This window comes from Nicotiana sylvestris, chromosome 1, assembly GCF_000393655.2.
Source record: "Nicotiana sylvestris chromosome 1, ASM39365v2, whole genome shotgun sequence".
NCBI classification, from domain to species: Eukaryota; Viridiplantae; Streptophyta; class Magnoliopsida; order Solanales; family Solanaceae; genus Nicotiana; species Nicotiana sylvestris.
Genome location: NC_091057.1, coordinates 67,886,952 through 67,959,040, shown reverse-complemented (window position 1 = coordinate 67,959,040; position 72,089 = coordinate 67,886,952). Strand labels below are relative to the sequence as shown.

Here is a 72,089-nt window from a genome sequence, read left to right as displayed (position 1 = left end):
GAATTCTGTTAATCCGGAAGAAGGTGTTAGGCATTTCCGAATTCCGTGGTTCTAGCACGGTCGCTTAACTGTTTTTATTCTTGGCTTATCTCGATTTTACATTTTTATTGCAGGATTTTGTTACCGCTTCTGTTTATTGTTTACAATTATATAAACGAATTACGCGTACGTATATTCGTATTATATACCTTTTATAATTACAGAGAATCGTGCCATGCATACGTGTACACAAAAGGTTGATAATATTTTTTTTTTATATTTTTATTATATAAAAAAATCATACGTTCGAAGTTAGAAATAAAATTAAGAACACTGTCGCCCTTGTATGATTAAACAGTGAACTGCACATCTCGGGTTATATGAAATTATTTTAACATCCTTGGAGAAATCCCTTTTATTAAATATTCGCTCGAAGTTGCGCGAACGCATAATCCGAATTTGCTTTTAAAAATATAATCAGGTTACGCGAACGCATCCCTAATCGCGCAAATATTTGTAATGGTATTATGGATTTTCCACAAATTGTTTATTATATTCATACATTTTTATGTGAAAATCATGAGAAATTCCCATTTTTGAGATGCCCTTAAATTCTTTGAAAAGAATTCACAATTTATTAAATGTTGATCGCTGATTATATTTTCGCGTATTAATTACATTCCTCCAAGCTATTCAAATTTAAAAATAAGAATAAACATATGATTAACACTATTTTTTAGTAAATACAACATATGTATACTAAAAATGTGAATAGCGTATGAAACTAAAAAAAATCAATTCTTGAAAGGAAATGATATTTTCGAAGAATTCTCATTATTCTTTTTGCAACGAAAGCTATTTTTGCACTCTTAAAATTGTTACACGTTATAACTCTAATCTACTTCTATATCGCTTGTTCTTAATCCGATATGCATGATTATTTTATTTAATTCTGCTTATGATTGAGTTTGGGATATACATAATCGAAACGATTTCTATTCTCAACCTATGCGAACTATTGGAAAACGCTAACTTTCGCATTGTAAAATTCCTAGGCCCTTTGTTATTAAGAAAGAGAACAAATCTACCTGTTGACTTAATAAAATGATATTGCATACAACATTATTCGCCATATTTTGACCTTGTGAACATAGCGGATTTTACTAATGCAACTTTCAACTATTGATTGTAAACATAACCATTGTTATGCCATAATATAACAAAATGCAACCAACATCACCTAGATTTAAACAACAACTAACTAACTAACAAAATAAACCAATAATGTATTTTTTCCTTGATATTTCCATATTATGTTGTACCTAACTAATAATACCATAAAGTTTAAATAATGGCCATCTTTCTGCCATGTTCCCTATTTTGACAATTCAACTACACTAATGAGATTTCAAAATGGATAACACTTATTACAAAACTTTTATACGAATTTCAAAATAAGACAATTAACTTATAGTCATCGTGTCGAACTCACTACTAGTTAATCAATATGAAACAAAGCTGAAATTTAAACTAACAAACTTAAATGAATAGAAAACAGAATTACAATTCGAGCTTCATTTATTTGTCACGTTGAAGCTTTTCATGACAGGAGTTTACAGATATGTACCTGGAAACGAGGGAAGAAGAAGTGAATTTCAGCAGTAATGGCAGCAACAAAATAGGCAGAAAATGCCAAATAACGCAGCTGATTTTGAGCACAATCAACGAGTCCCGTGAAACCAGACCAATAGTAACAGAGATTTGAGAAAAAATTTCAGATTTAAACCACACAGTATCAATAAACAAACACGGACAGATTCCAGGAAAAATATGTTTCGGGTTTTTCTTTCCTTTTTCTATATCTGTTTCAGATTGTGTGTGTGTGTGTGTTCTCATTCTTCTGTTTCTTTTTGTTTTCTTCTTTCTTTTCAGATTGTTGTTTCTGATTAGTATGTGTTTCTTTTCTTAATTTCTATCTTTTCCCTCTGTGTATCTCTCTGTGTATATGTATCTCTGTGTGTATTCCCTAATGCCTTAAAATTCAGATCCCTTCTTCTAATGTCTATCCCTGTATTTATACAGGTCTGCCCCCCTCTCTTAAGTGCTGCCTGGACCCCCCTTTTGTTATCTAAGGCAGATTTTCCCTTAAAATCTGCCACTGAACTGCTTTTTCTTATTCAAACAGCACTAAGGATACCTTTACTTTATTTTCAGCCCCTCCACTTCCTTTGGTTTCCTATCATCCTATTAGATTAACAGTCACTAACATTCCACTTCCAGCACACTAGCACTAACACTGTTTTTTACTGTTTCATTCCCAGAAATGCCCTAAAATCCTACTATTATTACTGCCCATTAATACAAAATCAGAATCTATTACAAAACAGATTTTAAAATCTGTCCAGGCTTAATTATCCTTCTGATTTAAACAGCTAGAACCAATCCTAATCAACTTCCTAACACATTTGTATCTACCCAACCCCTGTAAACTTGAATTCAAACCCAACATCACAACAACATTATACTGAATTCAACATAACAAGTTAAACTGAACTTCAACATTGAACTAAGATCAAACAAACATAGGAGCATTGTCAATATACTGACAATGCCCTGAAACTTAATGTTCAGGAAACAACATATACACAACATTTATTTTGACAGACTTATTGATTTACAAACGAGTATTAATCAACTGACTATCAAATACGAAACAACTGATTACAACAAAATAATCCATCCAAAACAGGTTGTTTCAATCAACATTTTCAGAAACAGGATTTATAACACAACTAATCGACGAACTTAATCGAGTCGATTACACACATTGTAAATAATCATAACCAACAGAAACAATTGTATAATTCTGATCAAATAGACGGGTATGAGACAGAATTATGGAATCAACTAAACAAATATGCAAAATTACACAGGTTATTAAAACAAACAACTATACATACGTAGGAAACAAAAGAAATAGGAGAATACCTCTGAATCTTCAATTTCATACGGACTCAAACTCAACTTGGATTCGGACTTTTGAAATCAAACAGACCTTAGTCGAAGTATTTTCAACTGAAAATACTTCGACTAAGGTCGATTAAACCTCAATCCCTCGCTTGAATTGAAAGAATTCCAAGATTGGAAATTTTTTAGGGTTTCAGATTCGAGGATCTTAAATTAGAACACTTCTGGGCAGATTCGAAGGGAACCAAAGATGACACAAGGGTGAGGGAAGCCTAGGGGTCATTTGGTGTTAATTTGGAAGGAATCTGAGTGAGTTCATATTTGATTCGAACCTTCAAAAGAAGATTCGAAGAGTTCTGAGGGGATTCGAACCAAACCAACACTAGATCCATAGCTAGGGTAGTTAGGGGAAGCTACGGTGTGAATTTGGAGACCATCGGAGAGGGTTGAGTTTTCAGACCAACCTTCGATTTAAGATTCGAAGAGTTGGGGTCTGATTTGAAGGAAACGAAGGCCAGATCCGTGAAGAGGAGGTTGTGAGGAGTCTGGGGTGTTAAGGTGGTGACCGGCGGCGTTGTTTCCGCCGGGTTTCAGGCGGTGGGGAATGAGGGCGGCTAGGGTTAGGGGTATGTTTTTGGAGACGATGATGAATAGTAGAGAGGGGGGGTGTTTAGTTAGGGGGCCGGGGTATGGGTTTAGGATTTATATAGGGAAGGGGTGGATGGATATTGACCGTTAGATCAAGCAGAATGGATGGCTAGGATCTATTCACTTAACCAAACGATGTCGTTTGGTTTAGGTTGGGGAAACGGGTTGAACCGGGTACTGGATCGGGTAAGGATCAAGGATTAGGTTTGTAAGATCTCAGTCGTTGGATGAATTTAATCCAACGGCCCTTGATGAAGGACGACCAAACGTTGTCGTTTTGGTTCGTTTGAATTGGACCGGATATGGGAGTGTTGGGATTGGGCTGTGGAGTTTATTTTGTTTGGGCCTGGATTTAGGTCCAGGTCCGATTTTTACTTTTACAATTTATTTTTATTTTTTTTTATTTTCTAATTTTATTCTTAATTATTAAAATCTTAATTAAAATTATAAAAACAAAATTACCCTTACAAAGATATTAATTATCTTTTTAACAACTATTAACACATAGACAAAACATTAATCACACAGTGGAACATTTAAAAATAGAACAAATGCATATCTTTGTGATTTTATTTAAATTAACTTAATTATTAAATGCATACTTAAATCCTAGATATGCATGAAACATGTATTTTAATTTTAATTTTGTTTAATTATAACAAAGCAAACATTTACGGACAAAACACAAACAATTAATAAACGCAACACAAATTCTAAAATTGCACACTAAAAGAAATTAATTTTATTTTTGATTTATTTGGGAGTAGTTTTCGTGAGGCAAAAATCACGTGCTCACACCTACGTTGATGGGGTTAGTACGCATAAAAAGAAAGTGCCCTTCAAAAAAGGAGCAAATCACATAGCACGTACCATCTTGTTTGTCCTCCCATCTGCCCTTATACAATGCTCGCCACTTAAGCTCATTATAAGTCGACCGAGTCTCCAGCTTCCGAGCCCAGCCCATCAAGTCGGGGACCTCGCACGACGTCCATGAAATTATTGTAAAAAGAGAAGGGAAGGCACATTTACAGAACCTGCCTATGCCGTAAGCAAAACTACAAAGGCACAAGTATATTACTTACGCATAAAATTCCATTCCTCGGGAAATGGCTGAAACTCCACAGGGATAACATCGACAGTTCGTACTCAGACGAATTGACTCAGCCATCCCCGATCCCCATCTTCTTCATCATCAATAACGAAAGCTGTGATGGATTAACATCGTAGGGTCAGCAGACCCTGATGGTGAAAAGGCCAATACAGCCTGATGAGATGACTAAGAGTGAATTCAAGCCATGCTTCTTCCGCAAATAACCTAAGCATTAACACTATCCTCCAAAATGACGGGTGAACCTGCGCCAAGGTAACCTGGTACTTTCGACAAAAGTCAAGCAAAACCCTATCAGGGGGGCCCAACATAAAGGGGTACGTGCACATGTTCAAAAACCCCTCGGTATGATCCATGATGCTCTCTTCCGGGGAAGGTTCCCGCAACACTACCTTTTCTCCCCATCCGAAGTCTTTCCTCACTAACTCAAGGTGCCCCTCTCCTACTAAAGAAATAAATTTTGAGGCATACTCCTAGTGATCCCGAGCATTTTGGTTCAAAAGGCCTTCAAGGGCTAAACTCCCCTCTCCCTGCCGAGTAGATCCTGGTATAGCAACCATAACTGTGAGAAAACCTGGGAATTGGAGTGGTAATTCGAGCAAGGGCTCCAAATTTGAAATGCTGAAAGGCCTAACACAGGAAAGAAAAACTATATAGAGGAGGATGACTGCTCGGAGTAGCGAAATCCTCAAAATAAGAAATACAGCCCTATATGTGGAGAAAGCGGCGACTATCCACCTGCCCCATAAGCCAATTAAAAATGCTAACTAAGCTATTTTTCGCTTTGGGAAGATGTATCAACGGAATTGCCTTGGTCACTTCATAACTGTGTCATGCAATTAACACTGCCATACAATATTTTAGGGATCAAGAACCCCCATATCATTACAAGCCTCTTGATAGTACTTGATCTCGAGGACTTCCGTTAAAAAGAAGATAAGCTCCAAGAAGCCATTGACATCATTACAAGCCTCAAGATAGTACCCAATCTCGAGGACTTCTATCAAAAAGAAGATAGGTTCCAAGAAGCCATTAACATCATTACAAGCCTCGAGATGGTACCTGATCTCGAGGACTTCTATCAAAAAGAAGATAGGCTCCAGAAAGCCATTTATATCATTATAAGCCTCGAGATGATACCCGATCTCGAGGACCTCTGTCAAAAAGAAGATAAGATCTAAAAACCTACTTATATGGATTTGACCTCGAGGCGGTACCCTACCTCGAGAATTTCTGTTATTGCAAGTGCGGATCGTCTACTCGATTTTCTGGACCTCGAGCTACCTAAGCTCGAGCCAACTCCTGCTAAAAAACTACCAATAAAGCCTTAGGGCTATATTTTGCCTTCGGATCAAGTTAAGAATTTTCTCGGTTACTTTAACCTGGGGGCTATTCAAGTTCAGGTGTACCCTCATCCGGGGTCTATCTACGATGCCTTGATGCTATATTCTCTCTAAGTTCAAAACAAATCTCCAGGTCGCCCGAGTTTGAGCAAACTTTCACTGGGGAACTATTTTTGAAAGCCTACAAGCTATCTTTACTCTTAGACATCCGGCCAAATCCCCCCTCGAGGACTGTCACAAGGTCTGAAAAGCTAAGTTTTGTTCTGAAAGTTTGAGGCATTACTCTCATTCAACTAGAAGTCGAGGGTCCCGACGACCTGAGTTTATCAATCCAACCCGGGCTCGGTTCCAAGGAATGGTAAAAGGTTCTACAGGGAATCAGTTTAATCAGTCAAGAGCCAGATAAATACTTACACCCGGGCTAAGTATTCGTACCGATCGGTAGAATCATGCATTCAGATTCTTCACAAATGCAAATAAAGGGAAATATAGCACAAATCAGAGACAAATTGAAGAAACATCTTTTTCATTAATAAATGATGATTACAAAAGCTCACGAAGGGTCTTTACACATGATTACAAAAGCCCACGAAGGGTCCTTACACAGAAACAGGGAAGCCAAAGAAAAAGGAGAAAATATATATAACAACTACGAGCCTAATCCATTCTCGGGGGTGCATCCTCGGCGGCAGTGTCTTCGAGCACCATCTCCTCGGGGTCCTCATCCCTATCTTCCAAAACGGCATATTCAAGGGAGAAGATGAATAAGAGGAAAATGATGCAGAAGAAGCAGAAAAAGATTAAGAAAAAGTCGTAGCCCGCCAAAGAGCAAAAGCTTTTACCAGGCCAAGAAAATCACGGCCCGATAGAAGACTCGGCGAGCGCCGGCCTTACCTGCACGACTACTTTGAGTCCACTTCTTGGAACATTGTTCCATGCAAATTAGTGGCCGGTAGTGCCACCTCACCCAATGGAAATAAAAAGGGATGAACTGCCACACCAGGCCTGAGTAGGGAGGTGAGCAGCGGTGTAAGGTCCGAACATCCTCCTGAGCAGCGGTGTAGAGTCCAAATATCTTCCTGAGTTGGAACAAATCGACACCCCTATCTCGTCGCCTCGAGCCAATGACAACAACAGTCGCAACAACAACAACAATAACAAAAAATTAGTGTAATCCCACTCGGAGGAAGACAGCTTTGAGAAAGGACCGTTGCATATCTGATAAAAACATTACCACATGACCCTACGGCCACGGGCGTTAAACATGAGAAATAAAATTGGATAGGGGCGATGAGAAGAAAGGAGTTGAAAAATGGTGAAGAATGACTGAGTGAAGTTTTGATTCAAGAAAGCTTCCATTTATAGAGAAAGGGTAGCGGAACCGACATGCACAATCAATACTCTTTGGAAAACGTATCGATAGGCGCAATCAATATTTTTGAAATATGGATCGGCGGTAGCATTATTACTTTGAAAAAATGAACTGATAGAGTAATGAGTGTTCCTAGGAAAAATGCATCGATGGGACATCTCAGTTATCACGAAGGTTGCTGTCATATGCATGACATCATCACGAGAAGTTTGAGGGGATAGATATCAAAGTTGTTTCTTATCATTTCACTCTAAGAAATGCGGGGACTATCTGTATACGGTAAAATCGAAGGGTCCAATTTTCGATCAGTACGATGCCTCATAAACACGTCTCCAAAGGCTCGAGGCTTTGGTTGAGATTCACACCCGAGGGGCCATTGACGTCCGACTTCGGGGTGGCACAAATTGATGGTTATGGTGGAAAAGTGGGAAGTTCCCAAGGCGTATAGCTAGAGTTGTCAAAGTTTAGTGGGCTAGTTCAGACCCGAATTAAAGCATTAAATGGTTGTACCAACCCCATATCTTTGTAATAAATGCACTTGTATCATACTAGGATTCCTCTCTTATATAAAGAGGATCCTTGCCATTTTGTAGACATATGTTGCTCAATATTAAATACTCAAGAACATTTTCTCTGCTCTCTAACCTATTCTCCTGATCTCATTACTTGCATTTACTGCTTATATTCATTGTGTTCATTTATTGTTCATCATTTATTTCTTATTATTAGCCATAAAGAGCCGCCATTGATTCCATCCTAACTGTTAATCTGCCCTCTATAGCTCCCAGCCGAGCATCAGACTCGACCCCGAGGCCTCGAATAAGCAAGCTTGAGGCCCCAAATAATCAAGCTCGAGGCCTCGATTATTAACCATTCGGTTTGATTATCACTTTTATCTCAATCTCTTATCTTGTTTCTAAGTCTTTCACATAGCATCAATTTCCTAACAACTAGCATAAAAATAGATCACGTATTTTTAGAACCACAAATCAAATTTAATTATAATTACCATTTTCAAGGTACACAAATTCGAGATCGTTTCTTATCATTTTACTTTAAGAAATGTGGGGACTATCTCTACACGGATAAAATCGGAGAGCTCGATTTTACGATAATTACGTCTCTCAGTAGCTTCAGCTTGAAGGCTGGGGGCCACAGTTCGAGGTTTCGACCTCGACAGTTCTTTATGCCCAACCTCGGAGTAGCTTAAATAGATGGTCATCATGGATAAACGGGGAGTTCCCTAGGGACGTGGTCAAAACTGACAACACCTACAAGAATAGTACCCGTGTGTGCCAGACTGCTAGGTAGCTATACCAGCTATATTTCTTTGTAATAAATGCGCATATACTATGTTGGGATTTTCCCTTCTATATAAAGGGGACCCTTGTTATTTTTTGCACGGACATACACAACACCACATACAACATTCAATACAAATACAAGAACATCCTCTGCTCTCTAACTTAAACACATTCTCCCTCTATTCTATTGCTTACGTTTATTGTATTTAATTAATTGTTCTTCATTTATTGCTCATTATTGATCATAAAGAGCCTTCATCAAAGCTCTCAAAACTGTTAGCCCTTCATCGGTTGTCTACAGCTTGGTACCTAGCTCGACCTCGAGGCCCCGTATAGTCTGGCTTGAGACCCCGATTCTCGACCACTCTGTTTGCTTAAACATACTGCTTTCAAGTTCTTATCTCATTTTCTAGTCTCACACTTAGCATCTACTACCTAGAATAAAAATAAATCACGTATTTTTAGAACCACAAAATCAAATTTAATTGTAATTACCATTTTCAAGGTGAACAATCGACTTGTAAAATCTCTCTATGGTCTGAAACAAGCAAGCAGACAATGAAACCTAAAGCTGACAGAGGCCTTATTGCAGGCTGAGTTCAAACAAAGAAACCTAGATCATTCGTTGTTCATCAAGAGGAATGGAGCAGATATAGTGGTAATACTGATATATGTGGATGACATGTTGGTTACAGGAAACAACCTGCAGTTGATTGAAACCACCAAAGTCTTCTTATAGTAGGCCTTCAAGATTATAGACTTAGGTGAATTGAAGTTTTTTCTTGGCATGGAGTTCAGCAGATCCAACCAGGGTATTTTGATCAACCAAAAAAATATGCACTAGAAATAATATCAGATTTGGGATTAGGTGGAGCAAAACAAGCCTGGACTCCATTAGAGGCAAATATCAAGCTGACAGTTCTAGAACTGGACCAGTTGGTAGGCACAATGGGAGATCAAACGTTGGAAGATGCAGGTCAATATCAGAAGCTGATTGAAAGCTATTATATCTGACTATGTCCAGAATCAGACATTGCATTCTTAGTACAAACTCTTAGCCAATTCATGCAACAGCCAAAGAAGTCTCATTGGGATGCAGTTATATGAGTGGTAAAGTACATCAAAAGGGAACCAGGACTAAGGATCTTATTGAACAGTTAAAGTTTAAATGAGATCAATATTTTTTGTGATGCTGATTGGGCCTCATGTCCTAACACTAGTAAGTCAGTGTCAGGATATCTAATTAAGTATGGAGAATCTCCAGTTTCATGGAAATCCAAGAAACAAAACACAGTCTGTAAAAGCTCGTTGAAGCTGAGTATAAAAGCATGGCAAGTGCAGCCTTAGAAGTTGTTTGCTAACAACATTGCTAAAGGAGTTAGGAACAGAAGTGAAACTACCAGTACATGTGCATAGTGATAGTAGGGCTGCTGTGCAAATAGCAGCAAATCCAGTATTTCACGAAAGAACAAAACACATAGAGATCGACTATCATTTTATTAGAAAGAAGATACAGGAAGGGCTGGTGAAAACTCAGTATATTCCCTCAAAGGAGCAGCTAGCAGATGTTCTAACTAAAGGATTAGGAAGACCACAACATGAGTATCTAGTCGGCAAGCTGGGAGTGCTCAATGTCTTTGCACCCACCAGCTTGAGGGGGAGTGTTGAATTAGGAATTACATGAAGTATTAGTGTACAACAGTAGGAGATTATTATTTCAGCTTATTAGTAGTATGTATGTGTACACGTGGGAGTTAGTTAGTAAATTAGTGGAAATGAGTTGTCTATGTATAGGTGGTTAGCTCAATGTAACAGTTTAGTTTTCATTTTTTCATTTCAATACAACACTCTGCTTCTTCTCTTCTCTCTCAACTCTGTTATGGTATTATCAGATTAGGTATTCCATTATTGACTCACTCGAACTTCTTCAGAAACGGCGTCGCGGAATCCCTATGTAGTACTATAGTATGAGCTTTGCCATCAAATTTGGTGGTATGGTTTTGGTTAAGGATACAACTAACCAGAGGCGAACCCAGGATTCGAGCATGACGGGGGCACCACTGTATATGCTAATCGCCAGCGATAAAATTCGGCCTGCAACTCTTTGAAACTTAATGATTATGATGACTTATCATCCAAGTATTAACAAAAAGAAGTTCTAAAGAGAAAAAAAAAGCATTAAACGGGAAGGGAGAGAATTCTTCGCAATAGGGCGTTCAAACGTAAAATTATAAAAGACTTACTAAAGAAATTAAGATTAAGAGTATGTTATTACTAAAAGAATTGAAGAAGAGTCTCAAACTCTTAGTTTCCATTGCCAATTCAAAGTGATTGTTAAAGAAGATTGTGGGAGAAGATTTGTATTTTTCTATTTGTGGAGCAATAAGTTGCAATTTGAGACTTTCAATTCTAAGGAAGGAATTTACAAAAAAGAATAAAATTAATTAAGTTGACTATATTTTGTATTAGTACTAAACTATAATTGAATATTAAGAAAAGAAGAAGATTAAAGTAAAAATAAAGTAATTTGCTATTAAATAAAAATTACATTGTATTCAAAGAACTAAAATAAAAAAAAGAGACAAACTAAGGAAACCTTTGGGTAGTTTCGAACCCATGTCACCATAGCATAGGAGAGAATTTAAGTGCCCAAAGCAACCACTTCTTCCATCCATCACTTTGTGTTTGGGGATACCATTAAAATATTTAAGGGGTCCCGTATATGAGTATACACATATATAATATGTATATACAGAATTCTTGCCGAGGCTAACGGGTCACGTGACCCCTCAACTACCAACCTAGGTCCGCCCCTGCAACTAACACATGCACGTTACATAAGGAGTGACATCAATGCCTATAAAGTTCAACTGAAAGAGTGAAACCATTTTCATACTATCCTGTCACCTATCAATACGAATTTAACTTATAAACTTTAACTGTGTAAAAAAATTTAAACTGTAATTTGACCTGTTTATACTACAAGAAATGTGTCTTTTTGTGGCGACTTTGTTTATTGTTACAAATGGTATATTTATAGTGGCGATCTAAAGAAGTTGCTACAAAATATAAAGTTTTATAGCGGCGACTTTCGCTGATCATAAGTAAGATTAGTAATCTGAAAAAAAAAAGAGAAATAACATGGTGAGATATACTGATTATATAAAAAAAAGAGCTCATGAAATTTATGTGGGAAAACTACACTTCTAATTTGGTTCTTTTAACTTTTGGCCAATTGCTATTTTGTACTCACTGAATCCAACTAATTAAACGCATTCAATATCAACTAATTATAGTAATTCGTTTAACCATGTAATCATCGTGGTTACTATAATACTTCCAATATTCTGTATAATTAGCTTTATGATTTGTCTCAACTATTCATTGAAGATGAATATTGTTGAGGGGACAATATAAATGACTAAATGAGAGGCCAAAAGTGTAGTTTTCTTAAACGTACAACGTAATCATACCTGCACCTTCTATCCACATTTTTTCTTCATTGCAATTAGCATATAACTGAATTTACTTAATACGAGTCATAATTTATTTGTTGTCCACAAAGTATGTATAAGGCCGTAAGTATGAAGCATAATTGAAGTTACCACTTGTGGATAGTAGTGATATTTTCTTGTTAGAAAAAGATGATATTATATGATCATCACAATAAAGCAAAACAGATTTTTATCTGCTATGATCAATATTTCATCTGAAAATGGAAAAGTAGGTAAGGTACTTTAGTTGCTTTGGCATGAAATCCAAATAAAGTGAAGTAATAGTAAAAAATAATATAATCACACGTACAAGTGTTTACGTTGCGTCTACTAACAGATTTAATGATGTTTGGTTTGCTGAAAGCTACGGCAATTTGGTTGAAATATAAATGTCAAGAGACGTAACGTAGTGATTTACGTACCCAAAAGCTTCTATACATTGAATCTAGGGATTTTTACAGGACCACATGTGGGATTAAAAAATAATTACCTGCATGTACCCAATTACAGACATCGACCAATAAAAAGCTACACAGCATGTTACCAAAATTTTTGCCAAGGAAAATCAAAATATAAAAAAGTAAACTCATGAAAGAAGTCAAAAAGTGTCATTTTAATATATATATATATATATATATATATATAAAGCACGAAGACACTTAGCGAAATGTCGTTCACCTTTTATACCATTTAAAATATCAGTTCTACATTGGATAAAATTATAATTTAAAATGCTTTCCTAATATTTAGGACCTTAAAATCAAGCCAATTTTTGTTACTAAATCAAAACTTATTTGAATTAGGTAAGAAGTCCTTGACATTTTCTAAATTTTATGGTCTTTTCAATTAATAAAAGAATAATGGCATTATATCAATTTATGGTAAACTTCTCCGTATGCATAAAGTACACGTTAGGTTTGTCTACTCTTTCTTTTTTGCTTAAATACAATTAATTATTTAAATTATATTAGAATACATTTATTAGTGGTAAATATTTATACAATTATGAGAAGTAAATATATCAGCAGAAATATACATTCAGTGTTAGATATAATGATAACTTCTATTAATATTTTATATGTTGGATATTTCAATTGATTTTATAAATTGTCAAAGAATTAATATCTTAATAGTGTGTAATTTTAGTATCTTAATAAAATAAAAATAGAGAAATTTTTCTTAGGCAAAATGACACTTATAGCCGCTCTCAAAATAATCGAATGTAAATAGTTTCTGGCATGAGCTAAAAGTGATGATACCTCTTTTCCTTACGCTCAATTATATAAATATTATATTTATCTCGATGTTAATTATTATTATTACACGTAATTCATTCTTATTCTAAATTTTATATATTTTTATTAAAAGATGTAAAAACACGTGCAACGCACGTACACTAAAGCTAGTATGTATGTATGTGTGTGTGTATATATATATATATATATATATACACACACACACACTTATTAGAAGAGGGAACACATGCACCTCTCCGTCAACATGCCTGCCTGGCAAAAGGGTATTTTGAAATTACAACTTTTTTCAGATTGAAGAAACTGGACCAACGGTGCCGAAAGATAGAAAGAGTAAAGTGATGTTGACAGAAAAGGGTTTTAGACCCGCTCCGCCTCGCATAGCCTTAAACCCGCCCCGCCCCGCACCCGCTCCGCCCCATTTGCCATCCCTATGTGTATTTATGACACCCTAACTAGAACATATAATTTTTCAACAAAAGGATGTAGTTGATAACACCTTTTGAGTACATGTCGCTCCACCGCTGATCTTCGAGTTTACAACAGTTAAATCATATTATTGTATGCAATTAAACATTACAATATGTAAATTGAGAGTGGTTGTTATTGGTCGTAAAGCTCTATTGAAAGTGCTAACAGCCATTCCCTTTTACTGAGAAGTCCCAAAAGGCTGATCAGATTTTGCCTTGTCACTTGTTAGGTAGCTGTTAGTTTTGAGAGAGGAGAATAACTCTATGCTTTTTGGAGAGAATTAAATGCCAGGGGAATCCCGAACCACCTAAGACCTAGGTCCAATTAAATGCTCTCTTTCCTTTCTGAAGTACAGCTGCCCATAGAAAGGAGGGTCCACCGATTACATAGTCCCACACCGAACATTCAGTTGTTAGCTTTCTCTTTTAAATGGCACTCGGACAGGCAACGAGTCAACTCGGGGGTGTGGGGTTGAGATTGCACATAAATATTGTTAAACCCTAAACCACTTCTGTAACCAGAAGGTTTGTGATAGGGGTGGTTTGTCCGGTGTTTCCCCCTTTAAATAAAGAAACACCGATGCCTGTTGTGTGTATCTCAAAGTTGATTATATATCCCCTGGCAAGTTTGTAGGTAGTGCCATTGGCGTGAAAAATGTCTTGTGGTCACTTCATTCCTCGCTTGCCAAGCACCTCCAATTTTTGTTTTTTCAGTTACAAATTCTGTTTCCATACGAGTTATTTTTTTTGCAAAATATTTTTTGGTTAGTGAATAAAAAATTATTTAATCTCTCGTGTGTAGATGTAGTCCATTTCTAGCACTTAGAAAGCATTGCTATCATCTATGGATAAAAGAAAAGGGAAAATAATGGGAAACGAATTGCCTTTGGAGGGGCAGACTCATAATAAGAATTACATTAAGAGATGGCACAGTTACATAAATGATTAGGGTCAAATTATACAAATAACAGAATGATGCCACGAACCCAAAATGTGAACAACAATTCCATGAAATTACTAATACAGCTCTCATTTCTTCTTTTTCCTTTCCAAAAGCCGATCAGAAAGAACTTCAATTTGTCATTAAGTTCATTATCAACAGACTAGTCCCCGATGACATTTGGGAGAATGGATAGCAAGATGACTCAAAAATATCTTCAGTTTAATTTGACGCTGCCCCTCCCTCTTAAACCTCTGCAAAAACAATAAGAAATATATTCTATTTCTGCTTTATTGATGGATGCATTAACCAGAAGTCTAGGCCTGAATACTATCTCTAATCTTTTCAGTGATTAGCATAGAGTTTCCTACCAGACAACGTATGCAAATAAATTTTCAATCAAATCTGAAGCACTTTAATAACGCCTGTGTTTGGGCTTTTGGAAAACTTGAAAAAATTGCACGTTCTGGAAAAGATTTCCACCAAACTAACATGGAAACCTTTAAAAAAAAAGGTTTTTCAAAAACTCAAGCAAATGCACTTAGAAGCAATATTTAAAAGCTTGGTGTTTTCCCTCAAATTCGAATAACAATTAAACTTGTATTGTGGTTTTAAGAATATGTGATTTCGTCTAATACCAATCGATAAGCAAGAAAATAAATGAATAAATTAGAGAATAAAATAAATCAAATAAGTATGCTAGCCAAGTCTCGACCTCAACTTGGGGTAGTCTCGAGGTGGGATAGTAAGAATAGTAAATAATAAAGCAGCTCTGATGAACAATAAGTGAAATAGCAGGAAAGTAACGAGTGTATATATTCTTGTTAATGAACACTAATGATCCTTACAAATGAATGAGATCCCTCTTTATATAATAAGGGAGTCCTGCATAAGGTATACTTCTAATTATAGTAGGAAACCATATTAACATATGATTAACCGTCGTAGATTGATCCCTTCCGAGATTCACGCCACGATCCTCGACCAATCGCGGATATCTCGCCTTTTCCGTTATCAAGCTATATCGATGTCACTCGAAGTCTGTATCTTTCTAGTCGCAACTGATGTCAACCTCAGTCCGAACTCGACGTCCTAGCTCTTTGACGTGACATTTCTACCTCGACCAAAGAATGAAATCGGGTAGCCCCAATTTCTACTGTATTCAGATAGTCCCCTCGTTTCTTAGAGTAAAACGATAAGAAACGTCTTGAGCCTCGATTTTCTGGAGACCCTGATAATGATGTCATCCCCGTGATGTAAGAGATTGAGGTGATCGAAGCATCTCGTCGATACAGTTCCCCAAACCATTAATGCTTGCCAATGGACGGTCGCCACTAGCACCACTGAACCATCGCCGTAAATCTATAAATACAGGCTCTTTGGTTGAATCAAATTTTTACTTTCACCTCCACCAAGTTTTTTAAGCCTCTCACTCTCTCCATCTCTTCTCTTTTACCATTTGTTGAGTCAAACTTTGTTAGTACCAAAATTATCAAATTTCACCTCTTTCCGCTTCCTTTTACCTGAATTAATGGCGAAAACCTCCAAGATCGCTCCACAAAAGGAGAAAGCTTCTTCCTCTTCTTTCCGGCCGGCCGGTGACAAAACACTGGTGGAACCGCTCCCTCACGAGTATGTGTCCCTTGTGTCTTAAAATCCGACTTCAAAGTCGAGAACCCTTCATTGGTCCCTGGCCGATGCGAAGACGTTTCGAGATACATCTGCTCGACAGGCCTTCTCGAGGTTGTGAAAAGAGACTGTAACTGGGGGGCCGAGGTCGTGGTACAAATCCCCGCTCCCGAAAAGAGTATTACCACTCATGTGGATGGGTTTCTAAGTGTCTACACTTACCCCTTCACATTGGATCCTCTTGACCTAGATGTTTTCGACTTTTGCAAGAGGTACCAGGTCACCCTCGACCAGGTTCATCCCTCTTTTAGGTGTATAGTGATCATGCTCCGCTTCTTTTCTAGCACGGCCGAAGGGTTTGAGTTCACTCTCAGCTACCTCATGCGGTTATATTGACCTTGACTTTTTCGAGGGTTGATCAAGCTCCAACACTGGGCAACGAAGGCCTTGTTCGCGAGCGTTGATGAGGACAAGGACCAGGATTGGATGAGCCAGTTCATGCGGGTAAGGACCTTCGACCTCATCCCAAAGGAAAAAATGCCATTCCCCGAGAAGTGGAACCCCAATCGTAAGTAATATATTACCCATTAGTCTTCGTACTCTGTTTTTTCTTTATGTAATGCTTTCATCTGTTATACAGCGGTTGCCTGGATGACTCACGCGGTCCCCTACCTTGAAGACTGGGTTTGAAAGTTGGCCTCGACTTCCTCCCATGTCGAGCGCTGCTGGCGTAACTTGGCAAGGGGCAGATTGGAGGCAAAGAATCATGGTAAGCTTATCTTGTATGCTTTCGATGCCTTTTTCTGAAACGTTTCCTTTTATTTATACTTGAATCCTTTTTATGCAGGCCTCAGGAATGTTGCTGAAATGAGGTCGGCCCTGCCTGGGGAAGAGGTAGCTCCCAAACCGACTAAGGACAAGAACTGGAGAAGGGCCTCGCCTTCTGATAGTCCGAAGCCTAAGAAGAGTAAGCTCACAAGTTGAAGGATGACTCCACTGCTCTGTTTGTTGTCGTAGCTCAAAAACTACGAGATGAAGAAGAGTAGGGGGAAGATGTTGGTTATGAGTTGGTGGCTCAAAAGAGGGAAAGCGTAGAAGCTTCGAAAGAAGCTGAGCCGATGATGGTTGAGAAAGCTCATCCTCGAACCGAGGAGATCTCGAAAGGTGGTCAGAGAAAAGTCCCGAGTCATCGGGGGCTGAAGATATCTCTTGTCATGACGAACAACCGGCGAGTGTGCCCGATGAGTTCGGTCTCGAGGCCCTTCAAAAGGGAGAGAGTGCCCCAAGTGACTTTCTTGGGGCAATCAATATTGATGATTCGCCGCCCGAACCCACATTTTGTGAAGGGAAATTTTGGGAGGCTCAGTCTATGGAGACCCCGGATGTGGGAACGACCCACGATGGGGAAGACATATTCTGTGGCTGCCTTGCGGGGGTCAATGATGTTTCTGACCTAGATGCAATGATTATTTTTGACGAGGCTCAGTGACTCTTGAACCAGGTAAAGTTCATCCTCAAGTATTACGTTTGCTTTTATTTCCTTCCATTTGATTTCTTTCCTTTCTCCATAGGCTGTGACACTTCATCGGGAAGCATTCACCAAATCCCAAGCCGAGTTGAACCGGTGTGAGGCCGATCTTATAAGGTTTTTGGAGGAGAGAGACGCCCTCAAACGCCTCTATGTGGAGAAAGAATAGGAGATAGGGACCTCCAAGACGAATTGGCAACAACCCATAAGAGGCAGAACGACCTCATCAAGCAAGTAATGTAAATTTTCAAGAGCTTTACATATCAATTTGATATTGGTGACTATCACCTAGATCCTATAGGTTCAGCATAAGGCTGAGAAAATCAAGCAACTTTGCGAGGAGGCAGAGACTTTAAGTTGGAAGCAGAACATGGACCGTCTTGCCTTAGAAAAAGATACCGCTCGGGCCCAACTATCTTTGGTTGAGCGTTACCTCCAAAGCATAGGGGAAGAGAGCTTGGATCAAGCCAAGAAAATTGAAGATCTCGAGACTCAGCTGGCTGCTGAGCTTGAAAAGGCCGCATCTGTAGCGGAAAAAGCAAAGGCCGACACGAAAGCAATTGTGGCTGTCTACCGAGCCGACACTAGAGCTACAAACGCTCGAGCGAAGGAAATTTCTGATGCCGCTCAGGTTCGCTTAGAGCATGCCAAATGTCAGTCTCGGAGGGAGACTCTCGAGGAGTTTCATGCTCGTAGCTTTGACCTCACGACCGTTATTGAGGATGCAAATGGGTTGGAAGCCAAGGCCGAAGCTTTGCTCTCTGATGATGATGACTCCGGGAGTATGAGCGGATCTGAGAGCGAAGAAGATGTAGATGAAGCTCCCAGGGAAGAGTAGGCAATTAGGATTTTTTCCTTCTTTTTTGTAAAAATTTTGTGTAAGGCTCTTGTCGGTCTCTTGTACATATTTTTTCCATATATATAAGGAAATTTCTCTTTTGAATGCCTTCTCAAATTTTGTCTTCGATCATGTTTCGTGCCTAGTAAAATTTTAGCATATTTTTATGCTTTAAATAATATGTTCGAGACTTTGGTTTATATGACTTGATCGAAACCATAGTAATACTGCTTTTATACTCGGGTTTGAGTGAAAACCTGAATTTGGAATAAAAGTACCCTTAGGTTTATTTTGAATGATAATGGATCTCGATCTGTAGTCGAGTAGGTTCTTATTCAAATTTAAGAGAGTGGGACCCTTAGGTTTGAATTGAGTGAGAATGTGTTCTCGAACTCAAAGTGTGTTGGCCCTTAGGCTCTTTGAATTGGGCTGATATGGCCTCTAAAGGATGGCTATTTTTTCCCTCTTTTGGTTCAAAGACTTAGTAAAATTTTCTTATGACTTAGCATGTATTTTTTGTACCCATTGGGGTTTTTTTGAGGGTTTAGTGTTGATCGAAACCCCTTTGTTTTTTTTTGTGCCTTAGCACAAGTTTGTATTTGGATAATTCGATACATCTTAAGGTTTTTCAAGGGCTGAATTTATCGAAGCCCTTTGATTATTTTGCCGAGGGTAGCCTTTTTTAACCATTTTTAGAGAATTCGAAGGGCTATTTTTATTGCGGGGTTCAGACGTCTCCGAGCCGTGTTAGTTTGGCCGTAGCCTTTGGGTATGACTCTTGGACTTACTTTCCAATTATACTTTGAATTTGTTTGAAGTGTTAGTCCCGAGAATGATAGCCATGGCCTATAAATTGAGGGGTGCCTCTTTGAGGTCTTTAGGTAATTCGTACATGTTGATTTTAGACGGTAGTCCCCGAATATGGGGGTCGACGTTCGAGATGTATTTATACTTGGCCCTTGAGCCATTTACCATTTGAGGTATAGTTGTACTTTGCCCTTGAGCCATTTTTCACAAAAATCATAAGCATGGAGCTTGTATAGTAGAAATTTTTCTTTGAGGCACAAGATATTTGATAAGGAAAAATGCTTTTTTGAATAATTTATGCATGCATACATGTTTTGCCATTGGGGCTCAATTAATCTACATGGACAGGGTTCATTCAACCATTTGGCCTATTACAAAGTTTCCCTATCGAGGTCTTTTTGAGACGAAGTATTTTCCCTTTAAAATAACTCATCCGAGGGTGATACCCCCTAGTATTCGAGGTTGAATGTAAAGAAGCTTCGGATACTGTTGAATTGTTCCCAGGTAGCAGATATAATTGTTTACTCGTTAATAACCTAACTGGAAAAACCCATTTGTGATAAAAACCGATCTAAGGGAAAAAAAGTGCAACACGTGCTTTAAAACCTAAGGTCCTCGTGTTGAAGAGTTTCTCAATGTCTTCGATCGAACACCTACAATAAGTTAGCACCAGATACAAATGAAAAAGGGAGAAAGTCATACCTTAGTAATAATATCATTTGAGGAGTGATATGTTCCAATTGTTTGGCAATTGTTCGCCCCCCATTGTGCCAAGTTTGTAGGATCCCTTTCCGATGATATCAAGGACCTGGTATGGTCCTTCCCAATTTGGGATGAGCTTCCTTTCGTTCGGGTCTCGAGTATTGGCGGTGACTTTCCTCGGGACTAATTCCCCTATTTTGAGGTATCGAAGATCAGCCCTTCGATTATAATACCTCTCGATTCGTTGTTTTTGCGTAGCCATCCGAACGAGTGCGGCTTCTCATTTCTCATCCAATAGTTTGAGGTTAGTATTCATAGCTTTGTGATTTGATTCTTCCGTTGTATGTCAAAATCTGGTGCTAGGTTCCCCAACTTCGATCGGAATCAAGGCTTCGAAGTCATATACTAAGGAGAACGGGGTTTCCCCCGTACTGGATTTCGATGTTGTCCGATATGCCCAAAGGACCTCGGGTAGAATTTCTATCCATTTCCCCTTGGCGTCGTTCAATTTTTTCTTTAGATTCTGAATGATAGTTTTGTTCGTTGACTCGGCCTGTCCGTTTCCACTTAGGTGATATGGTGTCGATAAGATCTTTTTTATTTTATGGTCTTCGAGAAACTTCGCTACCTTGCGTGAACTACTTTCCGTTGTCGCATATGATTTCGGTAGGTATCCCAAATCGGCATATGATGTGATCCTAGGTGAAGTGTATAACTTCTTTTCTCTGACTTTCTCGAAGGCATGTGCTTCCACCCATTTAGAGAAGTAGTCAGTCATAAACAAAATGAATTTAGCTTTACCTGGAGTCGATGACAGAGGGCCGACGATATCCATCCCCTATTTCATGAATGGCTATAGGGATAGGACCGAATAAATTTTTTCTTTGGGTTGATGGATCATTGGTGCATACCTTTGGAATTTATCACACTTTCGAACAAACTCCTTAGCGTCTTTTCCCATACTATCCTAATAGTATCATGCTCTGATGACTTTGTGAACTAGTGATTCAGCATCGAAGTTGTTCCCACAAGTACCTTCAAGGACTTCTAGTAGAACATAATCGGTGTCCCCTCGTCCTAAACATACTACTAATGGTCCGTCAAACGTCCTCCTATACAATGTTTCATCTTCAGCTAATGTGAATTGAGCAGCTTCTATTCTTAGGGCCCTCGATTCTTTACGGTCCGATGGGAGCTTTCCGTTTTTCAAGTACTCGATATATTTATTTCTCCAATCCCAAGTTAAATTTGTGGAGTTTATCTCAGTGTGACCTTCTTCGGTCATTGATCTCGAGAGTTGAACGACAGTCCTCGAGCTGATTTCGTCCTCCTCGATCGATGACCCAAAATTTGCAAGAGCATCGGTTTCACTGTTCTGCTCGCGAGGTATGTGCTTCAAGGTCCATTCTCTAAAACGTTGCAAAGTCACTTATAACTTGTCCAAATACCTTTGCATTTTGTCCTCTTGATCCTCATACCTTTGCAAGAGCATCAGATCCCCTGTTTTTGCATCAATTTGTTCACAAGTTTCCTTGACCTTCTGCGTTTGATACCCTGTTACTATACATACATCTACTATCATCTTCCCCTTTTTGGCATCATTAAAAATACACAATCAGGAAAACAACATAAAGAAGTCTAACACAACCAACTCATGCTACATATGTGCACACAACATGATAGAAAAGAGAAGCCAAAGGAAAACAACAGTGTATAGTAAAAAGGAGTTGTTTCATTTATATTAACAATGGACTGAGCAAAACAGGAGCAGTAATGTGAAGTCCAGCATGCCATTAGCAAAAAAATGAAGGCAAACAAAAGTAGAAACATCAGCCACAGAACATCATAACAGAAGACACTGGTCATTAGTGGGAATCTAAGAGACGCTAGAAGAGGAGGACTAGGAAAGAGAAGTAGCAAGGGTTTTGAGAACCAGGTCTAGTCGGGCATTCGCAAACAGCTGTTCTTCAAGCAGTTTTGTGCGAAGCTTATCATTTTCCTTTGTCAGGCGGGCAACTTCTTCATTAACAGAACCGTGTCCTTTAACCGCTTGACTGAGATGAGTTTCTAGTATGGCATTCTGAGTCCTCAACCTTCTGATCTCTTTAGTAGCTGCATATTGAGCATTGATCAACTGATAAATGGTCGAGATTCTTCCACCAACCCTTTCTACACACTCACATTCTTCCAGAGTGGTTTTAGAGAAGGTTTGCTTGTGTGTGCCCACTCTGGGATTACCCAAAGGGACCTTGTAAAATTTAAACACTTGAGTGAGGAGAAAGCCATATGATAGCCCATGATTTCCACCTTTAACGTTTGCCACCTTTTGCATATGATATATCATGATTGCTAGTAGATTGATTGGGACAAACTCATCAAGAGCCTCCATTAAGACCAGATCAGATTTTGTAGCAATAGACCACCTCTCAGAACGAGGTAAGAGCACCTTATTGATCAGTTCAAAGAGAATCTGATACTCAGGAAGTATTACCTTCTTATGCACTTGTTCCCCCTACTGAATAGCTTGCTCTTTCATGATAGCTCTCCTAAAGTTGACACCACAGACACATTTGACTGAGGACATTCCTTCACATGGAATTTGGAGAACCTTCCCCAATGCTGAAGCGCCAAGTACAATGTCTACTCCATTTACTAGCACACAGATGTGATCCCCCTCAACAGTGAAAAGAGATACGTAGAAATTTTTTACTGCATCTTCGTACACCAAAGGCATACTCCCCTTAAACAAGTGCTCTCATTGCTGAAATTCCACTTTTTCCAGAATTTGCCTCATACCAGCCATCTCTGAAATTGCTGGATCAAACGTACGACCCCACAAAACTTTATGAGTTCTTAATCTCTCCTGCCAAAGACCACTGTCACTGGGCATGGTGTTCAGAAAACTAGGTTGCCCTACAGTTTCCTGTTTTTGTTTTCTAGATCCTTCAACAGACTTTCCTTTCCAACTTATTGGCCCCACAGTATCATCTTCATACATAGCTTACTCAACTAGACTCTTCTTAGACCTACTGCTGCCCTTCACAGATGCTCCACTTTGTTTCTCAATATCTTCATCGGAAGCTTCATCCACAGACTTCTGGGCTTTTATAGATTGTTTTACTAAGGAACCGGGTTCCTTTAGAGCATCTTTTTCAACCGTACCTACTGGAATGCTCTTGTCAGTAACAACTTTACCTTGATTCATCAACCTCTTTTTCCTTGTCTTGACACTCCTCCTCCTACTTTTATGTGATGTAGACTCGAACCCCTCTTTCTGCTTCAACCTGATAGACGATGACTTGGGAGAGGATTCTAAGGATTTAAGATAATCAAGAGGTTCAGGAGTGGATTTATCCGGAAGAGAATCAGTTCCTCCAACAGGTTTTTTTGGGACATTTTCATGGATTAGAGACTCGAAGAGTACCATGGTTCTTTCATCGCCTAGGAATAGAGTTTCTTCCCCCTAATACTCAGACAAGAGATAGGTTCTTTCATCCAACAGGCTTTTAGTAGCGATAACCATGATATTGTGCGCTGCTTCCTTTTTGGTGACTTTGTGGGAGCCACTGAGTCCAAAGGGGAGGAGTTCAGATACTGATCAGGATCATCCTCAGAGACCTCTAACACCTGAGAGGTGACCCTTTTTGAGTGTTTTTTGGTGGGATTAGAGGAATAAGGAGACATGTGTTATCAAAACATGGAAAGGAGACAGTGTTTGACAGAAAAGGAGAAACAATAGGAAATGAGGAGGAAACAAGTGTGGGTGCAGTAGTATTGGAAAGAGTGGAAGAGTGAATTTCTGGAAATGACTTTAAGGATGATACGGAAGTGGGAGTGGTGTTGATGGGGGAAGAAGGAAGCGATCGTTCGATTGCCATTATAGGAGGATTGATAGGGAAGTTATGTGAAAAGGAGATGGGGAAAGGATCACAAAGATACAAAGGAGATGAAGGTTAATGACTTGCTGTGAGAGTAAAAGAAAAGTTTTATGGGAAGAAGGGATATTGATGAGAAGAGAGAGAAATAGGTTCTGAACAGTCCTGAAAATGGCGTTAGATTTGTGGGAAAACGTTATCGTGCAGAGGAGATGAAGAGATTTGAAAGACAAGACATGACATGCAGATTTTGAAAAGTTGGATGATTTGGCAGTTGAATTAATTTTGTTAACCCTTTTTAAGAAAGCATGCAAAACAACACATTACTACTAACCCGTGGTACAAGAACCTGATGCCCGACCAATTTTTTGAAAAAATAGTTAGTAGCTCTTATTTCGCAATTCATAATTGCACCTTTAGATTCTATGATCATCATGTGTGTTTACCTACAGCAATATCGATGTGAGTTAGGCTTGGCTAGAAAACACTTTAGCTTATTTTACCTGAGGGTGATTTTTATAGCCAACTGATGGAGAATCAGGTTCTCAACTTGCCTTCAATACCCCCAGCTTCACCTTGTTTCTTTCAGAGAGTTCCCTATGCAAGGCTTTGGTGAAGATATCTAGAATTTGGTCTTCTGTGCTGCAAAACTTCATACAGATCAACTTTTTCTCCGCATTGTCCTTCAGAAAATGATGCCTCACATCAATGTGTTTGATCCTTTTGTGTTGAACTGGATTCTTGGCCAAGTTGAGTGTACCGGTGTTTTCATATAGAAGAGGCACCCAATCAGTGAATACTCCAAAATTCTCTAGTTGTTGCTTAATCCGTAAGAATTGAGCACAATAGGATACTGCAGCTACATATTCTGCTTCAGCCGTTTTAGGGACCACTGAGTTTGCTGCCTTGTGCACCAAATGATGAGACATGATCATAGAAAGTGGCCATTCCAGAATTGTTTTTCCCATCCACAAGATAACCTGCATAGGTAGCATCAGCATACCTAATGGGATTTAAAGTTGTCACCTGAGGGGTAATACAAGACCAGGTCCTGTGTTTCCTTAAGGTATTTCAAAACTCTTTTGTAAGCCTTCAAGTAAGATCCCTTGGGATTTGATTTTGGGTTCTGTCTGGAATAGAAGTACAAAAGGGTCTATGGGATTTTTTTAGATTTTGATTCTTGTCTAGATCCAGAATGAAGGGGAGTGATTGTGTTATCAAGTAGATAGGAGCTTTTGTGTTTCCAAGTGGGGACTGAAGTTTGATTAGTGGAGAATCTGGTAAATTAAGTATATTTCCATATACTCCTTGTTCTACTACTTGTAAAATACCTTGCACTAGATCTCCAACAGTTTCTTCAGCTTCAATGGTGGTAAATGAAGTACCAGGTTCCTCATGCAAAGTTGAAGAGGATGTTATATTGTTTTCACCTGCCTCCTTCATCTAACTCATCATATCAACCTTCCCAATTGAAACAACAGACATTTCTCAAGGACCAAAAGTAGTTCATCATCTTGATCATCACCGTTCCTTCCTTTGTTTGATGAGGGTGTCTCGTTGAGTATCACATGAACACTTTCTTCCACACAGTGTGCCCTTTTGTTATAGACTTTGTGGGCTTTGCTTTGAGGGAAGTATCTTAGAAGGGTTGCTTCTTACATAAAACTTCCATTGAGCAACTTACGAAGGTTTTGTTTGAGGAGGGACCTAATTATACACTTGTTCACCAAGTAACAAGCCTCGTTTATTGCTTCTACCCAGAAACTTTTGGTGATTCCCTTTTCAATAAGCATTATCCATTCCATGTCTTCCAGAGTTTTGATCTTCCTTTTAACAACACTATTTAGTTGTGGAGTCCTTGGTGCTGAAAAGTTGTGAGTGATCCCATCTCCATTACAAGACTCATCAAATCTTGGCATTGACATATTCTATCCATTGGTCAGATCTGATTTGTGCTTCCTTCAGTTTCGTCTCCACTTGGATCTTTCTTGACAAGTGTTGCAAATACTTCAAAAGTCTCTCCCTTTTCTCTAACCAGCAGTGACCAGGTGGATCTTGAATTTTGGCAGTCCACGAACCAGGTTCTTCTGAATTAGTTCATTCAGAAGTGAGAGCCTTGAGTGTTCTAATCCTTCATGCCAAGGTTTTGCATCATTGTCAACAGCCTTTATGCAACTCATATCATCAGTTTGTAGGGATTTAAGGTGAGAGAAGTAGATGTTCTTGTTCTTTTGGAGACTACGGCCACTTAACCAGTTACCAGATTGGTAACTGTACGCATTTTCGATAAGAACTCCACTTTGCTCCGTTTAACACAAATTTGAGACACACAGACTTTCCATCTTTTCAACACTGAGAAAGTACCCTCATTTACCCTTTTTTTTGTTTTTTTATTTATACATATACAGGATACATTTTTCTTTCTACAGGGCTTTCAGTGAGAGACAGTCCATGGTGATTTTAACATCCACTGTTCGTGAACCATTACAGTCCACTTCTTCTTACTGTTCCCTGTACATATAAATCATGGGTTAGATTTAGGAACCCAAACTAGTCTGGGTCCCTTGTTATGAGAAAAGGGATGGATGAGGGCTTTTCTAGTCCATGCAAGCAATATTCGTTTCTTGCGAGCGGTACCTGGTCCCTCTTTACTAGTCACTTTTTCAGTAAATACTTTATTTTTCTGAACAGATTGAACCCTGACTTGGTAGTTTTCTTTGAAGTGCCCATTGTTCCCACAGTAGCTACACAGCCAGTTATCAGGAACAATGACGTACTTATTGTTAGGGTTGTAGGGAGTTTTCTCCTTTTAGAACTCGATTTCCTTCTTGTTTCCACTATTATTGAAGTACATGGCAGTGACAGCATCTGAGGACCAAGTCCACTTCAAAGATTTCTCAAGATCAATTTTTACTCTTTCTAATTCAGTTTGAAGTTGCCTATTTTTCTCAAGTTCACCACATAGACTAGTTTTCACATCATTTAATTCCTTCTCAATCTTGATATGTGTCTCACTAGCTACTTCCTTTCCTTTACCAAGACTCACAGTCCTATGTTCTGAATTGAGTCCCTGAATGGTTTCCTCTAGGTCAGTGATTATTACCAAAAAGCCATCCCTCTTTTGCTCAATAGCTACAATCTTCTCTTCTAGAGTGTGTTTCTCATTGCTAAGACCTTCTATGGTTTCCTTCAAATCAACTACCACTACCATAAGGTCATCTCTCTCATTTTTTACACTATTTATTTTTCATTCAAAACTTCTTTTTCCTTTTCAAGATTATCTATGGTCTCATTTAGATCCACTACACAAACCACCAGATCATCTCTAGATTGTTCAGCTTCTCCTAGTTCTATGTTCAGGATTTCCTTATTATTATCAAGGCTATAATATGCATCAATTAGAACATTTGTTAATGACCTTAACTTCTTAGAAGAGTAGGATTTCAAATTTCTCTAAACATCCCTGAAATTTACCTCATCATTTTCATCCTCTTCATCATCGTCAGACTGAGCCATTAGTGCAAACAGTGAGTCATATTTCGTTGCTTCAATTTCCACTGCCATCATGGAGCTGTTTTCTGCATCTGGTTCCCTTTTTGATTCACTGGAGGAGTCTTCCCAAGCAGCAAGAGCATGTTTCACAATACTTTCAGCTGCACTTTTTGACTGAATCATTTTTCTGGAACCGGGTTCCTTTTTGCTGCTTTGTCAGGGTTTTGTTTATATTGTTCCTGTTTCAAAAATGGACAGTCTTTGATGAAATGCCCTGGCTTTCCGCACCTGTGATAGAGATCATTGTTCCTTGCCTTGCTTGAACTGCCCCTCTTTGGTATACCACCATTCCTTCGAACCATCTTTTGAAACCTTTTAGTAAGATAGGCCATATCACAATCTTCTTCACTTGAGTCACTATTTTCAGCCTTGAGTACCAGGCTCTTTTCCTTCTTTGGCTCTCCTTTTTCACTGTCTTTCTTTCTTTCCATCTCGTATATCTTAAGATTACCAATTAGCTCATCCATGGTTAGAGTTTCTAGATCTTTAGCTTTAGTGATGGCATTTACCTTGCTTTCCCAAGAGCCAGGTAGAACACTAAGAATTTTCCTTACAAGCTTGTTTCTGGGAATAACATCTCCAAGTGAATGAAGCTCATTTATGATGGATGTGAATCTAGTGTGTGACATGGGATTTTTGACCCTCCCCAAGATTTTATATATTTTAGCATGTAAATATTTAGTTTAGGCCTAATATTGCTATTTCAATTAGTTTTGACTCTTTTACTTTATTTTTTGTCACAAAAATAAAATTACAAAAAAATATATCTTCTTTTTAGTTGCTTTTAGTTTATATACCTTTCGTAAAACTAAAAAAATACAAAAATAGTACCTTGTTTTTATTTTAATATGATATTTGAAAATACCAAAAAAATAGGTTTGTTTTAACGGTTAGTCTTATTTTAATAGTTATTTTACTGAAGTAGGATTAATCAGTAAATGAGGTCGTATTTTTAGTCTTGTTCACGGAGAAAGAATAAAATTTGGGCTCAAACAACCCATTTTTAAGCCTAATTTTCAGACCTAGCTCATATTAACCCAAGCCCAATACCCCTAAAACCCTAGACTTATACTTAAAACTAACCTAGAACCCATATCAAAAGATCAGCCGGCTTTTATGATTGAAGAACCTATACAAACCTAAGCTTCTTCTTCTTTCTTAAAAAAACCCTAGAGAAGACCTAAAGACCTAGCTAACAAAAGAGCAACAACTGTTGTTTCTGAATTGGAGAACCCTTCAGTCGCTGAACACACGCGACCGACCCCCTTCCCCCCCCCCTCGTCGTTCTTCTGCTTCAAGTTGTAGAACGCCGGACTCTCCTCCTCTCACCAAGCCAGTGATGAACTCACCGAAAAAAACACACCCCTGAACCCCTCTTCTTCATCTTCGCCGAGGACATTTTCAGTTTCTTCTCCTTCAAGTCGAGAACGACAAAACCCTAGAGACAGGCCAGCTTCCACCGCTTACTCTCCAAGGCGCCGTTGTTTCTGTCCAAACGACCTTCACCTTGCCGAAACCGAACCAGAGCCTCAGCCACCCATCGCTGCTTCTTCTTCTTCCTATTTTTCAGCCGGAAAACACACCTTAAGACCCCTTCCAGCTATAGTAGTCATTGTCACCACCAGTACACATCTGACATAGAGAAAAGAGTGACGAGAGGAAGAGCAGTCATTACGAATCCGCTCTGATCCCCACACCAACCTAAACACACTGCCATCTCTGAGTTTTACGCCATTCACACGAGGTTGCCGTTCGAGTTCTGCGTTCGAATGTGTTCCGATTTGTTGTTTGTTGTTTGTCGCTGTTTTTCTAAAGTTTTGCACATCTGGGCAGAGGTTAATTAAAGTTTTCGTTCAAGGTCCATTCCTACCCTATCTTTTATTCTTTGATTCTGTTCTAAGTAATATTTGAGTGATAAATTCGTTTGAATTTGTGATGTTTTGAATTGAAATTGCTTGATTCTGTAATAAGATTGCATCGCTAGATTCAACGGTGATTATGGCTTGGAGATTCATGTTTAAATTAATTTCATTCTTAAGGAAATTGAAATAAAAAATGCAAAGGGGCTGATAGGATTAGGTGAAAATAAAAAGAAGAAGATGGATGTTGCATATAAATCACATATTGATTTTAAGTTGTATTTATGTCTATTACTTGATATACTGCAAAGGCTATGAGGTTTCATTTATATCCTTAGAAAAGAGATTCGAGTTTAAATATCTGTTGCTTTATTCTTTGTACGTATGTGTATATATATATAATCGAGAGGAGTATGTTTTAGGACATCAATACGTGGGTAGGTAAACTTTTAAACGCATAGATGAATCATCACAACTACGGGTATGATTCCCATGGCATGGTCGTGATACTTAATCTCAAATTAGTTTTAAATATGAACATCCATAATTAAATGCTTTTCCTTTAATAAATTGAGATGTGTCATCCAATCACCTAGTTTATGGCCCTCACATCGATATCCTAACTAGTGCAGAAAAAGGCCTTGAACTCTCGTAGTTTGCTTTAGGTGCGTTAATTAAATAAACTGTCAAAGCTATGGGTACGGTTCCTGTGACGTAGTCGTGACGCTTAATTTCTAAAATTCGGGGTACATTTATGTGACTTGTGCACAATTTAATCTTTTTAATAAAATAAACATGTTGTGGATCATGGGTACGGTTCCCGTGACATGATTCGCAACGTGTAATCAAATAATTAGTTGTATAACAATCAGGTTATTAAAAGCGGTTCCAAAAGGAATAAATGCACATAGGCTTCAAAAAATATTTTAAAATCAGATAATTAGGCCAATAATAATAGTTGAGCGATCGTGCTAAAATCACAGACCCCGGGAATGTCTAACACCTTCTCCCAGGTTAACAGAATTCCTTACCCGAATTTCTATATTCGCAGACCATAAATAAGAGTCAACTTCCTCGATTCGGGATTTAAACTGGTGACTTAGGACACCTTAAATTATTCCAAGTGGCGACTCTAAATAAATATAATTAATTCATTTCGATTGTCACTTAAATTGGAAAAACTCCCTTATACCCTCTCTCGGGTTAAGAAAAAGGAGGTGTGACAGTGTGCATATCCTGTATAGACTTATCATCCTTCATCCTGAAGAGCTCATACTCAGTGGTGAGCATGTCAATCTTTGACTGTTTAACCTGAGTAATTCCTTCGTGTGCGGTTTGTAATGCTTCCCATATTTCATTGACAGAATCACAAGCTGAGACTTAGTTGTACTCATCAGGTCCTATACCACATACCAAGATTTTTTTGGCGCGATAGTTCTTTTCTACAGCTTTTCTGTCAACATCAATGTACTCCTTTCTATCTTTCGGCATCGTTGGTCCAGTTTCTTCAAGATTCTTTATAGGAACATGTGGACTATTACAGATGATGTCTCATAGTTCTGAATCTTCGGCCATTATAAAATCATGCATACAAGTCTTCCACCAGCCGTAGTACTGACCATTGAATCTAGGAGGTCTGAAGGTTGATTGTCCTTCCTCAAAATTGTGTGGAGCAGCCATTGAGATCCTTTCTAGATGTTAACCTTTTAGAAAAAAACAGCTCTGATACCTATTGATAGCTTATATGAGTCCACCAAACTGTAGTGCACCTGATCCTCTATGAGTTTTTACTGAGAATACTTATGAAGTAGTAAGTAAAGGAGAAACGGGACTTTTATGTGGAAAAATCTCACTCAAAGGGACAAAAACCACGACCTACACTTGTAGGCTTTCAACTTCAGTAACTTGTAATCTCACTATTACAAGCCACTTTGTAATGACTCTATTATAAAGACTTCAACTTAACTAACTTGTGATACTCTTACCACAAGCCACTTTGTCACTCTCTAGTAACAAAGACTTTAACTTATGACTAACTCTAGTCACAACATAAACTCAAAGTGTTTACGGATTTTACAAGATGGTTTCCTAAAATACAACTTCTAAGAAAGCAAGATAGGAGTTACAATGAAGAACAAATAACAAGATTACAACTCAACTATAGATACACATAGACTCATTGTGAAACTGATCCTTTAGTGGAGTTGCCTTCTTGTTCTTGACGCACTTGTAACTTCGATACTGGATGAACACTTTTCTGCTTGAGAGAATATCACTAAAATGCTCAAGTAAAATATCTTATGCCTTGCACTAGGTTGTTATATTATAAAAGACATCACAATGGTGATGTCAATTCTTGATACACGCTTCTTCCCAATGAGAAGTGACTGCTGCACTATCTGCTGCATTGTCGCGTGTACAGTATGCGGACAGTCACTTTCTGCATTTGCGTTCCAGCTGTTGTTGACTTGTACTTCTGTCAGAGAACACCAAGGGATCAAGTCCCTGTTGTGTTCCTCTTTGTAGTAGTTCATTTGCTGGAGATCAGACTGGACTTTGTTTATTTAAAATGTATACCAAGTGAGTCAGGTTCTCTATCTGGTTCTTAACAATAAATTTGTTAGATCATCAAATCATAAGAAGCATAAGGCAAAGGCATTGAAAACCCATCAGGCTTTTGTACAAATTTCTTCGAATCCATCCATTTCAAGATTGGTGGTGCCCCTGGTATCTAATCAACTCGGGAATTTTATGTTTCCACTTTTTTATCATTAGCTTCGATTTTCTTCTCTACTGACTTAATTCTTTTGGTGAGCTCCTTGAGTCTATTCATTATTGCAGGATCAATCCCCGATTCATTACCATTCGACCTTTCTGGAACTGGCTCTATACGGTGAGTGATTTCTAGCTCGACCCCACTCGGAGTTCTATGTTGATTTTGTAACTGAGCGATAGTGACCTGTTGAGCCTGTAGCATCTCGAATATCACCTGGAGACTAACTCCTCTGTCTCCTCTACCCTGTGTACCTTGGCCACCAGATTGGCCTTCTCTGCGTACACTCCCTTTGGGGTCCGCGCCTAGGTCTGCATTTAAAGCAACCTGTGAACTAACATCGACTGGATTGGCAACCGGTGCTTCCCCGAGATTAGCCTGTGGCACCTCGGCTCCTGGAGCAATTACATTGTCATTTTCCCCGTGAAACCCTAGACCATCTTCACCATATGTGGGTGCGTTTTGTGAGTTTGACATGTTTTAACCTGAAAGCAAAGATACTTGACAAGAACAAGCGTAAAATAATGTGTGTTATCAGAATAAGCACCGAACAATCACTATTATTCTTAGCCCCATGGTGGGCGCCAAACTGTTTACCCTCAAATTCAGATAACACTTAAACTTATATTGTGGTTTAATGATATGTGATTTCGTCCAATACCAATTGATAAGCAAGAAAATAAATGAATAAATTAGAGAATAAAATAAATCAAACCAGTATGCTAGCCAAGTCTCGACCTCGACTTAGGGTAGTCTCGAGGTGGGATAATAAGAATAGTAAATGATAAAGCAACTCTGATGAAAAATAAGTGAAATAGCACGAAAGTAACAAGTGTATATATTCTTGTTAATGAACAATAATGATCCTTACAAATGAATGGGATCCCTCTTTATATAATAGAGGAGTCCTAAATAAGGTACACTTCTAATTATAGTAGGAAACCATATTAACATCTGATTAACCGCCGCAGATTGATCCGTTCCGAGATTCACGCCATGATCCTCGACCAATCGCGGATATCTCGCCTTTTCCCTTATCAAACTATACCGATGTCACTCGAAGTCTGTCTCTTCTAGCCACAACTGATATCGACCTCGGTCCGGACTCGACGTCCTAGCTCTTTGACGTGACATTCCTACCCCGACCAAAGAATGAAATCGGGTAGCCCCGATTTCTACCGTATACACTTGGTTATACACTAATTGTTGCTCAGAAGTGTTTTTTGAATTAATTAGCCAAAACTTATGCCATCTGATTATATAGTTTTACAATCAAAAGGACATTGTATTCGCAGAAAATGGGGATTAGTGGAAACATATGCGTAAAATATACATTTTAGAGCTCCTCGGTCCAAAGATGGTAATTAGGAATTTTTATCTCCTATATCAAAGGATGATACCTTATTTATTTTAAATAAATACCATTTTAAAAAATTATATTCCATAGCTACCTTTTGATTTTTATAGCCAAATATTTATTTATGGTCACCTTCTACTCTTAAGCCATAAAATATGCATTGTATTATTTTTCTCTCTCATTCTTTCAGATTTTTCTCCACTATCCCTCTCTCAACTCCAGTCTTTCTCCATGAATACAACCACAATTTTCTCAAATACAGATCGAAACGGGAATGAGAGAGAAAAATTGAGGAAAACATTGTAATGCCAGAAAATTGTTGCTGCTCAAATCGAAACGTGAGGGTTCTAGGGTTCTGCATCTTCCTATTCTCTTCAGATTATATTACCAATCTGGAATTTAGAAACAAAACTCTATATAAATCTCTGTCTTCCACTTCTCTTCGCCGTTTTAGGGTTCTGCCCAATCTGGGGTTTTCCGTCCCAATCCACGAGCGTCATTCAAATTCAATTGTAAAGAATAGGTTTTTTGAAGTGCACATGAGGGTATTATGGTAATAGGAACAATGGCGTTTCGAGTCATAATCGCGGCTCTCTCGACGAGCCGACATTAGGGTTGTTCTTAAACAAAGACGATGGAGTTTGGGGCTGAGCAACTTGAATTTTCTGTTAATATATTTCAATGTATCTCGCTGTATTTTCATGTATTTCATTATATTCATTGTCTTTTTTTATTGTATTTCAATGTATCTCGCTGTATTCCATGTATTTCATTGTATTCACTGTCTCGTTGTATTCCATGAATGTATTCATACTTTTTTTTAATTAATATAATTTATGTATTCAGATGTATATATGTATTCAAATTGCTTTATTTTTGTTGTATTTATCGGCTGGAAAAATATTCAGCATATTTTCTCTGAAGATTGCTATGTTTTGGGGGTATTTTTCGGTTGAGAATCTTTTTTATAACTGAAAATACAAATTTTGTGTGTTATAATTGAGTTTATTGAGTTATATTAGGAGTCTATTATGTTAATTGATTCACTTTTCGTTTAAAAACAACTAAATAGACCATGAATTGTGCTATTTACGTTACTGTATTCACAAATACATATCGTGAATACAGTTGAATACAATAATCTGTCTAGCTGTAATCCCCTGTTTCACGCCTAGAAATGCTACTGTATTCATGAATATAATAGCTTAAATACATCGAATACACTCTAAAAAAATTGAAAACATAGCTATAGGAAGTAATATAATAAATGGTAGCTACAACTAGCTAATAACCACTAAAACATAGTGGTTTCTGAAAGTTTCTCTTATAAATAGTCTGTTTGTCCAAACTTCTTCAATCCTAGAAGCACTTTTTGTTCAAAAAAAATATTTTTTTTCAAAGTTGAAGTGTTTGGCCAACCTTTTGGTAGGAAAAAAAAGTGTTTTTGAGGAAAAACAAAAAGTAATTTTGAAAAAACAGAAAAAAGTATCTTTACTCCAAAAGCACTTTTTCGAAAATCACTTTTAAGAAAAATACACTTAGAAACAGTTTTTAAAAGCTTGGCCAAAAACTAATTGTTGCTCAGAAATGCTTTTCGAATTAATTGCACGTTCTGGAAAAGATTTCCACCAAACTAACATGGAAACCTCAAAAAAAGGTTTTGCAAAAACTCAAGCAAATGCTACCCTTGTCAGACTCGTCATACATCTATAATACTAGTAAGGATAGCTCGTGCTGCGCACGGGCCCAATAACAGTATGTTTAGGAGTAGAGCTAAAGTATTAACTATGGATTTGATCAAATCATATAATTTTGATTTAAGTCATGTATTTGGATATGTACAAAATATTAGTTTAGACAGTAAATTAAAAAGATTAGAATCCATAACTGTAAACTTCACATTCTAACTTTGCCTCCAAGTATGCTAAATACTCGAGTATAATTTTTTTTTGTTATGAAAAAAACTTCTATTAAAGTCTATCTTGAAAGGATCCTAGAGTTAATCTTATATTACTTGAAATCATTTAAAAGGAAAGAGTATCATAATTCTGTTGGTCCCTACTATGACGTAAAAATCAAATTGTAAAAGTAACTTGCTTCATGATCGAGTTCATTAATTAGCATAAGTAAATTTTTTGCCTAACTTATATGTTGTTATTTAAAATGGTCATCATATTCTCGTTCAAAAAGTATCATTTAATATTTCAACATATATAATTAAGAAAATTATTTATAATATAATTTTTTTTAACTAAGTGGTCCTTTGTATCTTCATTTTGAGATTTATAAAATTCTATTTATGAGAAAACAAATGGATATGTGCATTTCGTTGTTGACTTTAACAATTCATCCTCTAACCATATGAGACTGAAGGAAATGAATAATAGACAAGCATTTTTTAGTTTTTCATTTTCAAAACATACGGTGAACTTCATAGTAGCTACTTTGTCTTTTGGATATTTTGACAGTACATATTTAAGTATTAAAAAAAATAGTTAAAAGCTGTTAGCTCATTAATTAAACTTAAAAATATAAACGAAGTTTAATTGCTCACATGGCCAAAGAAAGTAATATAATTTTCAATTGACTACAAATGTAGCGCCTGAACTAAAAAATTCAAGCAGGACGCCCTTGTGTTCCTTATGTTATCCTTGGGATAACCTTATATTGCGACGTAGTCGAAGTTTGTATTTTGATATTGCTAATCACATGATATGATAACAAAATGATATATTTATCCTCTCCAAAGTTTTTTTTAAAGTCTTAAAAAACAAAGTTAAAATTTGAGTTAAGAGTTTATTCAAATTTATCTAGTATAAAAGCAAATACGCGTTTGAAATATATGATGATATTTTATTTTTAGTCTAATAATGATGACATCTACTAATAAAAATATATTCACTAAATAATCTTGTTCTTTTTTTATCCCCATATTGTAATTCATGCAGTATAATTTCCATATAACTATGTGAAACGACTCATAAGATTACACTTCTTAAAATTCTATGAGCAGTAGTTGTATAACTTTACATAGTGCGGTATTTATGTATAATTTAATTTTAAATCGTTTTAGTTTTAATTGGTCAAGCAATTTATGAGTTTCCCTTGAAATTTCTATCTATAAGTTTAGCTTTCTTAATTTATTATAGATTTTTTCTGCATTTATGATTCAACGTTACTAATTAAAATAATAACTACTAAACAATTTGTGAATTCTCCACATAAGATTAGTAAATTTGTAAAAAATGAGTTGCCAGCATATCATTTATTTCACATATAAATTCATTAGTATTTATTACATTAGAGTAGGCAGGTAGAAAAATTATTAGTTAGTTAGAAATGGAGAGAGTACACATTGGTGTAATAATAGTAATGATAATATTTGAAGTTTGATTTTTAAAGAGTACTTGCCATCATTACTTTTTATTTGTTTGTAACTATAATAGACAACATAAGCCAGAGAGAAGATAGTTATCTCAGAGAAGATAGTTATCTCAGTGTGACCACGTGTCCACTATAAAAAGCAAATTCAGAATGAGATATGAATGAAAGTTCAGATGTCTGTACAGTAAAAGAAAAACAAAATAACTACAATAACACCCTATATGAACCAATGAAAATAACGTATGCAGTCTGAAAAAGGTTGTAATTTCAAAAATACCCTTTTGCCAGGCAGGCATGTTGACGGAGGGGTGCCTGTGTTCCCCCTTCTAATAAGTAAAAAAATAAGTAATAATAAGTAAAGTAAATTGTTCTCTTTGTTATGAACTAGGAATAAGCATAAAAGGCTGAGGTAAAAGAGAACGATCTCAATAATCAATGGACACTTTTGCAGTGAGGAAAAAGCAATTTACACGGAGAATGAAGTTCTTTACTATAAGGTATAGACGACAAGCACTCCACAGATAATTTCAAACTAAGAAATTCCACAGTGAAATCTATATACTGATCTTTAAGCCTATGCATGGTGGTAGAATCTACAAATACATCTACCAAGTGAAGACCCAAAAAATTGTTGATATGGACTTTTAATGTTGCTGATGTTAACTGTCGTCTCTCATGTCTCCTAAAAGAGCTCCATCAATTGTTGTGCAACATCTGCAGCAAAAAGCATGTATAAGGTGAATTGCACAAACAAGCACATTTAAAGTGAAATTCAGTAATTAAAATGCAAATTCCTAAAATATAGACTCGGGGGATTGAAAACCAATTGCCAATAATAAAAAAAAAAAATTGGCAATTATCTAAAGTCAAACCTATTTTTCTGTTTGAGGAGCCACAAGAAGTAGATGAAATTAAATCTGGCCCAATTCATTATTTAGTTAGACATGATAGTTCAGTTCAATTGAATCATACCACCTATATAGTAAAGATGGAGGGACAAAATAGTGCAAGCCATACGGATCAGAGCCTGGTCTGATCATCATGAACTTGAGCTTAGTTTAAAATCTCCCCCCCCCCCCCCAAATTAAAAAATGTCTATAGAAAAGTCAGAATTGGAGAAACTACAATCCAAATAGTTCTTACTACGATGCGGAAAAGGAAACTCGCTCTCAATAAATCAGGATCAAATCTTTTGCCAAAGTATTGCAGCCAATAATTAGCTATTACTTTATGTTGGGGATATAAATGTGTACCTCTAAGCACATTCGGGGGTGTTTGAAACTCTTTCCAGATAGAATGATGTGAAGCCAAATCCATGTTCAGAAATTTTGATGCTAGATATGCAGCCCCGGCAGCTATCTGGTAAGGCTTGAACTGAAGCCAGAGTGAACTTCGGAGCCTGCAAAAGGAAATCTACTAAGAATAGGAGATGACTAATGCTACACAAAATCAACTTCCCCAAAAACTATATAGATAGGCAAACAAACCATCCGCAGCAACACATGTCCTTTGTAAGCTACATTTGCAGAACAGCATGAGATCCATAAATTTTCAGAAAGTACATTGGCCAAACAGTGAACAGAATACAAGTCTAACACATTTAAAAAATTCATTAAACAATTGTTTTGAGTCATGTGGAAAAGCCAAAAGAGCAAGCCGAGGCAACTTTCTCTTACCAACTAAGCAAGCAGCAACCGAGTTGGAAAAATCCAAGAATCTTCTGCACAATGTTGAGAGAATGAAATATATAATAAACATGTTGTACCCATCTAGATAGCACCAACTCCTACTTCCGGCTCCGCTGCTGCAGTATGACCCCAAAAAATATATGTACCTCATATACCAAAACAAGACAGACACAAGCAACAACTGTTGCACTATTTTTCACTACCATACCCAGAGGAAAGACAATAGAACTTGTGAACTTGCCAGCTTTGATCCTCACTCTAAGTTTCACTCATACTGTAGTATATTTGAGCAGAAACTTATTTGCTCATATCTACCATGAAGGAGCTAACAGAATGACACAGTAAACAGGTGTCACCCTTTCTGCCAGAAAGTTATTGCTAAAAACATAAACAGGACACCCAAAAATTAGCTAACCTCTGTTAGATGTTGGGAAGACACTAACATTTGGAAAATCAGTGCCCTCTACAACTACACTATCCAACAATATGTAGGCATTTTCCCCAACTACGGTCTCTGTCAGTCAGGCATCCCACAATCTCCGAAAGTATGCTGCCCAATCCACTTAGCGAGCCAAAAGGAGAAAAAAGAGGGCACAGAGAAACCATTTCTCATTTGAAGTAACACTTGAATGTTACAGCCCTTTAATTCATAATGAGTTCCAAAAGAGTATCAATAAAAAAAAAGAGAAGTCATCCTATAACTTTCAGAAATTACGCCTCTTCTGTGTGTGTGTGTGTATATATATATATATATATTGTGCGTGTATGTTGTCTCTGAAATTATTAGTTTTGAAAGAGCTTCAAATTTGACTTTATAAAGTGAACAAATTTTCTAGTACAAAGTTTGATAAGCATAAAAAAGATTTCAAGCCACTGTGGTCCTCAAACTTCAAAAAGTAATATATAGGTACATAGATAACAAACCATAATGAGTAAATTTTATACATTACAGCTCCACCTCAGCATAGCAATGCTCTCTGCATTACAAGTGCTTGCCACGAGACACTTAGGAGAAGGTCAATGCTCCGAACAATGAACTTGGTCTAAGAAAGAACAAGCATTTATGTGAGTGTTATACTTTTTAAGTAATATAATGACCTCTGTACTTCTTATAAGTAACAAATATAATGACGTTTTGACTATATATGCATATATGTGTGTGTGTTATACGTAAAATATGTGTGTGGGTATATACATAAATAAAACTTAGGACAATGAGTTGAAGTTATCAAGTAGCTGGGGAAAAAGCAAAAACCACAGAAACACGTCATTTCATTAACCCAAAAACTACTTGGTGTCATCAACTTTGCCAGCCCATCTTGTTGGTGCTAGTGATTGCAGTAGGACTTTCAATATAGAGTTCCATCACATAACCAGAAGTAAAACACTAACATTTAACACCACTACTTGATTTCCCAGTAGGAATCATTGCCACTTAAATGAACTGTTTTTGGGCGCTAGCCATACAGCATCCAGGCAATGACAGCTTGTACCTCTGAGTCGGTTACGTGTCCAAATGGAAAATATGAATCATCAGATCACTTTTAAGAAATCAAAAATAACAGAACCAGGAAAAAATACAGAAATCAAGCCTCCACCATCATTCAATTGATGCTATTTGCAAGGAATAGAGCAGGGTCTACACAAATGCAGGTGACAGTTGCTTATTTATCTGTTAATTGGACGATGAACTATCCTGCCAGTAACTTATTCTGCTACAAGTGTGCCTATGGAATGCACATGTGCATAACAAGCCGCATAACTAGAAAAACCGGATTCAGTATGTGTCTGTAGCGAAAGAGAGAAGATCAAGATGGTGAGAAGAAAAGTAGGAACGTTATGGTTATTCTAGAGAGAGAGAGAGCACCAATTGGAGTCTGGGAACCAAATGGATCCTTTAGTAATAGAGGTAGGACAATTACAATGCCGTCGAGGTATAAACAAGAAATTGTACAAGAACCACTAATTACATAGGCATGATAATCTTTCCAACTTATCACACAGAAAACGATAGTCTACGCAGACCTGTCCTACCACAAAGATTACTAATCCTTCAAGATGTTAATCTGTTTTATATCATATTTTAGGAATAATTCTTTGCTCCAGCAAGATGAGAAGTTGAGAACTTGTAAAATCTGTATTCACCAGTTCCAAAAACCAGACTACCCATGCCCCACCACTAGGCAGTCAAGAACACACTACCAACAATTATAGAATTCTCTGTCCGAATAATTGGTATCCTACATGGACACCTGAGGAATAGGCTACATGAAGAGACAAAGTGCATGAGGACTCCACATGGAGTTGTTCCATTTGAGCATGAAAAACATAAAGTATCATGGCAAACTTCTCGAGCATCTTTGACATTCTTCTATGGTCAATGGCCATACTATTAAGATGTCAGCATGGAAAAGCATCCACAAGAAATGGCTAGTTTTAACTTCAGACGGTAAAACAAAACATTTGATGCACAGCATATCAACCGCCAGCAAATATCATACAGACGATCAAGCTAATCCTTCTATAGACCCTGCAATTATATGGCAATCCAAAAGATCAATATCACAAGCCAGAATGGGTAGTAGCTAGAGCAGTCAAGGGAGAGCAAAAACCATATTTACACAAGTTACAAGCAGTTGTAAATCTAAAAGGAGTCAGAAGTAAGACGAAATCTTATCATCCAGATAACCATGAAACTTTGAATCCCTGTTGATCAACAATTTAGTATTATTAGGGGAATCTACAGCCTCTAGCAAAGAAACTATAATGCCAAAATAAAACAAAAGGTTCCAACAAAAATCAACTGTGATTTCAGAACCACATTATCAATCATAATGGAGATTGATCAACTTACCCTTCACTGACAAGATGCAGTGCTAGATTCACCAATACTGTTTCAGAAAGCCCTAATTTTTCAAGGGTGGATGTAAGAGGTTCATATGGATGTTGCACGTTCAGTTCAAAATTTAAAGTGGTCAGTATCATCTGCTCAGCTTCAATAACACGTTCACGGTACTGCTCAAACCAGTTCTGCCAAAGAGCACCATATGCATTAGAAGTATGTTAAAAAATTCACAATTTTCCAATCGAAGGATATTACGATGATCAATGATGCACAAAGACAAAGCAGAAGTGCTAACCACAGGTAGTAAATATGATAAAACTGCAAGATCCTGCTTGTGGAAAATTTCACATGAGGCCCTCAAAACATTGTTGAGAGGCCGTGCAGTCTCTTCTGACTTCGCCGCAAGAAAGAGAGCAGCAGTAGCAACCAACTGCAAATAGCATTAAAATACTAATAATTAGCCAGGCATAGGACATGATGAAGCGGAAAAATTAGAGGAGCAAAAATATAGCAAATTTTAGTACATAAAACAACGAACTCACAAATCTGTCATGACATGCGTGTGATCGCCTCACAAAGAAGCGGTGACATAGAACCATGGCAGTTCCAATAGTGGTCTGTGGCCTGCAAGAAGGTACAAATAATTATTAGTTCCATCAGATAACAAATTCGTAAGATCAAGCAACCTATGCAGGCAATCCTCCTGAAAAAACTAGGAGAGGCAAGCCCCAAAAGCTTCAGAGGCTGTTTGAACTAAAATGAAAAAATGAGTAAGATACAATTTATTAAATCCCAAAAGGAGCTTACAGGCCCAGGCGAATTCCGAGGTTCTGGAGGAAAGCACAATACGAGTATCGCAAATGTGCTTCATGCATTGCATCAATACCATCTTTCCTGGATGGGGAGCACTTATCTATTTGCTCCCTAGACATAAAGATATTATCAGTTTCAGTATCCTCAAGCCATGAGCGGTCGCGCTTAGAGCTCGTGGGTGCGCTTGCATCAGAACGAGGTCTAGAAGTACTAGTAGTAATGGCTGAATTGTTGTTACAGGCTGAATATGCATCATCGTACGCTCTGGAATTCCTCAAAGGAACATTATAGCATGTGTTTGGCTGCTTTGAAGGAACATCTTTACATGCATTGGTTGCTTGGGAGTACCTGTCACTGCTTTCCCAACCAGAAGCTGAACACTTCCTCCTCTTCAAAGACGGTTCAGCCTCAGGCTTTACGAAATTATCATAACCATAGCTATACTCGCTAAAATTTCTACTCAAGTCATGGGAACCATTAGAGCTAAAAAGATGACTAACAACAGTGTCATAATGGTTGTATGCAGAGGAATGTGTTCCACTAATCTGGTTTCTACCATAAAACGACCTAGAGTCTCCACGAAAAGGGCCACCTTGTGAATAGTAAGTCTGCGCAAGAGCCATAATCCCTGTTCAATTAAAAAATAAAGATCAGTACAAACTAAAACTCAGCAAAATGAAATGAAGCTCCAGAAACACTAGAACATGGTATTGCATCAATCTCCCTTAACATATAAACAGACATTCAATCTCGTACACTCAATGAACTAACATGAAGCTCTATTCTCTAAAAGCCTAATGCATACAAAATATTTGAAGACAAAATTTCATGCAAGAATTACATAGCTTTTAAGGACAACCAAACAGAACAAAAAACTAAGTCCAAAATCCATTAACTGATCCGAAATCATGTCCATCACCCTGCAAATGACGATTACTGAATCTTTATATCCTATCTGGAACCAGGCTCGAATAGAACTACAATAGATTTGCATCAAATTTAACATTCATAACACTGAAAAACATGACATAAATGTATTTTTTTATTTTCAAAATCGACCCATTAGACAACGATCCATCATCTGAATTTATTTTGAGGGAAAAAATAACACTTCACTCTACATCAAAATTAGTTTTAACAAAAAGAAAATAAATAATTGAAACAAACATTACCATCCACCAACTAATCCAAACAAGTAATCCTGAATACTCTGAATAATACCGATAATTTTCACGCAAGTACCAAAAATATTTAAACAAGTACCAATTTTGCAAGAAAAAAACCTCATCAAAGCTACGAATCACATAAATCCTAAAAAATCGTAAGATATAGGATATGAAATATTTTAAGAAAAAGAAAAAGAAAATTACCCGAATTTAGCAACGAAAAAGAGATGGAAACACTCGGTATCCGATTGGAAGAATCGGCGAATTTCAGAAGCAATTTTGAGATAATAAATTGAAAAGGGTATCGGTGATTGCTTCAGATTAGGGTTTGGCGATCTGGTGAATATGGAAAACGAGAGAGAAGAGAGAATATATGTGTAATTTATTTGGAAAGGAAAGCGGTTAATATGGATTTGTGTTATCTCGAACTACTCTTTTTTGTCTTTCATCACTTTTTTGGTCCGTATATAATTTTGATGACCTGTAAAAGTATTATTTCCTGTTTCCTGGTTAGGTTTTGTTAGTTGAATTTAGCTACAAGCTTGCAGTTGATCCTTTTATTTTGATTAGTTTTTATACACGTGCTACGGGGTCTATTAGTATTATTATTCTTTACTAGAAATTTTGTATAAAAATAGTAATATTTATAATCGCATTAATATTCAGAACATATTTAGTATAGTTCGTCATGCTTGTATCCTCTCTATCTTTGTTCTTGGTCGAATACGGCTTGTTTTAGAAAGAATAATAAATATAGGAGTATGTCTCTTTAGTTGTTTTTACTATAAATTTTGAAAAGACTCGTACATATAATAAATTTCTTGTACATGAAAAAATCATCTATTACTTATTCAAGGGAATGATTTTTTTAAGGTATAAAACTCCATCAATTACAAAGGTATAATAAAACTTTACTGCATTTAAGGATCTTTGAATTCTAAATAATTAGTTATATGTAAGTTTTTAGGCTTCGAAGATGAATAATTTAATTATGGTTGGCTTAGTCAAAACTTTAAGCTTTTTATTTAGCTTTTTTTTTCTTCCTATTTCAACCTATAATGGCTCAATTTTTGTTAGAGAGCAATAAAACAATACAAAAAATTAAATAAAACAAATCACATAATACAAAAAGAGGCTATAGCTCCATGTATGCAATTTCATTATATGCACATAAGCATCTTACGTATAAAAAAAGAGAAAATTATGGACGTGTCTTTCTAATCCAAGTAGGATCAACTTTGTAGGGCCGGTGTATGTGTAGTTTAAATCGAAAAAAATTACATCATTAAATAATTTACAATTAGATCCTTAAATTATACAAATATTTAAGGGCATAAAAGTCGATCAATATTTCGAGGATATTTTAGTTGTTCAATATTTAGCATAAATTATTTCTGTTTTTATAATAATATAGATATAGATAGATAGATAGATTTTATAGATATTTGTCATTCTATTTAAGAAAGAAAATTAAAAGAATTATTAGGGTAAATCTTCTCTAGAGCTTCTGATCTTTATATAAATACCTAATAGTTAGGTAAAATCTATTTTGCACTCCTACTCTGATTATCTTCTAATCTTTAAGTAAGAATATCTAACCTAACTTAATTGGTCTGCACTCTTCTTTTCTTTATCCTTCGGTAGTAAACAATAAGACTATGCCCAAATAAAAGAAGAAGAGAAAAAAATGTTTAATAGATTGAAAGTTTTAAATTTTACGCTACTTAAGTATATATGATTGTGATAATAATTATATAAATGTGAGTCTTTCATACAATAGATTTGAAAAAAAAAATTATTTTGTACCTCACATAACTGACTCTAGTTGTATGAGACCTTTTTTTTGTCTCACAATTTTATTAAACCAGAATTTTGTGGACTCAAAAGTACAAAATATACGTCCACAAATTTGTGAGATAAAAAGATGTCTCATACAGTTATGACAGTTGTGTGAGGCATACCATAAAATTTTTCGTAAATATGTGTTCATATTTCCTTTTTTTAAATCTTTTTGGTCTCCTTACGCAGGAAAAAAAAAAAGAATCACTTGAAAACAACTTTAACCTGAGCATTTTGAATTTGAACTAAAGGAGTTTGAAAGTCAGCATGAAGTTGTTTTTCTTTACTTTTTTTTTTCCTTTTTATGTAGTTGTCTTCTTGTGGAATTATACTGGGATGTTATTATTGTTGTATGTAGCTGTCTTATTTGTAGAACTTCTTATCCTTTTACGTTATGGCTTAGCAAGAAACTAGTCTCGGTAAGCCCCAGCATTATGTTCTTAAGTCTTCACTAAATTTCTTATTTTTCTTGATTTAAAAAAAATCGAGTGAATTCAAATTATAACCAAGATAAATTTTAAATCGGCTAGCACGTTTTTCAATCTTGTATTCCTTGTGAATTCCAAATTAATGTATCACTAGTAAATTTACGCGCGGGATTTAAGAAACATCAATAAATTTAAAAAAATTATCAAGTTAATAACAAATGTAGATATTAACCCTCTTTTTATGAGAAAGAAAATCGCCAATAAAGTACATTTGGTTTAATTCATAAATTTAGTTTATTTGTAGCAAATAATCTATGTAGTGTATAGTTAATTTTATATTACCAATGGAGGTTATATAAGTTTTATCTAATTAAGAAAGTCCAAGACTAATAAAAATAAAAATCTAAGATTAAAATAAAAGTTGCATAGATTTTTAAAACTACTAATTACACAAATAAATTAAATTAAATTGTTAGTTATATATTGAGAAGCTGAAAATTTCTATGAGAAAAAATACATACTTTTTGATAAAAGATCATTAGGAAGACCTCTTCCTCTTGCCTTGCAACATAAATATTAAAAATTTTATTTCATTAATTTATTTCATTATTCTAGTAGTTAAAGCATGCTTTTATGCGATTCATTTAATTGAGTAATTGCAATATTAAATTAGAGAAAATGACATACTTTAAAGAATAAAATTCACCAATCATTCTCTGCAACATTCAAATTTTTTAATAAGAAAATCTGTCAATAACACGCTTAATAAGATAAGAGCCAAAATTAATTGTGTGTAAATTCAAACACTAGAATAATGGGTATTATTTCACAATTGATTATGTACTTTAATAAGTTTTCAATGTCACGATCCGAATTTCCCACCCTCGGGAGTCATGATAACGCCTACTCGTGAAAGCTAGGCAAACCGAGTATTATAGATTCACTAACTCTTTTATTTAGCCCTTTTTAACAGTTTAAATTAACAAACGATCAACAGTGAAATATTAGCAATAATTAAATACATACAGAAGACATAAATCTGATAACTTAGCCAAAAACAAGTATGACAATATCAAGTACATATCTACCCGGAACTGGTGTCACAATACCACGGACCGTCTACGAATACTACAAACAATTGTCTGGAAAGAAAGATACAATCTGTCTCTGAAGTAAATGAAAACAAAATATAAAGGTAGAAGAGAACGTCGGGGCCTGTGGACGCCTGCGGGACTACCTCGGGATCTCTAACTGGACTGAAGGCAGCCACCCAAAGCTATGGTCCAAAAGCTGCCGCTCCGTGATCTGCACACAGTGTAGAGTGTAGTATCAGCACAACCGACCCCATGTGATGGTAAGTACCTGGCCTAACCCCGGCGAAGTAATGACGAGGCTAGGACCAAACTACCAAATAAACCTGTATAGTTATATAATATACAGCGGAAAATAAAAAAGAAATAAACGAGTAAAGATGGGAGGGGACATGTTGCGGGGGAATATCATTTACCAACAGTAATTTAAAAGAAAACATAAAGAACAATTTAGAATCCACAGCAAAAGAATAAGGAACTCGTAACCAACCAATAAGCACTTTTATTATCTATTATTGCGGCGCGCAACCCGGTCCAAATCATAAAAACACTGTTGCGGCGTGCAACCCGATCTATATCATTTATCACTGTTGCGGCGTACAACCCGATCCAATCATATTATTGTTGCGGCGTGCAACCCGATCCAAACATAATATTGTTGTGGCGTGTAACCCGATCCAAATATAATATTGTTGCGGCGTGCAACCCGATCCACATACACAGTTCAACACCAATAACAAAGAGAGTCCCGGTAAGGGATCAGTTAAGAAACAACACTATCCCAGCAAGGGAATCGACAATATAAGTAAATACGTTCCGACAAGGAAAAATTAGCTATAACCAAACTTATTCCAACATCTAACTTCCTCAACTAGCACCAATATTCAATCATAAGTAATTTCCACGAGAATAATCATAATCCTTGCATAATACAGAGAATCCACAACTTAGGCATTCGCAGTATTTGTTAAGAACACAACAATTTCAAGTTAAGACTCACGGTCATGCTTGACACCAACGTATAGATACTCGTCACCATGCATATACGTCGTACTCAACAAGTGACACGTAGAAAATAGGACACAACTCCTAATCCCTCAAGCTAAGGTTAGACCAAACACTTACCTCGAACTTCCACTGCCAACTCAAGCCTCAAACACCGCTTTTCCTTTATAATTTGCCTCCAAACAACTCGTATCTAGTCCAAATTGATTTAACAACATCAATAAATGCTAAAGAATTCATACCCAATGCTTAATTATAAGTTTTCTATCATTTTCCCCAAAAAGTCAAAAATTGACCCCGACTCCGCTTGGTCAAAATACGAGGTTTGGATCAAAACCCGATCACCCATTCACCCACGAGCCCGATTATATAATTAGTTTCGAAATCCGACCCCAAAACGAGGTCTAAATTCCAATTATTCAAAAAGCCCTAACTCTACCCAAATCCCCAATTTTCTACCATTTAAACCCTAGGATATTAGATAAAAGTTGATGAAAAACATCAGAGAGTTGAAAGTAATCAGTTAATGAACACTTACTTATGAATTGGGAAGAAAATCTCTTGAGAAAATCGCCCTAGGCCTTCTATCTTTATGAAATTTTGAAAAAGAAAACGCTGAAGTTTTGTTTTAAAAGACTCCATTGCCCGACTCTCGCACATGCGGTCCTTGGGTCGCACCTGCGTACTCGCACGTGCGGAAAACATACCGCTTCTGCGGAAATGATTAGGCCCGCTGGGGTCGCATCTACGAGGGGAGATACGCTCCTGCGGAACCGCTATTGCGGGAGCTTGTCTGCATCTGCGAGAGGCTGGACCGCACATGCAGCCCACTATTCGCACCTGCGGTGCTTGACTCGCAGGTGGGGTTACACCAGAACTGATGCAACAGCAGTGATTTCCTAAGCCAAAACACCCCGGAACCTACCCGAAACTCACCCGAGCCATCAGGGCTCCTAACCAAACATGCACACTGCCTCCCTATGGACTTGCTAGTGCGAGTAAATTGCCAAAATAACATCAACAACTACGAATTTAGCATCAAAATCATGAAATCACTTAAGAACTTCAAATCTTCCAATTTTCTCAAATATGGTCTGATTCACGTCATTTCAAGTCCGTTTCTTACCAAATTTCATAGACTCATCTTAAATCACATATAAGACCTGTACCGGGCTCCAGAACTAGGATATGGGCCCGATACCATCAAATTTTCAACACATTTCATTTTTAAAAACTCATAAATATTCCAGAAAATAATTTCCTTCAAAAATTCATTTCTCGGGCTTGGGACCTCGGAATTCGATTCCGAGCATACGCCCAAGTCCCGCATTTTCCTACGGACCCTTCGGGACCGTCAAATCATGAGTCCGTATCCGTTTATCCAAAATATTGACCGAAGTCAACTTAAATTCATTTTAAAGTCAAAATTCATCATTTTTCATAGATTTTCACATAATGACTTTCCGGTTATGCGCCCGAACTGCACACGTAAATCGAGGTGATACTGAAAGAGGTTTTTAAGGTCTCGGAACGCAGAATTTATTTCTAAAACAAGTGATGACCACATTCAATCATCTATAGTATAACCCAAAAATCAAAAAAACTTTATTCATAAAGTTACTAACTCGTTGTCTAGTGATTTTTAAACTACCAATAGCCTACCCATTCACAGTGTTAAAAATTTTAATCGAATATAACATATAACATGTGATTTTCTTAATTAATTACATTACATTATATGTTAACTTAATGTTATCTATAAATTGTCAATGTCATATATTAATGCCTCGTAAATTGAACCTTTGATTTTTTTTTTTGCACTACCTTCATAATACAAGTAAAACTTTACGATGATAGTAGTTGAATTATCATTGTTCTTCAAGAAAGGTCACAACCACATATTTTTCTTTGTGGGGTCATTCTTCTTTTGATCTCATCCTCGTTTGCTTTTGTTTCTTCCTTTTTCTTTTGAACACCAAAAATAAACAAATCTTTAAGTATTATGAAAACATGGAAAGAAGTTGAGATTTTTGAAAAAGAACATTAGAGTAAACATGTTATAAATTTAGGAAGCTCATTTGAAGGAAATTTAAGGAGTTATGAGTATTAGAAGAGAAACAAATTTAGATAAGGAAGAACAATTCAAAAAAAAAACAAAAGAAATAGGAACAAAAAGAATTAAGAACATAAAGAAAAATATATTTATAAAAATGATAAATCTATATATAACAGGAAAAGAAAGCACATTAGAATCTCACTTCGACATAGGAAAAATTCACAACTCAAAGTTATTGCAATGTAAAGTATAAATATATACAATAAAAAACAGATATCAAAATCTGCCACGACCCAAGTTCTCCCTCCGTGAACTGTCGTGACGGCACCTAGTCTCTACGACTAGGTAAGCCTAATAAGACCTCGGAAATAAAATAAAAATGCGAAACTAACAATTAACAGGAAAATATAGTAAAGGACTTTAAAATGCCACTCGGCAATTTACAATAATAACACTCTCTCAACTGAACATAACACTCCCAAAATCCGAAATCTCATGAAATCACAAGCTACAGAAGTACATAGTATATCTAATCTCCAGAAAGTCTGACAACGAAGAAAAAAATATAGGAAGTCTATAACTAAAGGAGGAATAGAGAGGGACTTCTAGGTCTGCGGATGCGGCAGATATACCTCGAAGTCTCTGGATCGCCTCGCCTCACTGGAAGTATAGCTGAGAAGTAGAAACTGGATCTGCATACGAAAAATATGTGCAGGAAAGGGCATGGGTACACCACAACGGTACCCAGTAAATGCCAAGCCTAACCTCGATCGAGTTGTGATGGGGAAGGTCAGGGCCCTACTAATATATATATATATATATAACAAGGTAAGACGGTATGAAATGTGACATTATATTTAAAATACTAACAGTCGATAAAGAATAAAGTCACAGAAAGAATATAACTCAGTACACAGAGATAGCAACAGGGGATCTCCCAGGATGTCGTCTCGTAGTCCCAAACGAAAGTGTGCAGAGGATCTCCCGGAATATCGTCCCGTAGTCCAAATTATAAATATGTAGGGGAATCTCCCGGAATACCGATCCGTAGTCCCAAAGTAAATTTCCAGTACAGAGGGATCTCCCGGAATACCGATCCATAATCCCAAAGTAAATATCCAGTACAGAGGGATCTCCCGGGATATCGTCCCGTAGTCCCAATTATAAATGTGTAGGGAGATCTCCCGGAATACCGATCCTTAGTCCCAAAGTAAACACACAACAGTCTCAAGAAAGAATCCTATAATTCTATTCAAGTTTATATAAGGAAAATAGAAAATTTCTACTCTAAATATGCTACACAAAATCCAGGTAAGCAGTTAAAGCAGGTAAGACAGTTAAGTCACATAAGCATGCTTTCCTAAGCTAAACAAGAGGTTTTATATACTAATATTGCTCAGTTAAAAGAAAACATAGATATTTACTTGACAAGAACGGAATTTTTTCCAACAATTAGTACATGTACGCACTCGTCACCTCACGTACGCAACATTCATATAACAACAGTACCAAATCCTAATAGGAGTTACCTCACACAAGGTTAGGCAAGCCACTTACTTCGAACCAGCTTAAAAATCAATCCGATATCACATTCTTGCCATGAGTATCTAACTCCGAGTGACCCAAATCTAATCAAATCAATTACACAACGTAAACAAAACTACAAGCAGCTAATTTTGACTAACGAATTTGAAGCTACGACAAGAAATAAGAAAAACGCCCAAAAATCGTCTCCGGGCCCACGTCTCGAAATCGGGTAAAAATTACAGATTATGAACACCCATTCACTCACGAGATTACTCGTCCAAAAATCACTCAATTCCAACAACTAAAACCCAATCAAAACCCAAAAACTTGGTTGGGGAACTTTTTCCCCAAATCCCCATTCTTCCACTCAAATTCTTAGATTAAATGAGGAAAATAACAATTGATTAGTGTATCAGAACCAAATTAGAGATAAAATTCGTTACCCAATAGTTTTCCTTCAAAATCTCTCAAGAAATCGCCTTCTCTCGAGCTCAAAATCAATTTTAGAAGTTATGAATTCAAACCCTCGATTTCTCTCTTTTCTGCCTAGCGATTATTGCATCTGCGGTCATGGGGCCGCATCTCCAGTCCCGCTTCTGCGACCAGGGAACCGCTCCTGCAAAAAATCATTAAACCCCAGGCACCGCACCTGTGCTCCTCTCCTCGCAGATGCGCTCCCGCTTTTGCGGTCCTTGAGCCGCATATGCAACCAACTGACCTCATGCCTCAGACCGCATCTGCGGTCACCAAAACATTTCTGTGATGCCGCACCTGCGGTCCTATATCCACAGGTGCGAAAACAACAGGTTCAGCAAATTCAGAAATTGCCTAAGTCCAAATTCCAATCAGTTAAGAATCCGAAACTCACCCGAGGCCCCCGGGACCTCAACCAAACATACCAACCAATCCTAAAACATCATATGGACTCAGTTGAACCCTCAAATCACATCAAACAACGCTAAAACCATGAATCAACCTCCAATCCAAGCCTAATGAACTTGAAATCTCAAGAATTCTACAACCGAGGCGAAACCAACCAAACCATGTCCGATTGACCTCAAATTTTGCACACAAGTCACATTCAACGCTTCAAAACTATTCCAACTTTCGGAATCGATTCCGACCCCGATATCAAATTTTCACTATCGATCCAAAAACTTTAAAAATTCAACTTTTGGCATTTCATGCCTAAATAAGTTACGTACTTCCAAAACACAATTCGAACATGCCCCTAAGCTGGAAATCACCCACCGGAGCTAACGGAATCGACAGAATTCCATTCTGAGGTCGTCCTCACACCGTTCCAACTACGGTCTAAATTCTAAAACTTAAGCTCTCATTTAGGGACTAAATATCCCAAAAGACTCCGAAAACTCAAAACGAATCTTCCTGGCAAATCACAATAGTAGAAACAAATACGGGGAAAGTAGTTAATAGGGGATCTGGGCGTTAATTCTCAAAATGACTAGCCGAGTCGTTACATCCTCCCCCTCTTAAAATATTCATTTGTCCTCAAACGAGCATAGAGACATACTTGAAGTGGCGAAAAGATGAGGGTAACAACTGTGCATATCCTGCTCGGTCTCCCACGTTGCCTCCTCGACCGGATGACCCCCCAGTGAACCTTAACTGATGCAATGCTCTTTGACCTCAGCTTTCAAACCTGCCTGTCCAATATAGCCACTGGCTCCTCAACATAACATAGATCCTTATCCAACTAGATTGAGCTGAAATCTAACACGTGCGATGGATCACCGTGACACCTCCGGAGCATCGAAATATGAAATACCAGATGAACTCCTACCAAGCTGCGAGGTAAGGCAAGCTTATAAGCAACCTCCCCAACATGTCACAATACCTCAATGGGACCAATGAACCTTGGGCTCAATTTGCCCTTCTTCCAAAATCTCATAACGCCCTTTATAGGTGAAACCCGAAGCAAGACCCGCTCTCCAACCATATAGGAAACATCGCGAACCTTCCAGTCCGCACAACTCTTCTGTCTGGATTGGGCTATGCAGAGTCTATCTTGAATCACCTTAACCTTCTCCAAAGCGTCCTAAACCAAGTCTGTGTCCAATAATCTGGCCTCGGCTGGCTCGAACCAACCCACCGGGGACCTACATTGCCTACCATACAGAGCCTCATATGGTGCCATCTAAATGTTGGACTGATAACTGTTGTTGTAGGCAAACTCCGCCAGTGGCAGGAACTGATCTCAAGAACCTCCAAACTCCATCACACATACACGGAGCATATCCTTAAGAATCTGAATAGTATGCTTGGACTGTCTGTCCGTCTAGGGGTGAAATACTGTGCTCAACTCCACCCGAGTACCCAACTCATGTTGTACGGCCCTCCAGAATTGTGATGTGAACTGAGTACCTCTATCTGAAATGATGGAAACTGGAATACCATGCAGACAAACAATCTCCTGGATATAAATCTCAACTAACCGCTCTGAAGAATAGGTAGTACACATAGGAATGAAATGTGCAGACTTGGTCAGCCGATCCACAATCACCCAAATGGCATCAAACTTTCTCAAAGTCCATGGGAGTCCAACTACGAAGTCCATGGTGATCCTCTCTCACTTCCACTCCGGAATCTCTATCTGCTGAAGCAAACACCCGGTCTCTGATGCTTATACTTCACCTGCTGACAATTGAGGCACCGAGCTACAAACCCAACTATATCTTTCTTCATCCACCTCCACTAATAGTGCTACCACAAATCCTGGTACATCTTCGCAGCACCCGGATGGATGGAATACTACGAACTGTAGGCCTCCTCTAGAATCAACTCTCGAAGCCCATCAACATTGGGTACACATATCCGACCCTGCATCCTCAATACCCCGTCATCATCAATGGTCATATCTCTGGCATCGCCATGCAGAACCTTGTCCTTGAGGACAAGAAAATAAGGATCATCATACTAACGCTCTCTGATACGGTCAAACAATGAAGACCGAGAAATCACACAAGCTAGAACCCGACTGGGCTCCAAAATATCCAACCTCACAAACTGGTTGGTGAGGGCCTGAACATCCATCGCCATGGGCCTATCTGTTGCTGGTAGATAAGCTAAACACCCGAAACTCTCCGCGCGACGACTCAAGGCATCGGCTACCACATTGGCCTTTCCCGGGTGGTACAATATAGTGATATCATAATCCTTAAGCAGCTCTAACCACCTCCTCTGACGCAAATTAAGGTCCTTCTGCTTGAACAGATGCTTCAAACTCCAGTGATCAGTATAAATCTCACAAGGAACACCATACAAATAATGATGCCAGATCTTCAAGGTGTGAACAATAGTAGCTAACTCGAGATCATGGACAAGATAATTCTTCTTATGCACTTTCAGCTGTCGGGACACGTAGGCAATCACCCTATCATCCTGCATCAATACCGCCCCAAGGTCAATCCTTGAAGCATGACAATAGACAGTATAAGACCCCGAACTTGTAGGCAATATCAATACCGGGGCTGTAATCAAAGATGTCTTGAGCTTTTGAAAGCTCTCCTCACACACTTTTGTCCACCTGAACGGAGCACCCTTCTTGGTTAGCCTGGTCCTAAATGCTGCAATGGATGAGAATCCCTCAAAATCGACGGTAGTAACCTGCCAAGCCAAGAAAACTATGGATATCTATAGCTGAGGATGATCTAGGCCAACTCTGCACTACTTATAGTTTCTTCGAATCTACCTTGATCCCTTCACTTGATACCACGTGACCCAAAAATGCCACGGAATCCAACCAGAACTCATATTTCAAGAACTTTGCATATAGTTTCTTTTCTCTCAAAGTCTAAAGCACTGTCCTCTGGTGCTGCTCATGATCCTCCCAACTTTGGGAGTACACCATGATGCCATCAATAAAGACAATGACGAACGAGTCAAGATATGGCCGTAACACACTGTGCATCAAATGCATAAATGTTGTTGGGGCATTGGTCAGCCCAAATGACATAACAAGGAACTCGTAATGACCATACCGAGTTCTGAAAGTAGTCTTCGAGATATCTGGCTCCCGAATTTTTAACTGATGATAACCTGAACGCAAGTGAATCTTAGAAAACACTCGAGCACCCTGTAACTGGTCAAACAGATCATTAATATGAGGCAAAGGATATCTGTTCTTCACTATAACATTGTTCAACTGGTGATAATCAATGCACGTACGCATATAACCATACTTTTTCTTCACAAACAAGACAAGAGCACCCCAAGGTAACACAGTGGGCCTAATAAAACCCTTGTGAAGCAATTCCTGTAACTGTTCCTTCAACTCCTTCAACTTAGGAGGAGATATACGGTAAGGAGGAGTAGAAATAGGCTGAGTGCCCGACAACAAATCAATGCCAAAATCAATATCTCTATCGGGAGGCAGGGCCGGAAGATCAGCTAGAAACACATCAGGGAAATCCCGTACTATTGTGACTGAATCAATTGTAAGGGTATCAATACTGACATCTCTCACATAAGCTAGATACACGTCATACCCCTTCTCAACCATTTACTAAGCTTTAAGAAATGAAATAACTCTACTGGTAGTATGATCTAAGGTACCCCTCCAATTTACTCGCGGTACACCTGGCATAGCCAGTGTCATGGTTTTGGCGTGACAATCAAGAATACCATAATGGGGTGAAAACCAGTCCATGCCCAAGATAACATCAAAATCTACCATGCTGAGTAGTAATAAATCGGATCTGGTCTCAAAACCACTAAGAGCAATCAAATACGACCGATAAACGCAGTCGAAAATAAGAGAATCTCCCACAAGAGAAGAAACATAAATAGAGGAACTCAAAGAATCCCAAGATACACCCAAATGTAGGGAAAAATAAGAGGACACATAAGAATAAGTGGAGCCTAGATCGAATAGAACCGATGCATCTCTATGACAAACTAGGACAATACCTGTGATGATAGAATCCGAGGTGATCGCCTCAATACGGGCAGGAATGGAATAGTATCTGGTCTGGCCTCCCCCTCTAGGGCTACCTCTACCTCACCGACCTCCACCTCTAGCTGGTTTAGCAGGTGAGGTAGCAACTGGTGCCGTAATCATAGCCTGGGAACTCTGCGGAGCATGTTGTGGCTGAGAAATATGCGGAGGTGCACCCCTCCTAAGTCTGGGGAAATCCCTCACCATATGGCGTGTATCGCCACACTCAAAACAAGCTCTGGGAGGACGAGGCAGCTATGACTGGCTCGGGCCAGGTCTGCTGGACTAACCACTAAAAGCACCCCGTGCAAGAGGTGCACTAGATACTGGAGGTGCATAATAAGGCTCATGAGGTCTAGGAGGAGCTAAAATACCACTGGCTGCTGGAAGAGCTAAATGAACGGGGTGACTCATATAACCCCTACCATGACGAACTGTAGCTGGAGATGGGCACCAGAATAATGGCCCAACTCTCGAGACCTCTTGGCCTCTCTCTTCTCTCTATCTAGAGCAAGCATTCCCTCTACTCTCCTATCAATGCTCACCATCTACTGATAAGCAATATCCATCTCCAAAGCCCGGGCCATGTTGGACCTAATGCTGGGATGAGCCCCTCAATAAACCGGTGAACTATCTCACGAATTGTTGAAACCAAGGTTGGTGCATGTCTAGCCAAGTTGTGAAAGGGACAACATACTCTAAAACAGTCATAGTACCTTGGCGCAAATGCTCAAACTCTACGCCATATGTCCCTGAGGCTATGGGGAACATACTCCCTCAAGAACATATCTAAAAACTGGGTCCATGTATGGGAAGCTGCCTCAGCTGGACTGTCACCCTCAAAAGTACACCACCACTGATAGGCTGCTCCTCGAAGCTAGAAGGCATTGAAAGAAACCCCACTCGGTCCTGATATACCCATAGTGTGGAGAATACGGTAGCACTCCTCTAGAAATTTTGTCACGACCCAAACTGATGGGCCGCGACAGGCACCCGATACCTTAGTCAACCGAGTACCAACATAACGTATCTTTTCATGTTATACAATCATAGATAACTGAGCCGAAAGGTTGATGTGAGATAAGTAGAATACAACATATGATACTAACTTATACATAAGACATACAGGCATATAAGGCCATAATAACCACTCGTATACTAAACATAGGCCGACAAGGCCATACAATCTTTTATGTACGTGACATCTATCTAAAAGCCTCTAAGAATACATAATTTTCATAAAGGTCGGGAGAGAGTCCCTCCATACCAAACAATACACATCTAAATCATACTAACCAAACAAGCAACTCCGAAACAAATGGACCGCACCATCATCTTCCGCTGAGCTGATAGCCTACTTGGAGGGCTCTTAAACTGTTTATCGGGACTTGTGGGCATGAAACGCAGTGTCCCCAGGCAAAAGGGATGTCAGTATAAATAATATACCAGGTATGTAAGGAATGAAAATCAGTAAATAATAGATATGAGAGAAACATGGAGTAAAAGACTCGATATGTACTTTTGCATAACTCTGTGAATCATTTCATTTTTATAATGTCATGCATATACGTATAAATGTCATAATATGCGTGGGTATATACGTTCATAACATCATCAAGCCTCTGAGGGCATCCCATTATATCATTTTAGCCACTATGGGCAAATCATCAATGTATACCAGCTGATCAGGTGGTGGTGCGTATATAACGCCGTAACCTTTTCCCATAACCCATATATATACGTATATAACTCCATCTGGTCATGGCTCAATGTCCATGAATGCAATGCATGAGAAGTACGTCAATAAAATCTTTCGGAGTATCATAAAATCATTTTGCCTTTGAATAATACCTTAAAGTAAACTTTATCAACTTACGTATTTTCTGAAACCCATGAACAGATGATAGAATAATATGATGCATGGGGAATCAAGAACATAAGCATCTCTAATATTTCTACGAATAGAGTCATTTATGGAAATTGTGCATTTTCTCGTTTCGTTCATATCGTGTGGATCATGCCATAAAGAAAGAAGGGATAGCCTTAACATACCTGAGTCGATTCTCTTGACAATTCCTCTAACAAGCATTGATTTTGACAAATACGTGATGGCAAGACCGGAGTAGAAAAAAATTCATATGATATTCTTGAGAAAGATTGCACCATATTCCCTTAGAATCTCAAAATCCTATTGATATTACCTTGTGAAATCTCATACGAATTTTTGTAGAAAATTTCATATGCTCACTTTGTTAATTTGATCACAACCTTTCAAGGTTGTTACTAAAGCAATACGTTAGATCCTTTATGGCTTTTCAAACTTGTGAATTCCATCTATTTTGTGAATAATGCAAGTCTTGGACTTAAGAAGAAATTTTCAATCCTTCCTTAAATGATTGCTACCTTTCATGTTATAACATGAGTCATTTCAAATTGGCAAGTGGGGCTGCCACCTCATGCAATATAATTGATGAGTAATATCCCATTATTATAAATCTCATTATCTAATAATTAATTCTTTAATTAATTGGGTAATATCCCATTATCAAATAATTAATCAATCACCCACATAATTAAGAATTACCTCAAATTACTTAAAATACTACTCACTTTTCACATACCTTATACACCTTACTATCATGGTCATATGGTACCTTGTATGACACTAGCCCATAAATACCGAGTACTTTAGCTCTGACCGTATTTTATCCCAACATGCCAAATTTGGACGAAAATTTATTTTCTTTGACTTGCTTCCCCTCTCATTTTCTCGAATTTACTCATTACTTGTTTGAAATAGCATAATTCTTATAATCTCCAAATAAGTTTTTCCTTAGATTGATGTCAATTACCTTGTGACAAATTCAACGTGCAATACTACAGGGTGCAACATTGTCGTAATTTAATACTGCGAAGTGTAACATCATCGTAATGTAATACTGCAAGGTGCAACATCATCATAATATAATACTGCGGGATGTAATATCGACATAATATTGCAGGGCATAACATCATTCCCCCTTTTGGAACATTCGTCCTTGAATGTTGACTGATGCTCTTATCATTTTCATAACTTATAGCTCTTGTGAATACCTTAATACTCCCCTTGCCATTTAGGCAGTTGTTTTGTGAATAAATCCAAAGGCTAGGGAATTCCCCCCTTTGGGCCTCTTTCTCACACCACGACTTATAGTCGAAATCCTTCCAATCTCATAACTGTTGCTACCTTCGATCATGCAACCTCTATGGCTTTGACCTTGTAAATGTGCTTTTGCGACTCTTCTCTCCTTTTTTTATCTAATTATTTTTAACCAATCTCTAGGTTTTACTTTGTAATCATATACAGAGCTTGAAAAGTTGCCCCTCTGGGCATCTATGAGTATACTGAAGTTTTTCGCTCGGTACTTTGTTGAACTCACCAATATTGCTATATCTTATCTCATAGGTTCGTTTATCCATTCGTATGAATTTACTATCATAACTCTTACTTTGATTTATCGTTATTCCAGCTTACTCCCATTGCTTATCCCATATGTATAAATCTAAGTCCTTTAATACTTCCTCGTTACTGCTCATCTTAAGAATGACAGCCTAATCTCATCTCATACTTTGTGACTTTTGTCCATCCATTATTGATTCAACTCAATATTGATCTACAATATGCCACTAATAACTTGAAACTTCTTACGTAATTGGGCTTACGTTGCATCGAGGAATATTCGAAGTGATTTTCTTGATCCACTTAGTGATGATACAGTACTCCAATAACCGTATTTTATAGCATCCCAATGCGATTCACTTACGTGGGTATTTTAATCCCGTACAATTCATGAAATACTCTTCAAGTCATTACTCTATCGAAGGCCCAAACGCCATACTTTATCTATCACAATCACACCCGCATTCCACTACCAGGGAAACATTCCATTTCTTCTAGATGTTATTAGTCTTTAACTCTTTTGAGTTCATTCAGGCTATGTTGAACTTTCTATAACGTAGAGAAACCATTAGCTCTCTTGTTTCATGAGCTTAATCCCGAGGACTTATCCATTCTCGTTACCTTCTCACTCACCCTTTCTTATCCTTACTCTTGTCATAAAACTTTGTCGCTTTACTATACTTTAGCTTGCGACCTATACGTATCTATTTACACTATTCGTAGCCTTCCATCAACTTGCTTGCACCATAGATTTCCTTGTGTTATTCTGGGATATCAAGTGAGACATCACCTCGTCTCTAACTCTTCTTTACTCTCTTGACTAGATATCTCAGTACTTAGAAACCATAGGCTTGAAGGTATGCCACTGACGACGCCACTATCATTTTTGGATACTAAATCCCAACACTTCTAGCCTTTTATCAGAAGTATGGACTATTCACAACCTTCTGCATTTGAGTATCTCATACGATATTCACCTTTTACCTTACTCACCTTAAAACCTTGTATTGTATCTTCTATCTCTTTCATGACCTCCCTTCCACATAGGTATAATTCACGTCCATAACTTGAAGCTCTATTATAATACTTGTACCTCTAGTGCATACACAATCCGGTAGGAGCTTCATGCTGACTTCTTACGAGGCTGGTACTATTCTAACTGGCTAAATTTTACATAGGGCCATTATAGAATATGGTGACTGTACTATACCTCTTGTACCTCAGATATTAAGAATAATCCTGCAATGTTCTCACACGAGGTTTATAATTTTCTAAGTTCAATAATCAGATTCCTGATTTACTTTGTTGATGTAACTTTTTAGTCTTCTCCTTCTTTTGATAAGCCTTTATGTAGGCTTAAGCTACCTCCCGATCTGCGGTTCATGGTATTAGTTATTATCTTTAACATTTCATGGGCACTGAGGAATATCCATGAAACAATCCTTTAATAATTCAATCTTTCGTTTATGACCTGGGCTCAATTCTTTCTTTTAACTTATACTGGAATCTTCTACGGCTGTATATGCTGCATGTATAAAACTCTAAACTCTTAAGTGCGATCATAACGTAACTAACTCTGGATCATGAATCGCATAATTCCTTTCGTTCCATTTCAGTTTTCTTCAAATGTAAGCAATTGTTTTTCCTAGTCTTTCTGCCCACTTGTTACGTGCATACTTAGCTTATCTGAGTTCTCATGCATGCCGAAATTTTTTGTGCAAATCATATGGTCTCAAATATTACTTTTGGTTTTACTACCTGCTCATTAGCCATGGTAGGTGTCACTTTCCTTTGGAGTGCATACAATGTTGTTGTGAGACTTGTTATTATAAGACCATTTTCTCCTTAGGTCACTGAGCTTGGGTTAAAGCTTTCTTTTTTACTTTCTCAACTAGTCTTTCATTGTAGTATTTAGGGAGGATTCTCTGACTCTTGTAAAGCTGCGAGCTAATTGCACCGAATACTTGATTTTTTTTATGTCCTTTCTCGCCTATAATTATCCGTAGTTTACGTTCTTGTGCTTGTAGGGTCCCTTTTGAACTTGATATTTTGACTGTCTTCCTAGTGGGACTCTCTTTCATTTCCATTACACTCATACGATATCTTTAACTACCCCAACTCCTACCTGAGTATTTATCAAGGTCATGAGGTCGTATCTGTGAGGCTAAATTTCCCATGTTCTATTTATCTTGGATGATCTATTGATTTGTCTGTATCCTCTTATCTAGCCATAACTACGCTCTTCCTGAATCAACTACTAACCACTCGTTGTCCCATTCTCATATCCATATTCCACGTAATCTTCTTTGGGTTATTTCCTTTGTCTTGACTTATCTCACGTACTGGCTTCTTATCTATCAATAACATCCGGGAAGAAACCCTTACTTCCTTTCCTTAACATCGTGCTTGCATAATGTTCTGGAATCGTAGCATATTAGTAGGATTTGGACAAGTGCAATCTCATTCCTTCCTCATTTTTTATGCATTCTTCCTTTGCCATTCCATAGTTACTAGAACCACTTAAATCTGACTTACTTCATATCACTCCATATCCCCCCTTAAGAGAGTACTAAGATTTAGAGTTACAAAGATCTACCTATAAATGTTTTGTCTTTTCATCTTTGGCATCTTTTCACATCATCGATGACCCTTACTTGCCTTGCAGTAATCCTTCTGTACTAAGGATAACAAAATTCTTTACTCACGAGGGTGACACTTCGTGTGACTGGCACACATAGTCCCTTAAGCTTATCTTTGCTCATATTGCTTGCTTTAGGGAAGCGTATCCCTGAATGACCATTCTCTGAATTCATCATGGATATTCTTCTGTTGTCCATTCTATTATTGCCGGAATGCAATATGAAATTTCATGATGCTGACTATTATCAAATTACTTAGTTCCTAATTCATGTTTAGTTTATCTTGTTCACCAGTCCATACTGGTTTCTATTACTCTGGGGTATAACTTTTCCTTCTGTTAATCACGTTAGAGTTGTGAATTTATTTCTCGGAATGAGGATGTAACTATATGGCCTATACTCTTTTGTTGTCTTAAGGCCCATCACCTTTCGTCTCTTTCTTCATTTGACTATAGGTTCTGTAATAGTTTACCTTTGTCATCCATGTATCACATCTCACTTATAATTCTTCCTTATCTCTCTTCTCATTACTCTGCTAATATTTCTACCCATCCCTTTCTTGTGAAAACTTCAACACGATATTCTTTCGCTTTTAGCTCTCCTTGCTTCATTCATCGGCTCTTCGGGTTGCTCAACGTCCTCGCTCTACTAGGGACGAGAGTCACACTAAGGCAATATTTATCCCTTCCAGGCTTTCAGTGCCTATCTTCTGAATTCTTTTTTTGATCATGCTAGTATTCACATCTAATTGTAATATTCTAGAGTGCACTATCTGGGGTCTCACAAGGAGATCTATTAGCATATTTGCAATATCCTTCGGAATGTCAGCTAATACTAACAATCCAACTAACATTTAGGTTACTTTAACCCCAGCTGGATCCTGATATGCCGTCCTTCTCTTAGACTATATTTGTTAGCTCCCATAGAGCATCACTTAGATAGATGTGGCCAATTATACATACCTCTATTACTGTTGAAGGTAACTCAAAATGCTTATATCTCACTTCCTGAATGGTAAATAAGGATAATCTTCCCTAGCTGGGTACCTCGTACCCTCTTTTACCTTGCTTCCATTACTTGTTGAAACTTGTAATTATCTTCCGAATCTCTCATTGTCTTTCACCATAAAGGTGGATAGATATTTTTTCCTTAACGCTTCTTTATTGGATGCTCACCGAGTTCTTCTGACTCAACTCTTTCACAACCGCATTCAATCCCTTACCAACCATCTTTCTAAATGTAGGCATCGTCGTATTATGAATAAGATAGAGTTTAGGAAATTGAGTTCTTTCAACTGAGCTCTACCACACGATCTAGAGTAAGAAGAAAGAGTGACAGTCCTAAATGCCGTGTAGCCTCCTGCTTATAAGTGTGGTGCACAACACACCCATAAATAAGACTCTACTAGACACGACTTATAGACTCCCTAGGATAGAACTACTCTGATACCACTTTTGTCACGACCCAAAACGATGGGCCGTGACGGGCACCCGGTACCTTACTCAACCGAGTACCAATATAACATATCTTTTCATGTCATACTATTATAGATAACTGAGCCGGAAGGCTGCTGTGAGATAAGCAGAATACAACATGTGATACCAACTTATACATAAGACATACGGGCCTATAAGGCCAAAATAACCACTCGTACACTAAACATAAGCCGAAAGGACATATAATCTTTTACGTACATAACATATGTCTACAAGCCTCTAAGAATACATAATTTTCATAAAGGTCGGGAGAGAGTCCTACCATACCAAACAATACACATCTAAATCATACTAACCAAACAAGAAACTCCGAAGCAAATGCAGCGCACCAACATCTTCTGCTGAGCTGATAGCCTACTTGGAGGGCTCTCAAACTGTCTATCGGGACCTGCGGGCATAAAACTATCACGCCCCAACCTTGGGAGGCGTGGCTGGCACCTGGTACCATACTGGCCCAAGCTAACCACTCTATAACTCATTTATTCCTTTTGTAACTATCATGGGCCAACATGGCCACAACTCGTAATGTACAATTATAAGTGGACAAATGTTATATCAATGAACCATCGCTCTTAAAACATGAATACATATGGGCCGTCAAGGCCTCTGACATACTGTACATAATAAACCTGTGTATACAAATCCTCTAAGACTATTTAACATAAAATGGGACAGGGTACCGGCCTACTCATAAGTTTGTAACAAAAACTCTGAGATGATGACTTATAGACACGGCTGCACTCCGAATGAGGTGGAGTCTTACCAATCCTTCGCTGAATGCTAACCTTGTCTACTATGAGGGCTCGTCAAACTGATTGTCTATACCTACAGGCATGAAACGCAGTGTCCCCAGACAAAAGGGACGTCAGTATGAATAATGTGCCGAGTATGTAAGGCACATAAATAAGTACATAATAGACATGGAAGAAGTATAGAGTAACTGACTTAACCTATAAGTCTGGATAATTCTGTCAATCATGAAATACTTATAGTGTCATGCATATGCGTATGAATGTCATGTCGTGCATAGGTACATATTTCGTAACATCATCAGGCCTATAAGGGCAACCCATCATATCATCTCAGCCATTGTGGGCAACATCATCATCATATACCAGCTGATCAGGTGGTGATGTGTATATAACGCCGTAACCTTTTCCTATATCCCATATACATATATACGCATATATAGGTGTCACGACCCTAAACCCGGACCTGGTCGTGATGGCGCCTCTCCTAAAGACAAGGCCAGCTGACACTTCCCATTTCAATTTCAAGCAATTACATAATAAGATTCAAGTTTAACGCATGATAAAATAACCCAAGGTTTAAGCAGTCAATAGTACAAATATGTGGAAGAACAACCCAACACAGCCCGATACCGGGGTGTCACTAGTCATGAACATCTATTAATCCTAATACAAGTCTGAAAGTTCTATAAACTATTACAAAATGTCTGATAAAGAGATAAAATGATAAAAGGGGGGGTGGGTGGGGGGAAACACGGGACTGCGGACGTCAAGCAGCTACCTCATGGACTCCGAAATTTGCCGGGAGCTCTCAACTCGCACTGGTAGGATCTGCAACGCCTGAATCTACACACGGGGTGCAGGGAGTAAAATGAGTACTCTAACTTAGTGAGTAATAATCATAAATAAAGACTGAAAGTAGGAAATCACGTAAGGCACAATACATGCTATAATGAAGCAGTAAAACCATTAAAAACAGTGAATCAGTAAAAATACGAATAATTATTTAAATTCAGTTTAAAATTCGGGAAGTACCTTTTCAACAATTAAAAATATAATAACAAGCAATTAAGAAAGATAAACACATAAAGGTTCACCCCTCGGGCACATTATCAACAAATCCGCCCCTCGGGCAATATCTCACCACAATACCAGACCCTTGGGCTATATCTCACATCACAATGGGTACCTGCACTCACTGGGGGTGTGCAGACTCCTGGAGGGGCCCCTTACGGCCCAAGCGCAAGATATAGCCCGAGGGGCTTATATTGTGGTGAGATATTGCCCGAGGGACGGATTTGTTAATGCAGTGCCCGAGGGGTGAACCTTTATGTGTTTATCTTTCTTAATTGCTTATTATTATCTGTTTAATTGTTGAAAAGGTATTTCCCGAATTTTAAACTGACTTTAAATGATTATTCGTATTTTTACTGAAGTACATAAAAACAAAATGAAAAAGATAGAAGGGGACGCCAAGGCCTGCAGACGTCTACAGGTCTACCTCGGGTCTCCGCTGGACTGAAGGCAGCAACCTCTCTACGGTCCAAATGCTCCAGCACTAGGATCTGCACACAGTGCAGAGTGTAGTATCAGCACAACTGACCCCCATGTGCTGGTAAGTGTCGAGCCTAACCTCGACGAAGTAGTGACGAGGCTAGGACAAGACTACCAAATAAACTTGTACAATTATATCATATACAGCGAATAATAATGACAGAAACTAGCAGTTAAAGATGGGAAAGGAAAACGTGATCAGGGGATTATCATGTACAAAGAGAAATTCAGTAAAGAAGCATACGGAACACCAAAATACAACTATAAGCAAGAATAAGAAGAACAATAACAAGTGCATGGCATCACCCTTCGTGCTTTTACTCTCGTTCTCACCATAAGAATCAATATATTCGGCACGACATCACCCTTCGTGCTTTTACCCCACATAATCATGGCACGACATTATCCTTCGTGCATTATCACTCATATCATGGCACGACATCGCCCTTCGTGCTTTTACATTTACAATATCAGCACGACATCACCCTTCGTATATTAACTCTCACTCACACATATCAGGCACGACATCACCCTTTGTGATTTTACACTCCCTTACCCAAACAACAAGTACAAAGCAATTCGGGCAAGGGAATCAATAAAATCATAATAGAATCCCGGCAATGGAACAATAGTATAACAATAATGTCCCGACAAGAGAAACAATATCATAAGCAATAACATCCCGGAAAGGAAAACAATATTATAAGCAATAACATCCCTGCAAGGGAAATAATATTATAAGCAATAACATCCCGGCCAGGGAAACAATATTATAAGCAATAACATCCCGGCCAGGGAAACAATATTATAAGCAATAACATCCCGGCCAGGGAAACAATATCATGAACCTCTTCTCTTTTCCAAAATTGCTTCACAACTCAATTCTCAACTTGAGCCAATGCTCTACAATGTTCAATTACCAAGAATACCTCCCTAATCCTTGTTCAACATTAGAAATTATCATATTAAATATGGACAATACAAAACGGAGTTAGAACAATCATAGTATAAGACTCACGGGCATGTTTGACACCAATGTATAGGTACTCGTCACCACACCTATACTTCGTACTCAACAATTAACACATAGCAAATAAGACTACAACTCCTATTCACTCAAGCTAAGGTTAGACCAAACACTTATCTCAAAGCCACGAACACAATCAAGCCTCAACTACTGCTTTACCTCTTAGTTCCACTTCCAATTTATTTGTATCTAGTCACAATTTACTTAATAATATTAATAAATGCTAAATAAATCAATTCTAATGCATGAAAATAGGTTTTCTAGTGATTTTCCCAAAAGGTCAAAATCGACCCCGGGCTCGCTTGGTCCAAACCCGAAATTCGGACCAAAACCCTGTCACACCTCCTTTTCCTACCCCCTGAAGAGGTATAAGAGAGTTTTTTCTAATTTAAGTGACAATCGAAATGGGATTATTTATTAAATTGAGAGTCGCCACATGGGATAATTTATGGTGTCCCAAGTCACCGGTTTTAAAATCCCGAATCGAGGAAGTTTGAATCTTATTTACGGTCTGCGAACACAGAAATCCAGGTAAGGAATTCTATTAACCCGGGAGAAGGTGTTAGGCATTCTCGAGTGTCACGACCCCAACCCCGGCCGTGATGGCGCCCAACACAATGCTAGGCAAGCCCGACCAACTAACATCTCACAATCTCTTTCTTTATAATTCAGGACCAATTTTTTTGGGATTTAATACCAATTTAATATAAATAGAAGTATGAATTTAACAGATGAAATGTGCGGAAACCATAATCACGAAAAATCTCTGTAAAATAGCCCACTGATCCGGTGTCACAAGTCTGAGCCTCTAATACAAAGTTTCAACAATCTAATACAGAAATATGTCTAAAATGCGGAATAATAAGCGGAGATAGAAGGAGAAATCGGGTCTGCGAACGCCATGCAGCTACCTCTATAACTCCGACGAAAACAGAACGGCAGGAAAGCTCGCTCTATGCCTCAGGAATACCTGTACCTGCACACATGGTGCAGGGAGTAATGTGAGTACTCCGACCCAGTGAGTAATAACAATAAATAATGGTTGACAGTATGAAATCACGTAAAGGCACTAAGTAGTTCTATATCAAAATAGAAAAATCATTTTAAGCAGCAGTGAATGAGGAAATCATGTGAAATTCTTTAAACCAGGTAAAATAGATATAATCAGTATAAATTAGCTCCTCAAGCATTTCAGTTCATTTATTCGTTCTTATCCTCAGTTGTCAATTAATATACTTCTCACGATCACCGAATCAAGATATATATATATATAGATAACCGAATCAATATATATATATATATATACCGCTGCGGCGTGTAGCCCGATCCGTATATCGTTGTGGCGTACAGCCCGATCCATAACAATAATAGTCGACTGCGCTCACTGGGGGTGTGCAGACTCCAGAGGGGCTCCTTCAGCCCAAACGCTTTATAATTCCTGCGGCGTGCAACCCGATCCATATAAGTAGTTGCTGCGGCATGTAGCCCGATCCATAATGTGTATAATATATATATCTGTTGCGGCACGCAGCCCGATCCATATCATATAAACTATCCTCACTATTGGGTCCTCGACTCCTCTCAGTCATTTAAAAATCACAGCCTCTCGGGCATAATGTACGGTCGGGATCTCAGCCCTCATATCTCTTCCTATTTATGATTAACATTTCAAAAATTTGGTTCATATCATTCTTAAATAATTTGAAACATGACTGAGGATATAAATTCTTTAACAAAATAAGTGAGGAAAACCAGTCAAAAATCCCCTAAGGGTTCTACAGGTCGGCACAAGACCCCAAGCATGGCAACAAGCCCAATTCACAACAATAAAGTATATGTCTCAATAAAAAATGTAGTAAAATATCATTCGGGATGGACCAAGTCCCAATCCCTATAGCATTGAACCTCACGCTCGTCACACAGCGTGTATCTCAACTTAGTATAGCACTACGTTGTGCAAATTCAGGGTTTCAAACCTCAGGACATCATTTAAAATCATTACTCACCTCAAACTGGCCAAAACTCTAGCTCGCTATGCCCTTGCCTCTCAAATTGGCCTCCACGCGCGTCGAATATATCCAAAATCAGAATGAATAGGTCACAATATGCTAAGGGAACATAGCCCAAGCGAAAACATTCGAAAAATATCAAAAATCTCGAAATTAGCAAACCCCGAGCCCCGGGCCCACGTCTCGAAACTCAGAAATTTTTACATCAATGGATTCCTTATCTTCCCACGAGTCTAACCATACCAAAATTATCCAATTCCGACACCATTTGGTCCTTCAAATCATCATTTTATATTTTTAAAAGATTCCACAATTTTCTTCCCAAATTCCATCTTAAATCAGGAATTAAATGATGAATTCAATGATAGATTCATGTAATCTAACCAAATCTGAGTTAGAATCAATTACCCCGATGAATTTCTTGAAAAACCCTCAAAATATCGTCAAAATCCGAGCTCTCTAGGTCAAAATATCAAATAAAACCCAAAACCTCGTATTTATATAGAGTACCCTTCAGGTCTTCTACCGCGGCTGCGCCCGTTTTTGTGCGGTCCGCGCGATGCCTACCGCGACCGCGCCCCTTCCGCGCAAGCCATATCCGCGCGACACCTACCATGGCCGCGCCCGTTTTTGTGCAGTCCGCGCAATGCCTAGCGCGGCCGCGCCCCTTCCGCGCAAGCCAGCGCGGTCTGCGCGACGCCTACAACGGCCGCGCCCCTGCAGTCCTCTTGGACCTGCTACAGCTGCTGCATTTTTTTCTGTTATATTTTTCAACTCCAAACTTCCCGTTAGCCATCCGAAATCACCCCGAGGCCCCCGAGACCTCAACTAAAAGCACCAACGCATCCTAAAACATCCTCCAAACTCGTTCCAATCCTCAAAAAACCTCAGACCACATCAAAACCATCAAATTACATCGAATTCAAGCCTAAGAACTCCAAGAACTCTTGAATTATGCTTTCGATCAAAAAGTATCAAATTTCGTCCAGATGACCTAAAATTTTGCACACACATCCCAAATGACCCAACGAAGCTACTGCAACTCTCGGAATTCTATTTCGACCCCTATATCAAAATCTCGCCTATCAACCGGAAACTGCCAAATATCAATTTCGCCAATTCAAGCCTAAATCTTCTCTACAACTCCAAAACCCATTCCGACCGCGCTCCTAAGTCACAAATCACCTCCCGAAACTAACCGAACCATCAAAACTCACATCCGAGCCCTCTAACACATAAGTCAACATCCGATTGACTTTTTCCAACTTAAGCCTTCTATGAAGAGACTAAGTGTCTCATTTCTTACCAAAACCACACCAACCACAAACCAATCAACCCGATCACATAAAACACGGATAACGAAGCATAAATAAGCTGAAATGGGGGAAGACGGAGTGGTAACTCATGAGACAACTGTCCGGGTCGTCATATCGAGTTCCGTGGTTCTAGCACGGTCGCTTTGATCATACTTGGCTTAATCAAATTGTCTAATTACTCAATTTTAGAACCTATGTGCATTTACCCCTTTTAACCGCTTTTAAATACTTGATTATTAGTAATTAAGAAATTATCTTGAAACGGGTCATGCGCACGTGTACCTATTTGTTTGGTGTGTCAAAAATCATGTCACGCGAACACATCCACAATTAATAGCGCTTTACTAATATTAAGAAAAGTTTGGCCAAAGTTGCACGAACGCATACTCTGATTTTGTTTTAAGAATCATAATTATGTCATGCAAATGTGTACGCAATCACGATGATATACTAAATGGGCCTAAAGCAACTACGAGCATTTGTTATTTTTTTATATCTAAATTATGAATTACTACGAGGGCCATGTATGATTAAATTCTGGATGGCGCACCTCGAACTATATAATCCTAAATTAATTTAGCGGCCTATTAAACCAATTATTATTAAGCAAAATTTGATCAAAGTTGCGCGAACACATACTCCGAATTGGCTTTTAGAATTGTAATCATGTCACACGAACGTATACACAATCACGATTGTATTTTAAATGCGCCTAAAAGTTTTCCTATGAGTAATCATTTTAAATAATTAGTTATAATGGCGGGCCATGGGTGGTTTGATTAAAATGGCACACCCCAATTGTTGGTAAAGGACAATACTTGTTTGAAACAATTTATTAACATTTTGTTAAAGAAAAGCGAACCATCATTGAGAGAGCTTAAGGTACATGCACTAGTCCCTGAATTATTTTGGGGTAAAAGTGGGCCAACTTCAAGCCCAAATTATTACGGGAACAGCAAGGCCAAATGGGACTAATGGGGTTTGGGCTTAGACAAAACCAGATGGGAGACAGGGAGGGCAAAGCCCAGCTGATTTGGCCGGTATTGGTCCAGCCTTAAACCTAGCCCTTTCATAATGAAATCCCAGTAAAGAAGGGGCATATCTCATTGCCAGCATATAAAACTTAACGAATTGGGGCTTCGTTCGAACCTAGATAAAGCTAAAAGGAGAACAATAAAAATGCATTCTAATATATAAATTCAGACGAGCCACATGATATGCCAAGGCTAAAGACCTTTGGGCCTGAGATTGGGCCCAAGACCC

At 38.0% G+C, this 72,089-nt stretch overlaps 1 protein-coding gene across 2 annotated transcripts; it reads right to left on the bottom strand.

Annotated features, from left to right (window-relative positions):
- Nucleotides 1-37,607: 37,607 nt before the first annotated feature.
- LOC104240696 (putative cyclin-T1-1) lies at nt 37,608-44,103 on the bottom strand. Of its 2 annotated transcripts, XM_009795573.2 has the most exons (7): nt 43,899-44,103; nt 42,523-43,156; nt 42,258-42,339; nt 42,011-42,145; nt 41,725-41,900; nt 38,436-38,581; nt 37,608-37,896 (listed from the first exon to the last, which is right to left on the bottom strand). In XM_009795573.2, exons 2-7 carry the CDS (start codon nt 43,149-43,151, stop codon nt 37,865-37,867), a joined length of 1,200 nt encoding a protein of 399 aa, XP_009793875.1. In that variant the 5' UTR covers nt 43,152-43,156; nt 43,899-44,103; the 3' UTR covers nt 37,608-37,864. The 2 variants fall into 2 exon arrangements, with proteins under 2 accessions (XP_009793875.1, XP_009793877.1); XM_009795575.2 differs by lacking the exons at nt 37,608-37,896; nt 38,436-38,581 and adding an exon at nt 40,952-41,400.
- Nucleotides 44,104-72,089: the final 27,986 nt, after the last annotated feature.

What these genes read in the sequence shown, in the direction of transcription:
- LOC104240696 (XM_009795573.2), bottom strand. Translation starts at nt 43,151, where the DNA reads ATGGCTCTTGCGCAGACTTACTATTCACAAGGTGGCCCTTTTCGTGGA. An exon ending in CTCGGAATTCGCCTGGGCCT is followed by an intron (nt 42,340 to 42,522) that starts GTAAGCTCCTTT and finishes ACCTTCTTGCAG; the next exon opens with GCCACAGACCACTATTGGAA. An exon ending in TATCATATTTACTACCTGTG is followed by an intron (nt 41,901 to 42,010) that starts GTTAGCACTTCT and finishes GCTCTTTGGCAG; the next exon opens with AACTGGTTTGAGCAGTACCG.